This window comes from Pelodiscus sinensis, chromosome 23 (genome assembly GCF_052426305.1).
Source record: "Pelodiscus sinensis isolate ZL-2025 chromosome 23, ASM5242630v1, whole genome shotgun sequence".
NCBI classification, from domain to species: Eukaryota; Metazoa; Chordata; order Testudines; family Trionychidae; genus Pelodiscus; species Pelodiscus sinensis.
Genome location: NC_143074.1, coordinates 24,440,396 through 24,512,484, shown reverse-complemented (window position 1 = coordinate 24,512,484; position 72,089 = coordinate 24,440,396). Strand labels below are relative to the sequence as shown.

General features: G+C 42.8%; 1 protein-coding gene across 2 annotated transcripts; it reads right to left on the bottom strand.

Annotated features, from left to right (window-relative positions):
* Positions 1-28,417: 28,417 nt before the first annotated feature.
* Positions 28,418-55,246, bottom strand: LHX2 (LIM homeobox 2). 2 transcript variants are annotated; one of them, XM_075905657.2, is made up of 5 exons: positions 54,392-55,246; positions 51,343-51,548; positions 49,911-50,293; positions 40,473-40,678; positions 28,418-31,620 (listed from the first exon to the last, which is right to left on the bottom strand). In XM_075905657.2, the coding sequence occupies exons 1-5, from the start codon at positions 54,608-54,610 to the stop codon at positions 31,333-31,335; spliced, it is 1,302 nt and encodes a 433-aa protein (XP_075761772.1). In that variant the 5' UTR covers positions 54,611-55,246; the 3' UTR covers positions 28,418-31,332. The 2 variants fall into 2 exon arrangements, with proteins under 2 accessions (XP_075761772.1, XP_075761773.1); XM_075905658.2 differs by having other exon boundaries at positions 51,343-51,545; positions 54,392-55,245.
* Between the last annotated feature and the right edge of the window lie 16,843 nt (positions 55,247-72,089).

Genomic DNA, 72,089 nt, shown 5'->3' with positions numbered 1-72,089 from the left:
AACAACCCACCTACGTAAATGCAAGCTGTGCAGCACACCAGACCTGGGAAAACACAAGGTTAATTTTCCTTTCCAAGAAAATCCTGGATCACAATGAGTCAAAAAGACATGTTACGTTGGCAAAACGTAAGTCCGGAGCTCTCCCAAGCGTATTGCTAGTGAATCAACAGCTAAAGTATTCAGCCAGCTCAGTAGTGCGCTAGACATACGATATTTCATGATGTAGTCTTTGGTTAACAAAATTACAGAGGCATGTATGTGCACTGAAATCATTCGTTCCAAAAGGCATTCAACGCGTCAGTTTAGCACGGCAACACAGAACGTTTGCCCTGCCAACAGGCCTGCCTAGGAATTTTTAACTGATCTTGTAGGAAAGTCTCAGAGGGGTAGCTGTGTTAGACTGTAATTTTAAAAACAACAGTGAGTAGCCCTGTAGAACCTTAGGCTACATCTAATCTACACGATAACGGAGGTATGCAGGAAAAGCAATGCCACGTCCAAGCTGACGTGTTCTTTCACCAACCCTGTAAACCTCGTTTTATGAGGGAGAAGGGATGGCTTGAAAGAGAAGGTTTTTCCAAAATGTGGCACCATGTAGATGCGCCAAATTTCAGAAAAGCCTCTTTCGAAAGAAAAACGGAAAAAGATACACCAATTGCAGTTTGCGATTATGCGTATCTTTTTCTGATTTTTCTTTGTAGTGTAGACGTAGCCTTAGAGAGTAACAAAAATATATACGTAGTAGGTAGTATCATGAGCTTTTGTGGGCAACACCCACTTCCTCAGATCAGCAGAGTGGAGAAAAAGGGCAAAACCTCACAATATAGAACAGAAAAAGAAGCAGGGAGGGGGTCTTGATCTTGTGGGAGAAAACCCAAACCCGGGCAGGAGGGCGGTTTGTAATACCTGATGGATGTTCTCACAATTCCCCTGTTTGGGCTCAGATACTTTCCCAAGAGGAAGGGAACAGAGCACTGTTTAGGACCTTAATCCCCATGGCCTGTATGAGCTCGTACGGCTTGCAGGGTCAGGACCTAAGTTAGGGTATGTCTAAACTAGCCCCCTAGTTCGAGCTATCTGTTATCCTCCTGGAATGACGTTTAACAGGTAGTTCAATTTAGGGTTTTATTTCGAACTACTGGGTCCCTGCTGCATGTAGACGCGGGCAGTTAGTCCGGACTTGTAAATTTCAAAAAATGACGACCGGCCGGGAAGATGCAAATCAAGCGCAGGATATTTAAATCCCAGGCTTGATTTGCAACTTCGAATGCCTACATTAGCCTCTCTAGTTGGAACTAGGGGTATGTCTACACTACCACCCTAGTTCGAACTAGGGTGGTTAATGTAGGCAACCGGAGTTGCAAATGAAGCCCGGGATTTGAATTTCCCGGGCTTCATTTGCATATTGCTGGACGCCACCATTTTTAAATGTCCGCTAGTTCGGACTCCGTGCCCGCGGCTACACGCGGCACGAACTAGGTAGTTCGGATTAGGCTTCCACGAGGAGTAACGGTAGTTTGGAATAGGAAGCCTAATCCAAACTACCTAGTTCGTGCCGCGGGTAGCCGCGGGCACGGAGTCCGAACTAGCGGACATTTAAAAATGGCGGCGTCCGGCAATATGCAAATGAAGCCCGGGAAATTCAAATCCCGGGCTTCATTTGCAACTCCGGTTACCTACATTAACCACCCTAGTTCAAACTAGGGTGGTAGTGTAGACATACCCTAGAGGACTAGTGTAGACATACCCTTAGAGATGAATGAACCTTAAAACATGTATCTGGGCTGAATTTCTGTTGGGAGCCCTGCCCGGCAGTTCTCATCGAGGGAGGCCTACCAGAGGCAGTTGTCTGATGAGCAAAGATTTTCAAAGCCCATTTGAACCAGAACAGTTCTCCAGGTGGAGGCAAGTTAATGCTGCTAAGTGGCAGTTTTATTCCACCGCTAGAACTCAAGTTTGTTCCAACCCAGGAGACATAGAAGCTGTAAGTGAAACAGATTCGACAACTCCACTGTCTCACCAGGACAGAAGACAGGACTACGCAGTACTTTCAAGACTAACAAGATGGATTATTAGGTGATGAGCTTTCATGGGCCAGACCCACTTCCTCAGATCAAATTGTGGAAGAAAATTGGCATGACCATATATACCAAAGGGATACAATCAAAAAAATGTGAACACATATAAAATCGACAAATCAGATTTTAGAGCAGAGGGGCGGTGTGGGGGGGAGGAGGTTAGTGTCTATGAGATAATTATATTAGGAGTGATAATTGGGGAAGCTATCCTTGTAATGAGTAAGGTAGTTAGCATCTTTGTTAAGGCCCATTAGTAAAGTTTCAAATTTAAGCATGAATGCCAGGTCTGAGGTTTCCCTTTGTAGTCTGGTGTTAAAGTTTCTTTGTAGTAAGACAGATGTAGTGAGGTCGTTGAGACAATGCTCAGTCTGGTTGAAATGTCAAGAAACTGTTTTTTCTTTGTGAAACTGTCTCATGTCTGTTTTGTAGGCATTTATCCTTTGGCGAAGTGTCTGAGAAGTTTATCCAGTGTACATAGCAGACGGACACTGTTGGCACATGATGGCATAAATTATATTTGTGGATGAACAGGAGTATGTGTTCTTGATCTTGTAACTGACGTGGTTAGGTCCAACGATGGTGTCAGCAGAGTAAATATGTGGACAAAGCTGGCACCGGGGTTTGTTGCACGGGAAAGTTCCAGGGTTGATATTAGTGTGGTATGTCCTGTGGTTGTTGGTCATTTGACACTTTACAAACTATGGGAGGGCCTGACTAAGACTGCAGCATGGCAGCCCCAGACCACCACATGGCCAAGAAGGATCGAGCTGGGGGTGGGTGGGGCTTGGCACCAGGGATGGGCTGAAGGGGCGGGGCGGGAGCTTGCCTTCCCCAGATGGGCTTTCACCCGCCGCCCAGGCCTCAGTGCACCTCTCTTCCCCTCGGTGGCAGGGGGACAGGGAATTCCTTCCCTCGCCACAGCTGGCTTGGCCCTGCGACCCAAACCAGAGTGCCAGCAGCTGTCATGCCTCACCTGAGAGGGGAAAGAATATTAACGGCTCCCAGCCAGCTCCTGGACAGGCATTCTGTGGGGTCCGCCGGGAAACCGGCACTCAGAGCCTGGGGCGAGGCATCAGGCTGCGAGCGGAGGCCACACAGGAGGAGCAGTCTGTCTCCAGCCAGACACAGGCTTGGAGAGGTGAAGCTTGCAGTGAGACAGACACAAACACATCTCCCCCCCCCCCCCCGACAGCTGTGAGCACCTGCCCCGTCCCATCTGGGGGCGAGATTGGGTTTATTTTATGAAAGTCACACAGGGAGTGGAAATATAAAGGAAACCCAACGAATGGCGGGCAAAGGCCCTCCTCGGGGACACTCAGTCGTGGCCCCACCAGCCTGAGAGCAAGGGAGCAAACTTTGGGTGGAGGCCCACGCCACACTCAGAGCTGAGAGCCATCGTTAGAAAGGAGTTTCTCATCCCCCAGCGGCGGCTGGCCGGAGGAGGGGCTGCCTTGGGGTGGGGGCCTGGGGTGACTCCATGGGGAAGTAGCAGGATTAGTCATTGCACTGGAGAGCGCGAGTTTCATATTGACTTTCGAAAACGGCTTTTACCAGCAGAACTGGCTCTGCAGCCGGCTTGGAGACCTTCATTAATACTTCATTTTGGACCGTTTGGCTGCTGCTGACTGGAATTCCCTCGCATGGCTCACCCATGGAGGACGTTGTCACCTATGGAGAATTCCTCGTTCGGGGGGTCTATTTGCGAGGTGGCTGCGAGGCGTGTCACTGAGATGTGGCAAGGAGACTCGTTTAGCTGCGAGGGAGATGGTTGCCTCTGAACTGTGACTAAATCCCACTGCGCTACATAACCGAGCTTTGGCAATGGAGCGACTGAAGGACATTCAGAAACGCCAGCAATCTCAGAGAGCGCTGGGTCTGCACGGGACCCTGAGCCCAGGAGGACAGTGTTTCTGCACAGGGCACCACCCTCTTTGATTCATGTGATCCTGGCAGCTGTCGCACTCTCTGGGCATCATTGTTTGATTTATTTTTATTCCTCTAGATTCGTAATATGGAATTAATTTGCACAATAGCAGCAACCAGCCCTGCCGAAATCACCCTCCACTACATACACATGAGACATAGAATACTAAGGCTGGAAGAGACCTCAGGAGTCACCGAGTCCAGCCCCCTGCCCTAAGCAGGACCAGCCCTAACGCAATCATCCCAGCCAGGGCTGTGTCAAGCCAGGACTTAAAAACCTCTAGGGATGGAGACTCCGCCCCCTCCCTAGGGAACCCAGCCCAGTGCTTCCCCACCCGCCTAGGGAAACAGTTTTTCCTAATCTCCTAGGCCTCGCCCGCTGCAACATGAGCCCATCGCTCCTTGTTCTGCCACCTGTCACTGCTGAGAACAGCCTCTCTCCAGCCTCTTTGGAACCCCCCTGCACATAGTTAAAGGTTACTATGAGATCCCCCCTCACTCTTCTCTTCTACAGACAAAATAAGCCCACATCCCTCAGCCTCTCCTCGTAGGTCATGTGCTCCAGCCCCCCAATCACTTTTATTGCCCTCCGCTGGACCCTCTCCAATGCGTCCACATCCTTCCTGTAATGGGGGGGCGCAGAATTGGACGCAACACTCCAGATAAGGCCTCCCCAGTGCTGAATAACCATATAACCAAATGAGACAGACAGCGTGCTCACCCCTCAATCAACCCGCCCCCCAAAGAGCTAGGGAGTGAGTGGACCCTCCCAGCATGCCTGACTGGCTAGCAAATTTCACATACGGGGCAGAAACAAATTCCAAAGCTGCTTGGTTTGTTTGGGTTTTTTTCTAGTGACACCAGGAGTGTCTAGATCCAACACACTTTGTAGTTAATGGGATGGACCTTTTGATGTGTGTGGGCTCCGGATCAGGCCCTAGAAAAGCTCCCACGCCGATAATGGCTCGCCACTGAAATGTTAATTGTACTTTAACAAGATTCTAGCTAACTCCAAACAAAAGGCGAGCTCTTAGTTTGCCTTGAAATCAATCTGAGGCAGGCTCCCTTAATGTGGACACGCTACCTCGACTTAGAGCCCCAAGAAACACTGGGGAGTAATTAGTTTGAATTACTCTGCGGAGTCGTTATTTCAAAATAGCGACACTGGAGCGTCCAGATGACCACTATTTTGAAATCACTATTTCAGAAGTAGTGTCATTCCTCGAGGAAAGCAGGAGCACAGATTTCAAAATAAGCAGCCCATTATTTCGAAATAACGGGCTTGGTAGTGTGGATGCTCCACTTGCAAATTCGACCAAAAAGGGGTTATTTTAAAACCCTAGAGTGGAGCAGGGCTTAGAAAGCACTTTAATATGTTATGCTCATCAGACCTCTCTGTCTGTAAGTGTGTGTGTCATTATTTACATATATGCCTTTAAACCTGGATGTGTATAAAATCATACATGTCTGAATATTTGTCTTACACAACACTGGATAATTTCCGTACCAACATGCTGTGGCTAAGTTAAATAACATGTAATGATACAAATGTTGGTAGAGTGAAAGGCAAGATGGCAAGAACTAATTTTTTAAAAAATTGTATATTTAACTGCTCTACCGTTAGCACTTTAGTGAATGCTAAATTTAACTGTCACCCAGGCTGAAGTAATGGGCTTGTCAGATCTGCACATTTTCCTGCCTTGGACAGCAGTAATGTTTGGAAGAGACAATCATCGGTTCACGAGGATGGTCTTCCAGGTTTTTTATTCTCTATATTCTCAAGATTCTTCCCTGGCTGAGCGCCTGAGAGCTCAAACCGAGATTGTTCCCACACGTAAAGAGTTCGCTTTCCGCTGCCATTTTCTTTGACACGCCTGTGCACACATGTATGAACATGGCGATCTAGATGCTGAGGGCCTGGACTAGCCAATGCTAAGATCAATGGGCAAAATATTGAAAAGGGATCTTGAGTGTTGCTGCCCTCCATTGTGGGGTGCCGCACTTGAGACGTGATTTTCAGAGGGGCTGAGTATCTGCAGAAATCTGGGACTTCAGTGAGAGCAGCATCCCTGAAAGCAGAGCCAGCGTGTCTCAGATTGGGGGTCTCAGAACTCACTGAAGACGCAGAGTTACAGGCCTCTGCCCTTGGAAGTTGTTACCGTTCACTGCAACCCTGGTAAAGAAAACAGAATTCAGCTCTGCAGCCCCCGGCCAGATTGCGGTGGAAATCTCCGGCCAGCCAGCCACATGGCTGTTGTTTGTTTCACAGTTGCCTTTTGACAGGGACAGTGGGTACGCTGGGCAGGGGCAGGCTTTGCCTTCCCAAACCGCCAGCCTGGCCCTGCCCACACTCCGCCCCCAAACACCCGCTGTAGGCAAAATGGGGGTGGAGTGTTACTGCTCCCAAGCACCTGCCTTCCCCCATGTTCCAGGGCCGGGGAGGCTGGGGCTGCACAGCCCTACCTCCTCATGGTGCAGGAGGGGTGGGGAGACAGCTTGGCTCTCGTGGGAGTGGGGCCTCGGCACAAGGGGCAGGGCTGGGCATAGGACAGGAGTTGGGGGGCTTGCCTCCCCCAGCCTTACTTTCTCCCACCACCCATGCCTTTTGATATTTTCCTTCAGGGTTCTAATCCTTTCAAAGTGTCTTTACAGGCTTTGACCCAAGTCTAAGGAGTAGGAAAAAAAAGTTTCTTGCTCACCTGGAGTATGGAGGGGATCACTCATTACCTCTCCAGTAAGTGTCTCAGGATTATTCTGCCTTCCTCTACTCCATGCCTGTGTCTAGACTGGCCAGTTTCTCCGGAAAATCAGCTGCTTTTCCGGAAAAACTTGCCAGCTGTCTACACTGGCCGTTTGAATTTCCGCAAAAGCACTGACTTCCTACTGTAAGAAATCAGTGCTTTTTGCGGAAATACTATGCTGCTCCCATTCAGGCAAAAGTCCCTTTTGTGCAAAACTTTTGCGCAAAAGGGCCAGTGTAGACAGCTCAGATTTGTTTTGCGCAAAAAAGCCCCGATCACGAAAATGGCGATCGGGGCTTTTTTGCGCAAAAGCGCGTCTAGATTGGCCACGGACGCTTTTCCGCAAAAAGTGCTTTTGTGGAAAAGTGTCTGTGCCAATCTAGACGCTCTTTTCCGAAAATGCTTTTAACGGAAAACTTTTCCGTTAAAAGCATTTCCGGAAAATCATGCCAGTCTAGACGTAGCCCACCACTAGCCTCCTTGCTTACTCCAGGCTCTTTCAACCCTTTTTGATACTGCAAATGGTTTTGACAAAGCCAGGCCTGTCCCAGGGAACCGAGAAGATGACTCCTTTCTGGTAGCTGTGATAATTGTTAGTTGTGGGAATTTTATCAGGGCTAACGTGTGCAATTTCCCTCCAGATAAAGGCCTTATTCTGCCCATCTATGTGGTTAAATTATTGAGTCAAAACTCTATTTCAGAAGTTCTTATGATTAAATGCTTCTGCGTCCCCAAAAGCAATTTAACTTTTCATCTTTTATGGATGGACTTTTTTTTTTAACAAAAATCCTATTGGATGGTTTTTCTCCTCATCTCCTTCTGATCTCAGTGATACTACGTGATGTGGCTTTTGAAGAAGAAATGCTCCTGTGCCTAATGCAGCTGGAGGAAGGAACAAGCAACTTAGAATAAAAAATCCCCATGTTACTATTTCAATCACAAACGCCTAAAAAGAATTTCCCACGTTGACCGGGGACCAGTGTCAGAGGAGTAGTCTTGTTAGTCTGTTTCAGCAAGAACAATGAGGAGTCCTGTGGCACCTTAAAGGCCAACAAATGTATTTGGGCAGAAGCCGGGGGAATGTATGCACAGAGCGTCTCCACCATCACCATTTGGAACCACTGCTTAGCCTTCTTCCTGTATTACCTGGTCGTATGGCAGGAGGATAATGGCAGTCATGGAAGGCCTCACCTTTCCTCCTGATGCTTAATGCACCACGTCCCAAAAGAGGCCCAAGCCCTGGAAAAGGAGACAGAGTTGGCTAAACAACATAAACAAATTATCCCTCCAGACATAACAACATCTTTGGGTGGCCCCGGATTTAGCCAGCCGTTCAGAGAGGCACTTGGCGTCAGGCGGATTTGCACAGAGGTTGTTCTATTAAAATACACAGCGAGAAGTCCTGTGGCACCTTACAGACTAACAGATTTATTGAAGCATAGGCTCTCGTGGGCGAAGACACACTTTGTCAGATGCAAAACATTGCATCGACTAAAATGATGGTCAAGGAGAATTTTTCTAGACTAAACAGGCCAGACAATCTTTTTGTGTCTCTGAATCCCAGAGCACTTTTCAGCAGGCACAGTATGGAATTTTGAGCTGGGGACAAGTCCAGAATTTGGGTCTTTTTTTGCTATGGTCCCTGCGTCTCTCGTGCGACAGACGGCTGTCCTCCAACATGCGATTTAATGGACACAATGAAATGCGAGTCGTGGAAGAAATCTTTGCGGGGACTGCTCTCCTTGAATAAGAACAGCCGGCAGGTTGTTTTGCAAGCCTTGTACCATGGAGACACCGTCTCTCTTTGTGCTGTGATACAATGCCCAGTATTCGCCAGGCATCGCTTTAGTTTTGGAACTGTTGCTCAGGTACCGCTCCCAGAAGAGCATGCTTGTTGAGATCCGACCACGGTGAAACGAGGTCTCTGGAGTTAGGCGGGTGGTGGGCACCCAACTGAAAGGGGTCCCCATTGCGAGCCACCCTAGACAGATAACTATCTTTTAACTATTCGCTAAAATCTAAATCTACGAGCTTTAATTTATCTCTACATTAATAAAAACAATTAAAGCCATAAAGCCAGAGCATCCCCCAGCCAAAGAGGCATCATTAACATTCTCTGCACCTGAATAACAAGCAAGGCAAAACAACAAGGGGATTTAGAGTTCAACTTGCAAAAGATAACACCATGCATTAGAAGCGAATGAGCGTCCCATGGGGAGCAGCACTAGAGAAAGGAAGGAAAATAAAGTAGGGCAGTGTGCCAAATTCAGGAGGTTTAAAAAAATAACCAGTGTAGCCATCACAAAAGAATCCCCATTTCAGCCCAGCATGGGAGGAAGTATGAACTGAAACCCAACGAGGATTTCCATGTTACTGTCTTAATTTGTAACGGCTTTGAAAAATAACACAATGCTGAGCTGGTCTTTCTTTTGGGGGGGGAAGTGAAGGGTCAAAGGGAGCTGGATTGGTTATCAAATAATGACTGGAAAAGCTATTCTCTCTGGCTCTCCCAGACTCCCAAGTGACTAGAAGGGGCACAAAACACTTCCAAAGAAACCCACACACAGGAAAGCAAAGCAAAAGCAGCATTTTTCTCTGGCAAGCTGCTCTTGTGTACCTTTTCCTTGCCTCCTCGCTGTGTACTCACACAGAGCAGCCATCCCCCAGAGAATGGGAGCTGCACCTTGAAATGGAGACTGATGCTTTTTCTTGCACGGAGAGAAAAGCTTTGCAGACTACAAAGCAGAAGGTAACAATAGCAGGATTAGGCCTTGACCATTTGGCGAGGGTTCTGGGCACAGGGCAACACGCAGAGTCTCCGTCCTCTAATTACCTTCCAAAACCAAAGTGGGTTATTAACATAAACACAACAGGTGTGGATGCAGCCGAAGCACACGGAGCCCTTTTTGTCCTTCTGCGAGGGGCTGCTGCTTTATAGCCCTTTACATTCTCTTCCTTTGGGGTTTTCAAGCCTGATCAGTGTGTGTGTGTGGGGAGGAGGGGCTTGAGAATTTTAATTGCACGAAGTTAGCTTTTCACCTGGTGCTGCTACGAGGATCGAAAGGAAAGCCGAAGAAAGGGATGTTCCACACAAAAGCACCAGGCCGGTGAGCGCTGAAGAAACAGATCCAGGAAGGGAACAAAAAGGAACCCACAAATGGATGGCTGAGCTCAGTTGTACTCACAGCATGTAACAAGGCAGGGAACAGCTACTGCCCCTGAACTAGGTGGCCAGTAGGTAAATAAACTTTCCCCGAGATCAATAAGACTTTGACTAGCTTTGGAAAATGACACAAAGAACAGAAGTTGTTCTCCTTGGGCTGGGCAATTTCCCTGTGAAAGTTTTCACAAGAATGAGGCTGCATATAATGCATCTTGTTAACCCAAATTACATGCACTCGAATTCCCTCTCTTTCCCCAAAGAAATCAGAGGAGAAATCAGGCGTGAAATGGCAAGTGGGTGGGGCTGAGAGAAGCCGGCGCTGAACTTGTAATTAAATGAGGCTCCCTGAGCCCCCCTTCTCTGCGCCTCAGTGAGTTTCTGATAGGGGCAAAGTGCCACCAGAAAAATAAAAGGGAAGGGGGGGCACCATGTGTTTCAGGGTTGTCAGGGCTGTGAGGATGGCCAGCACTATGGCAGAGAAAGGTTAGTGCATAGGAATGAATGCCTGCTTGCAACTCCAGAGTGCCGGGAACCCTCCGGCCAACTCCAGAGAGATCCAAAGTGCTTTCTCTAGGTGCTGAGGGTGCTCAGGATTGGACCATGGTCACTGGAAGGGAAACGTTTAGATCCTCTGACCCAGAACCTGCCCCCGCGTCTGTCTCAGCCGTAAGGTGGGATTGTTCCTTACAAGGTATCTTATAGGGTTGCATCCCGTCTCCCTTTAAATGTCCTGACTCCAGGGGCTTCCTCCACTTCCCCTTGGGAGGAAATTCCACCAGCTGATGCAGCTCATTTTTGGGGTCACTTTCCCCTGATATTCAGCTCAGATTTTCTTCTTCATCATTTCACCTGCATCCTCTTAATTTTACACTCTGATGCCCCCCCTTTTGGCGCTGACACCTTTTCATTTCCACATTTTCCCTTGTAGCTGTTGTTTGAGAGACTCCAGCGCAGATTTGGTAGGTTGTCCTTTGGGAGGGAGGGTGGGGATGCAGGGCCCTGGCTCGCTGGAATATGGCAGTACAAGACACGTCAGGATCAGCCTTTCCCGTACAGCACTCAACACACGGGCGGAGAGGCCACAGGGAAGCATTTGGACATGGAACGCCGTGACCAGAGCACATCGGACGCATGCCCAAATATGTAGCACTGCATCTAAAATCCCTGTCCAGTCCCAGAATCTATCAAGCTAATCTTGCAACATTTGCTTCTACAGGAGAGAAATACGCGTTTGAATTCCCCCTCCATACGCACCGGACTCAGGCAGCCAAGGTCTGGATCTCAGCTGGGTGTGGTCCCCATAGGATGCTCCTCATGCACTCTGGGCACGGTGATGTCATGCACGAACTTTCCGACGGCCCCTTGTACTCAGACCCACACCTTCCACTGCAGGTTCTGGGGCCTGCACAGCACAATCTTGCACTGAACTCACAAAACTATTTATTCCCCAGGGGAGTGGGTAACAAATTATTGCTGCTCAGGATTTTAAATATTTATGGTGCATTTGCATTAATGGGGATTAATGAATTGTTGAATTATTTTCATTTATTTATTTAAAATTTATGGCACATTGATTGTGGGCCCCGGATTGGGCTGCTGAATAAATTATGGCATATTTGTATAACCTAGCGGAACTGGCCAGAGCCATTCCTAGAATCTTATTTATTGACTTCATGCATTCAGAACTTTCCTTTTTACTCCGCTCCCCGACTCCATCCAATGAGAATGCAAAACTACTGTAATTCAGAGAGAGGCAACTCTGAGCCAAGCTATTTATAGCGAAATAGAGGCATTTTGGACTCCGGGAGATTCCTTATGAAATACAGAGAGGAACACAGAGTGCTTTTATCCTGGATGAAAGAGTGAAGATCCTTCCATAAAGCTGCCCGCCTTTGAAACTTTTCTCCCTCTTCAAAGTGTCTCTCACACGTAGGCTATTCTGACCTTATCTCCAGTCCTTTGATTAACTTTCTACATTGCCAAAAACCCTAAACTGATCAGAAGTATTTACTGATTTTTTGGTTGGGAAGAGTCAATGGAAGGGCCCACAGCGCCACCCCCAGGAAATAAAATCCGAGGGAGCTGCAGGCTCAGGCCTGCCAGGGAGCCTGCTTTCCTGCCTCTGACACTGCTTACAGCCGAAATGGCTCTGAGACCATAATTAAGGGCAAGCAAGATCAACTCCGTGTAACTTGAACAGACTGCAAAGCAAAGTGGTCTGCTCTTTCACACGTTGAAAACTGGCCCCTGATTTAGTTGTCTCGAATAATAATTATTTTGGAACTCACATTGTTAAGACATTAAATGTTTCTGGCCTGTTGAAGTCCTGCACATGACTGTGCAACGCTAAAGAAACAAAGGGGCACTTAGTACCAGGGGGAAAAAATGACTGAATTCCTTATTCACCACCGCTTCCGGAATCTGGGGAAGGAATGGGGTACAAGAGGATAGGCTGTTGAGATTTTAGTACACACACGTTCTTCTGAGATTTGGTTAGTTCTGTGCTAAGGATAGGAAATGTATATTGTCTTGCTGTTTGGTGTTGTTTTATAAATATATTTTAGTAATGGAAAAGCTGCCATATTGGACCAAATCAATAACCCATCTTAATCACATGTACCTGATACTTCATCTAAATTGTACACAGCTCACAGAGGAAGAAAACAAATGCTTCCTCATTGGAACACGGGTGTTCAACTTACTTACCATAAGCATGAGAACTAATGACCTTTATCTTAGCTCACATAGTGGCCATTGTTGTTACTGGCCAGACAATTAACCACTCCTAATCAAAGCCAGATGTAGTATTTCCCCTAACGATCGGATGCAGCAGTGTGCTCCATAGGCCAAATTTACACCCCAGCAAAGTGGTATTTCCTGGTGGAATACAAAAGGAATTGCGGTACCCATATCCCTGGTATACAGCATGATTGGATGACTGGAGAATGTAATTCATAATCACCGGCCTAGTATCTCTGAGGATGCAACTCCCCCATTTCCTGGGTTGCCCACAGATTGGTGTGTTGGGTTATTTTAATAGTCATTTGTATTACAGAAGTCCATTTTCAGATTAGGGCCCCGCTGTGCTAGGTGCTGTACATTATTACATACCCACAATAAAAGACAGTCCCTGCCCTGAAAAGCTACAGTCTAAACAAAGGCGAGGAAAAAGGGAGCCATGTTACTCTTTTACCAATGAAGACAAAGCTGGCAATGTGATTTAAAAATACACTACATAGTTTGGGATGAAAAAAAAAAGTCTTGTGTCTCCTCTTTTGTAATTTCCTCTATGCACTGTTGCAATTCACTTTCCAGGACCGGAAATCTGCTACAGCCTCCTGCTCCACACCTTTCTGCTCTCTGGTACTTGTCCAGCCTTCCAGCCCACTTTCTCCTCCTTGCCATTCCGCCGTACAGTCTGCTGCTGTTGCAGTGCTGGAATTCTGCCTGCTGGGGCTCCGTGCTTTTCCAGCTTCCCCTTGGTTTCTGGCGGGTGTTTTTGTCAGGGAGGCAGATGGTGCCGTGCCAGTGGTCCTGGTGATGCAAGGAAAGGCTGCTATTGCCACAATAGACAGGCTGGGTAAACCCTGGTGGGAAGCAGCCTGTGACACTGGGCTTCTGGAGCCGTTCCTCTAGAGGGGAGGGAGAGAGACAGAGCGGAAACAAAGAAAACTAGTGGTAAGAGGAGAGTGGGTAGCACTAAAGTGAAGGGGTGAATGTGAAACAGCAAGGTATAGGAGAGAGGAATCGAGGTAAGGCATTAGTAAGGAGAATACGAAGTGAGGATCAGGGAGGATATTCCCAGATTCTCAGGTGGGGGAGAGGAGAACGGTATTTGTCTCTAAATGTTAGGCCTTTGCAGCAACAGTTGGGAACAGGTCCCATACGAAGAGAGATTAAAAAGACTTGGACTTTTCAGCTTAGAAAAGAGGAGACTAACGATGGATATGATCGAGGTTTATAAAATCACGACTGGTGTGGAAAAAGTGAATAAGGAAAAGTCATTTACTTATTCCCACAATATAAAAATGAGGGGTCACCAAATGAAACTAATAGGCAGCAGGTTTAAAACAAACAAGAGGAAGTTTTTCTTCACTCAGCACACAGTCAACCTGTGGAACTCCTTGCAAGAGGATGCAGCAAAGGCTAGAACTTTAACAGGGTTCAAAAAAGAGGTAGATATATTTGTGGAGGTTAGGTCCATCAATGGCTATTAACCAGGATGGGTAAGAATTGTGTCCCTACCTCTGCTTCTCTGGAAGTGGGAGACAGGAGAGGGATCATGTGAGGATTACCTGTTCTGTTCCCTCCCTCTGGGGCATCTGGCATTGGCCACTGTCGGCAGACAGGACACTGGGCTGGATGAACCTTGGGTCTGACCCAGTCTGGCCGCTCTTATGTTCTTATGTTTAGAATATGAAGTGAGGATCGGGGAGGATATTCCCAGATTCTCAGGTGGGGGAGAGGAGAAAGGTATTTGTCTCTACATTTTAGGCCTTTGCAGCAAGTTTGGTGGATGGGTCTCTGAGCCCTTCCTTAGAAAGCACTGGCCTGATCAGACACAGCTGGCAAGTGTTTCGTTTGCCGAAGGGTAGGAATTCTCACTTCTTCCTGCTCTGAGTTGCCTGTGCTGATCTTCTGTCCCAGGTCCAGAGTTATCTTTTCTTTACCCAATAACGGTGCAGGCCTGGCCAAAGAGTTTTCAGGGCCCAAGGCAGCCTAAGCCACGCTGACAGTGGCTGTGCCACAGACGGGTGGCTCCCAGCCAGGGCAGCAGGCGGCCAGGTGGGCACTGGGCATCGCAGGGCCCAAGGCAACTGCCTTGCAGGCCATGCCCTAAGGCTGGGCCTGTAACAGTGCCTTTACTTGTATGGAGATAATATTAATAGAATCACAGAACCATAGAGCTGGAGGAGACCTCAGGAGTCATCTAGTCCAGCCCTCTGCTCTAGGCAGGACCAATCCCAACTAAATCAACCAGGGCCCTGTCAAGCCGAGACTTACACACCTCTAGGGATGGAGACTCCACTACTTCCCTAGGGAACCCATTCCAGTGCTTCACCACCTGCCTAGTGAAATAGTTTTTCCTAATATCCAACCTGGACCTCTCCCACCACAACTTGAGACCATTGTTCCTTGTTCTGCCATCCATCACTACTGAGAACAGCCTTCTCCAGCCTCTTTGGAACCTCCCTTCAGGAAGTTGAAGGCTGCTATCAAATCCCCCCTCACTCTTCTCTTCTGCAGACTAAATAGACCCAACTCCCTCAGCCTCTCCTCATAAGTCATATGCTCCAGCCCCCTAATCATTTTGGTTGCCCTCCGCTGGACCCTCTCCAATGCGTCCACATCCTTCCTGTAATTGGGGGCCCAGAACTGGACACAATATTCCAGATGTGGCCTCACCAGAGCTGAATAAAGGGGAATAATCACATCTCTGGATCTACTGGCAATGCTCCTCTTAATGCACCCTAATACGCCATTAGCCTTCTTGGCTAGAAGGGCACACTGTTGACTCATATCCAGCTTCTCATCTGCTGTAATCCCCAGGTCCTTTTCTGCAGAACTGCTACTTAGCCAGTTGGTCCCCAGCCTGTAACAATGCTTGGGATTCTTCCGTCCCAAGTGCAGGACTCTACACTTGTCCTTGTTGAACCTCATCAGATTTCTTGTGGCCCAATCCTCCAATTTGTCTAAGTCACTCTGGACTCTATCCCTGCCCTCCAGCGTATCTACCTCTCCCCCTAGCTTAGTGTCATCTGCAAACTTGCTGAGGGTGCAATCCATCCCTCATCCAGCTCATTAATAAAGATGTTGAATAAAACCGGTCCCAGAACCGAACCTTGGGGCACTCCGCTAGAAACCAATTGCCATCCTGATATCGAGCTGTTGATCACTACCCGCTGGGCCTGACTTTCCAGCCAGCTTTCTATCCATCTTACCGTCCGTTTATCCAATCCACATTCCCTTAACTTGCTGGTAAGAATATTATGGGAGACTGTATCAAAAGCCTTGCTAAAGTCAAGGAATATCACATCCACTGACTTTCCCATATCCACAGACCCAGTTACCTCATCATAGAAGCTAATCAGATTGGTCAGGCACGACCTGCCCTTCATGAATCCATGCTGACTATTCCTGATCACCTTCCCCTCTTCTAAGTGCTTCAGAATGGATTCCTTGAGGATCCCCTCCATGATTTTTCCAGGGATTGAGGTAAGACTGACCAATCTATAGTTCCCTGGATAGTACTCCCTGGATATTACCACAGTACTGTCCTCTTTCAGGTTCTCTTCCATGATCGGCTGATACGCTAGGCAGGGGAAGGCTTTGCCTTCCCAAACCTCCAGCCTGCTCCCCGTGCTCTGCCCCAAGAATGCCTGCTGTACGCATTCTGGGGGCAAAGTGTTGCTGACCCCAACGCCCGCCCTCCCCGGTGCTCTGGGGTCATGTGCTGCCCTCCTTCCTCCCTGTGCTCCAGGGCTGGGGAGGCTGGGGCTGCGTGTGTGTCTGCCCTCCCGATGACGGGAGAGCGGGGGGGGGGGGATGTGGTGCACTACCCTGCTTCCCTGTGGGAGTGGGGAGGCAGCTTGGCTCCAATGGGGGCGGGGCCTTAGCAGGAGGGGCATGGTTGAGGTGGGGACTTGCCTCCCCCAACCCTACTGTCACCGACTGCCCATGGACTTTTCCATACCTCAGCCTTCTGCAAGAGATGAGGACAGTTGATTATTTTATTACATCAGCTTTTCAGTCTCGAGAGGATTCAAATTAGGCTTTTCCAGCTTGTTGGCTAGAACGAAGCAGGAACAACTTGCTTCTCCCCTCTTGCTCCCTGGCATCCGTGTACAGTGGTATTCATGCCATGCAGTGCTCCTGCCAGCCATTTTTCTTCTGAATAGGGCTCTGCAGGGACCCAAATGAGACTAAAAACTTGGTGGTTGTTTTGAACTTTTTATGGTTGGATTTTTTTTTTTTTTTTTTTGGCTCAGTGAGCCTTTTCTGGAGGAAGAATTAAGCAATTACAGCGTTCTCACACTCCAGACACTGCAGTTCCACAAGAACAGCTGATATCTCATTATTTCATTGCTGCGTGAAAGCAGACACGCCTACAAAAGACAAACACATCTGCTGGAAAGGAGCCACACATGCCCCTATTCCAGATCACACGACACGTCAGATCAATTCCATTGCTAATGAATTGTGGACGGGCCATTGCTGGGCCAGTGACAGCGATCAATTGTCAAAGCAGCAAGGGAGGTTACCAGTTACGAACACAGACACACGTGGCTTGTAAATCCCTGCATACCCATTCTGTGTGCACCAGTCCCAGCCCTAAATATCAAGGAAAGGGGCTAATAAAAAATAGCAGAGTTTTTCTGGCATCCCTTGGTGGCCCATCAGGGCATGACTCACCCAGCTGCCAGCCTCCATGGGTAGGTCGCTGTCTCTGCAACTCAAAAGCAGGTGTGTCCTGTGACTCCTCAGGGGGAGCCCCTCTTTCCCCTCAGGGAGTGTCAATATTTTGGGTGGTCTCCCAGGATCTGGTCATCCCTTCCACTAGGAGACTTGTCTGACCAACAAGCTACCTCAGTCTCAGGCTGCAACCTGGCTTCTCTCCCAGGAGCTCTGCTCTTCTTCCTGGTCAGCCTTATCTAGGCATGGTGTCCTGCTTTAACGCCCCTCTCCAGGCCTGACATCTGCTGTGGGTGCCCCCAGAGCCTCATTAACCCTCTCCTTGCCCGCACGGGGAAACATCGCCCCATCCTGAGCCATCGATACCACTAGTATTTGCTGCTCCGTGCTGAAGCAATAACGGCTCCCCGTTGTGCGGCTGCTTTCCAGGGTCACCGGGGCAAACGAATCGCTTTGGTTGGAATCGACGTGGTTTGGTTGGAATCGATGTGTCTTTTCTGTCCAGGGCGCGGGGATGAAGTCGCTCACCAGCCAGTGCACCGCCTCATGGCGAGGCAGGGCTTTTCCTCTCCGTATCCCCAGCAACCGGCCTGTTCAGGTCTGCTGGCGCCTCATGTGTTGTGACTCGGCTCTCAGGCCTGTTGTGGTTTTGACTCGCCCCTTGCGCAATCAGCCAGCGTCAATGGCAACAACAGTCCAGCCGCCTTGTGCCAGGCCCCCGGCCCACTGATCCTTATGCCCTCCCTGGGGCCTTGCCTTGGCCCGTAAGGGAGCCCAGCCACTGCCTCTCTCCTGGGTCCAGCCCAGGGCCCCTGCCTCTTCAGAGCGGGGCTTCTTCCCTGGGGATCTTTCTACGGCAACCGGCCTCTAGGCTTTCTTCGGGCCGCAGAGGAAAGGGGACAACGGCAAGGCACAAGCCAACATCGCCCAAATGCGCCCCTGGCCCTGTCGGGGGAGAGTCCTGACAAGCCAAAGCGGGGTCAGTGTCCTCTGGGCAGCGTTTGCAGGAGCCCTCAGGCTGCCTTGTCTTCCGCTCCTTTCTCAGAGCAAATGGGTCCGTCCCCCTCCCCGGGCTGGCCCCGTCTGAACTGGGCGTCTCCCTTTTAAGGCTCCTGAGGTGAGCTGAGAGGAAGAGACTGCGGTGGGGGAGGGGCGAATTGGCGCAAACAGCCAATCTGAACAGGGCAGAGAAGGCTCCTAGACTGTCCCGAGGTGCTGGCTTGGCCCGCGGCTTGGTCTCTGCCCCCCAGGGCACAGGAGGCGGGGGTAGAGGAGGAGAGGCAGGACTCAGGTCCAGGTGCCCTCAGAGTTGGGGCGGGGTCTCCCATGCAGAGTTAAGGGGCCACCAAAGAGCTACGTTCTTTTCTGATGTGCACAGGCGGCGTCTCACAGCGTTCGTTTTTGGCACTTGCCCCCATGAAATGAAATATTTAAGAAAACCAAAAACACCCCCAAGTTTAGATGTGGGAATGAGGAATGAAGAAAGGATAATGAGCTTCCCATTCATAGGCTTTTGTGGGGCCTCAAATTCCGACAGCTGCGTAAATGTGCAGCGCTGATGCCATAAGTCGGCATCCAGGACATGCTTTCACCAGAATTCCTCATAAATAACAACAGTCACCCCCACCTCTCGGTCTATCAGCCCTCCCAGAGAAAGTGCCCGTCACAACACTGCAGACCAGAACTCCAGAGCCATCCATCTGCCTCCCAGGTAGCGAGGAGTACAGGTACACCCCACCACACCTGACCTTACCGCTATGTATACCTGTATGTGTGTGGAGCCATCTTACAGTGGCAAAAAACATCTTTGGTTAGAAGGACAGCGCCTGTAATTTCCTGGGACCCCACCCTTCTTAAGCCCACCGAACTAGGAGTTGGGAAAAACCCAGGGGAAAAAAAAAAGAATCCACAAAGAACCCACTCCAAATTTTACTCTAAGTTCAGTGCATGCTGAGACAGGACTTTGGGGGATTAGTGAGCAGTCCACAGATAATCAGAGCTTCATAAAATTTAGGTGATCACTCATTTCTTATTCTACTGCAACATAGATACCGAAAGTCAGAAACTCCTGATAAAACCAAAAGCCTTACCAATAACCAGAACTGCAGTTGACTCTTGATTATACCTTCTTCTTAGCTTCCTAACATTCTGTCTGAGGTAGGCACACAGTGATTCATGGTCAGAACTGGAATTATCTACACTGTACGCTTATTTTGAAATAAGCTATCCTGGAAGAAATACTCCAAAATAGCTTATTTCAAAATAGCACATCTACACTACAGGAAAGCACAGAAGGAAAAGCAGGCTCTCCTAATGTGGATGTGCCACCTCGATTTAGAGCCCTAGGAAGCACTGGGGAATAATTAGTTTGAATAGCCCTGAGTGGGGAGCTTTTTCAAAATAGCAGCAGTGAAGCATCCACACTACAGCTTTTCCCAAATAGCTATTTTGGAAGAGGCGTGATTCCTCATGGAATGAGGTTTACAGAAGTCAGAATAAGCTGTCTGTTATTTCAAATTTATTCCAAAATAACGGAATCGCTGTGTAGATACTTGCATTGTTATTTTGGAATAACAACCGTTAGTCCGAAATAACCCTAAAAGTCCTATCTCCTAGCCTGATCTAACCACTAGGAAGAGAAACACACAGAAAGCTTTGAAGCCCTGCCAAAAATGCACCCTGGCTTCTAACCTCCTGACATCACCACACATCCCTCCTCCTAATTGAATTAATTAAAATTGTTCATGTTTTCATGAAATCCTTTGTTATATATTAATAAAAATGTGATTTAATTTTTGCATTCTCTTCTTATCCGGTTAATAATGACCTTATCTGAATGTGAATGGCAACAAACGTGCTGATCTTTGAACAAGGATCTTTGGAGTTGGAGCTGTTTTGTGGAGAGAATATAGTTTTACAAATAGCAGCAAATATCTTTTCAGCAACTTCTCCTTTGTGTTGAAATTGCCAGAGGGGACTGTAGAGAATCCTGTCAGTGCTAGTGGGTGTTGGTGTGTGCAAGCTCTAACCGCAGGACACAACCGAGAGAGAGAGAGAGGCGAAAGGAAAGAGCGAGCATGAAAAACATTACCAGGAACACAGGCTGCACTTGGGCAGCTGAATAGTCAAGCATCCTAGAAAAGAACCTCGTATGGCTTTTATATTAATCCAGAACGGACTCCTGAATTCAATAGACACAACAGGGTTCAGCGTGAAGACACAGTTAAATGAGGACCCCAAAGGGGGAGCTATGCTGAAAAGTAAATGCCATAAGGTTCATTGCTCTAACATCAATAATATTTGCAGCAATGTAATTTCTGCCATCCTTCAGCATGCTGGAATCTATACTGAGAGAGAGCTGTTGCCAGGTGTGTGTAGGATGGAGATAAATTTGGATCTGGATTAATTAGGGCTGGTTGAAAGAGATGATGGGAACACCCATAGCAGATTTCATTGCCTTGGAATGTCTTCTCCATAAGGAACTGAGCGGCTCTGCAGTTCCAGAGCCCTCCCTCAAAATCTCGCCTGGATAAAAGGGAGCGTTGCAGGTGGTCTGCGCGAGCTCTCTCTGAAGCGCAGTGCTGCCTCATGAGCATGAAATATGGCACCACTTAGCTGTCTCTTGAGCCCCTGGGTGACTTGCATGTATCTGCAGGCCAAGCCAAGAAAGCGGAAAGTAGACACTGAGGGAAGAAGAGATTAATCTAGAACAAGACGTACTGCAGTCTAACGAAGATGGCACAACCCAGCGTCTTTGCACCATCAAAGTGCTGTCGGAACAGCGACAAATGCTCAGGAAGTGGGTAGGCAGCTGTGCCCGCTCAGCTCTGCAGGTCATTGCATTGGGAACACGGAGTCACCATCTCCCTTCCCCTACCCACCAGCTTGTGGGTGGCAGTAGGGGCCTTGCAGAACCCGCTGTCCCCTTTTCATGGCCCCAGAAGAGGGGGTGAGCCTCGTGCCTGCTAGAGTCCCTGCTCAGTACACAGAATGAAGTTAGGGTGTAGCCCAGGGCTACTCCACACGTGGTCCATGGGCTGCATGTGGTCCGTGGCCTGTTTGTTTCCAGCCCATGGTGTGGTTTGGATTTACGCGGGGCTCAACATGTGGCCTGCGGGTGGGAGCCAAAACACAAAAGTAGTCAATAGAATGGTCTTCTGTTGATGTGTGTTTTAGTAGTTAAATTCCTGGACTGTCACTGCTCATTAAAAGTGCTGTCATATGGGTGGAAACCAGGTAACTGTTGCATTTTATTAATATCAGCAGAACTGATTTAAATGGGGCCTGTGTGTTGTGTACTCTTGCCTTAATCTTTGTATTCATGCCTGTCGGTGTGAAAGAAGCTATTTGCATAAATTTGCATATATGTATACACATATATGCAACCACACCTCAGTTGCGGCCCTCGGCATGTGCTGTGAGTATCCTTGTTTCCCCTGGGGCTTCCGAAGTTGAGTAGCCCTGCCATAATCCTCTGTTTGTTCCAATTCCCAGAATGGAGGCAGCAAAGAAACGTGACATCAAGACATCGATGGAAGGATCATAAAACAGTCACTGGCAAAAATTTTCTGGAGGATTGGCACTTGCAGTCATGAGCCCTGCTCACAGCCTTTCCCTGCTGGTGGCACACCAGCTCCTCTGTCAGACCAGGGTTAAATCAATAGAATATGTGGGAGGTAGGGGTATTAATGAGGTTGTGGTGCAGCCAGCTACTTTGCACAGCACTTTGAAGATGTGACATGCTGTCTAAGTGCTGAGTATTAATAACATGTGAGGGGCTTGCCAGCACTAGAGGCATACTGCCACTGGACGGGCCAGGTGCATTCAGCCAAGCAGGACAATCAACATCTGCCAAATACATCTGGCAGGTTTTTCAACAGCAAAGCTGTTGACGTAAATATATAAGTAAGATAAGTATGTCCCTTTGGTCCATCTCTCTACTCTGATGAGGGATGATGATTAAATTCACCAGAGATTACACATAAGTAACTGCGATGGAAATCTAATGGAAAAGTTAGTTCTCACATAGTGTTAGGTGAGGGTTTTGTGGATCTTGGCAAAATTGCTATGCAGCACAACAAATTTTTCTGAAAATATGTTAATAGAATCAAACTAAAAGGACCCCCCCCCCCCACACACACACACACTCATTTAAAGGGGATGGAAGAGAAAGAAGACATACTTGCAAGAACTCTGAAGCCAACTATGGACTTTGCAGGTACAGAACTGCTGGTAGCTGTGTGTTCTCCGGGCTTAATGACAGCACCCCTTCCTTAAACTGACCTCAGAATTTCCAGAGCCTAGAAATAAGACGCTCTATCCTCACCCTCTGGCATAAAGCGACATGCAATTGTTTTCCATTAGGAAAGCTTCTATTAACTCATATCACTTACTAGTTCATGACAGCAAACCAGCATGCGACACGCATTCCCTTTTCCATGAACTCTCTTCTGTTGTTTGTGTATTAAACATGAATGCAAACAGCAGGAGGCTTAAACATCTACGGTGCTGTCTTCTTATTGCATTGATTAATTTCATATGGCACTTGCAAAATTTGCAAACACAAAGTATGTGACTTCTATACTGTATCAGGCAACATACAATGGGATGGCAAAGTGGTCTTGAATTGTCTAATAGAGGTTTCAGCCTACACTAGTATTACTTGGATTGAAGCTTATTATCCATGTTCGTCACCATCAGGGACACACGCTCATGGAAATTCAAGCAGCTTTTCTTAGTGACACTTTAAATTACAGGGGCATAAATATCTTCTCGCCATTCTCTAATAGTAGCTGAGGAACATTGAATTACATGGTAATTACCATGCAGAGACTGGGTAACAGCATGGCTAGTTCTGTGTCATTATGGGAAAGGTACATGGTTATTTCTGTGTTCAAAGTGCTGATTAGTATGAGAATCTATTGTGACTTCACTAACTGTAATTACACAGTAATCAGTATGCGCCTGTAAACAGTCACTGCTGGTATTTATCAGTTAGAGTTACCATAGGATGGAACCACCTCGTCCTGCTATTTGTGTCTCTCTCCCTGTAGCTTTTACCATTTATTTTGTCCTCATAATTGTTGTAAATATTGAGCCAACTTCTGCAGTAAGTTACGCTGGACTTACACCAGTGTAACTGAGAGTTTCATTTGCACACACTCCCACTGGCTGTTGTAAGAACTTAAATTTTCTCTAAAGGTTGGCTTTAATGAACTGATAAACTAATACAAATAAACTCCAGAAAAAAAGCCTCTTACAATGAAGTCTTAAAAAAAAGAACAGCTTCTATCAAAGTGGAATCCTCTAGGATACAAATTACAATTTGCACACTGCAATGCATTGACATTCACTAAATAACATCTCTGTACCAGACTTTATTATAAGCCGGTCCCAATGCATTCGAATAGAATACTATGCTTCACTTAAAATGGATGAACCAAATCACAAGCTAGACTTACTGAGTCTGACATCTCTAAACTGGTGAAAAATCTAGGCTCTGGGCCCAGAAACAGCTGCAAACCTTAAATTAATCTGATCAGAACTTAATTAAAGGACCAATGTACCTTTTGGTGTTTTCACAGAATGCTAGAATTGACCACTTGATGAATGCCAGCTTACTGAAAAATAGTGCTTGACAGTAATTAGTATGACTGGGCAGTTACATGAGAATAAACATTTGTTTAATTAATACAAGTAATAAAGTTTAGAGAAAAAAGGGGAAATTTGTAATAAAGTTTGGAATAATACAAATTCCCTTTAGCTAGAACTATATGTACTTGTTGCTTTGGTGGATGTTTTCTTAAAATGTTGTGAGTTCTCTCTTCAGTCAACAAACTTAACTTGCTGCAATTGGGAATAATTCTTTTGGCCTGTCTACTCACTAAATTGACTACACTTCCCTCAAGGTATAGAGTGAAAACTCACTAAAGGGCAACTAAATGTAGCAGAAATACAGCCCAAAGCATTTGAAGTTTTAGGCTTTTCTATAATTGACATTTCTGACATTGATTTTCGGATAAAAATGGAGAATAATGTGTAATGAATAATGTACATGCAGCCTTAAGAGGACTCTGCTCAATTACATGCCCCAGTATTCTTTATGTTTGGTTGCCTCCATGGCATGAAGCCAAAGTCAGTTGCAATGGCAAAATCTGGAAATGATACTGAGACATCAGGAATATTAAAAGGCTAAATAGGGGACAAGCTAGCAAGATACAACATTGACACTGATTACAAATCTAAATGATTTGTTTAATCTAAATCTCCTTACTTAATATAACCTCCTTAGTGATTCAGACCATGCTCAAGTACCAGCGGGCAAGAAGATGACAACTTTGAATATACTTGGAGAGCAGGATTGTCTCACGGTTAAGAGGAATGCTTTACTGGCATCATTAAGCAGCCATGTTCGCTTGTAAAAAGTATATTCTCCTTGTGTTCTAGTAGGGCCATGTTTGCATACGAACACTGCAGACAGTCTGTTGATCATTCACGGATTGTTACAATAGTGACAAACTTGATTCTCTGCTTTTAAATCAGCCAAACCCCACAAAAACTAAATACCATCTCTCCATTTGTGGAGGTGAAAGCATGACTGCTCAAAGTCCATCTGCCTCATTATTTCTGTTCTTCACGGTAATCCCCCTAATTGCCTCTGTGTCAAACTCTCTCCTTTGTATCCCCTTTCTGAAGTAGACTAACTATCCCTGAGATACTTTCTTAAGCACTTATTCATGACATTTAGATGAAGAGTCTAATACTTAGTTCTTTTCTTCATATGGGAAAAAGAAAGCAGACCCCAGTTCTCAGAACTGCCATTAGCTATCCTGATACTGATGAACCCTAGTAAGTTTCTTAGATTTTTGACCCTGCTTAAATGTAGTGTATGAAACTGTTCTGTATATATGCTGTGTCTTGATGTAGTCATTCTGGGTGTGTCTAGACTACAGGGTTTTGTCGACAAAAGTGGACTTTTGTCAACAAAACTGTCCCTACATCTACAATACCGCTGAGTTCTCTCGACATAACGTCGACAGAACTCGGCAGTTTTGTCGACAGCGGTAAACCTCATTCTACGAGGAATAACACCTTTTGTCAACAGAGTTCTGTCGACAGAGGGCATTATTGCATCTACACTGTCCTTTGTGTCTACACTCTCATGTCGAAAAAGTGGCTTGCTTTGTCAACAGAACTGGATGTAGTCTAGACGTTCTTTGTCGACAGAGGCTTTGTTGACAGTATCTGTCGACAAAGCCTCTGTCGACAAAAGCCTGTAGTCTAGACGTACCCTCTGTTACACCAAGATACTAGAGACTAAGGCAAAATGACCTAAAATATGGGACAAGACAGGGTTCAATCAAGACAGAGTTCATTTACAAAAGAGGGGAAAGGTCTTGAAGGGTCAGAGAAGGAAGCTAACTTTGAAAACAAAAATATATATGCACTTTGGTGCTAGCGTAAGTTGCATACACAAAAATTAGATGTGAAACTAGAATCTGCACCCATGCAAACCTCACTTCTGACGTGCATTGGTTATTTTGTACGTACACTTCTACATGTAGCCATTTAAAAATCTGGGCTTAAATACTTTGAAAATACAGAGATCACATGGTTGCATTGTTGAAGGGGGAGGGGAGTTTCTTTGTCTACAAGTATATTTATTAACGAAGGATAAAAATAATCTCTGGCAGAAATAGTTTAGCTGTATCTAGAGAGGAATAAACTCCTCCAGAGATAGGGAATACTGCTCACCCATTTCTCTCTCTCTCTCTCTCACACCCACACATATCCCCATCAATGTCGCTTCTTCAGTTCAGACACTTGTAATAGAATCTGAATATACCTAAATTCTCCTAGACAAGTATATGCTAGAAGAAGAAAGGCTAATATCTGTGTGCACAGCAGAGAGTAGACTATGACCCAAAAGGGGATTTTGTTGCACATTAAGAGGAAATAATGTCTGATATTGATTATGCTTGTGTACAGGTAAAACCTCTTACATTCCCCAGTCAAGCTGCTCCTTAAACTGTTGAGCTGAACTATCTTGGAAGTGCAACACTGGTAAACCCAAATAATTGGCCTTTTTTTGCTCTATATCATTCATTCAATGTGTTGTCTGGATGAATGGTCAGGACCTTCCTTGTTCCATATACTGCTGCAATACACATCATTTCAACACAACCTCTATAGCAAACTTTTGACCAATTGATTTTTATTGCTGAAGACTCCATATAAGATGCTGGAACTAAATGGAAGCAGATCTCTTAGTTCTCTAATTTAAACCTATATAGATGCTTGAGCTTTGTATAGTTCCCAAGTCAACTTGAAACTTTCCAAAGCTAGTCAGTGGACTCAGGATCTTAGGGTATGTCTAGACTGCATACCTCTGTTGGCAGAGGGATGCAGATTAGGCAGGTCAATATTGCAAATGAGGCAGGGATTTAAATATCCTGCGCCTAATTTGCATTAAAATGGCAATCGCGTTTTGCTGACTCAGCACTTTGTCGGCAAAAAGCGGCAGTCTAGAGGGGGATCTATTGAGAAAGAAAGCCTTCTTCGACAGATCCCTTATGCCTCCTTCAAGGAGGTTTACAAGATCTGTCGAAAAAGGCTTTCTTTCTCGACAGATCCCCCCTCTAGACTGCCGCTTTTTGCCGACAAAGTGCTGAGTCGGCAAAACGCGGTTGCCATTTTTATGCAAATTAGGCAAGGGATATTTAAATCCCTGCCTCATTTGCAATGTCGACCTGTCTACTCTGCATCCCTCTGCAGACAGAGAGATGAAGTCTAGACATACCCATAGTGAATAACTCCAAGAGCTATGGATCCAGCCAGAATCATCAATGCAAAGAGAAAGTGTTTACAAGTCTGAATGTGCAGGATGCCCATGAGCAGGCGGTTAAGCAGAGAAATGGTGTATCTGTCAGTGATACCAACTCCAAGGTCTTCCTACCCTCAGGAAATGATAAACTAGGTTCCCTATTTGCAGTTCTCAATGGGGCTTACCGTAGGAGAGGGTACCCAGAACTGAGGTTAAAAAAAAGGTGGGAGGAAAGAACAGGAGAAAATATCCTTACTCCAAATGCCCATGCTAGTCTCTTCACAATGTACTAAACACTGACATTCTTGCCCCTTCCTTCTGTACATCCTGAATTTTCCATACAGAGTAATTTTAATCCAGCCGCATTTGGAAAACAGTAATGGAGTTAATGCTAATTTAATGCAGAATCAAAAGTAATGAATTAATTCAACTTATCGGCATTCATTAAAAATCTCCCTCTCTAACCGTTACTAAAGCCCCTGTCCCTTGTAGTGTCTTGACACGGGATGTTTTACTGAAGCATCTGTAGCTGGTACTGGTTCTCAGTTCTCTATCAGCATCTAAGTCTGGTATCAGCAATACTCCCTCTAAAAGTCACTCTTGTTTTGCTTTCTTATTTCTCTCCTTTTTGGTTTTTAAGGGAGGTGGCGGCTACACATGCCTAATTCTGTTTTCTAGTTACTTGTTTAAACATATGTCATATTTATCTTGGAAGGCGAAGCACCAAAAATACCATACCTATTTGCAGGAAAACACTGAAATATGCACTTTTCAAATACCTACAGGCTTGTCTTCCAAAACAATATGTTTTATTATGGAAGCATTAGTTGCACCCATAACATTTACGGTTGTGGTAACTTCTGCTCATAAAGCAGACATTCAGACTCTTTGTTATAGATGAAGATACAGTATATCCTCCCTAAACATGCAATACTTATTTTCTTTGAGAGGAGACTGAAATGTCTGAAATGAAAAAGTGAACTGTATCAGCAAGTTTTAAATTGTGATAATATTTCATAAGAACAATCGCTAAGGAATTTTACTTTAAATACAGAGAGATTTGGACATCATTCTTAAGATCTTAGGATTCTTTCTTTCTATTTGACTGAGGAAGCAATCAAGTGTTTCAATAAAATTACATGCTGGCTTGAAAAACCTCTCTGTTGTGTAATCCACTTTACTATTTTGTATTATGTAGGAATTAAAAGACAAAATACCTGCGTTATCTTAAATACTCTAGAGAAATGTATTTCAAAAAGTATCTTGACTCAAAATGTAGCAAATCAAATGTATGTATTTTCCATATTTGTATAGTTTTCATTATATTTTTGATCTAAGTTACTCTCAAGTCTCTTTCATATTTAAAAAATGAACTACACACCTATCATGCAAGATGTAAAGAAGTATGTTCAACTAGTTCAAATTAGATTTACAGTAAAAATACACTTCCAAAGAAATAGCATTTCCATTTTTGTTCATGTTTTTAACAGAATTTCAGACTAGTACATCAAATGTGGAACTGTACAAGTATGTGAAGAAACATTAGGATTGCAGTAGTAAAAAAAATGTACAGCATTTGAAACCAACAAGCTCTAAACAACTGAACAATACCACAGGATTGAAACAATCATGGGGACAACATAGGTCATTGGAGACAGTGAGTGAATCCCAATGTCCCTACATAAAGGCCCTATATAGAATATTGTATCTTACTTATATGCAAAATCCCTGATTTGATTAAACCAGACAATTGATTTAATTGTCTGGTTTAGGTTTTAGATAATAGAAACATGAGATTATTCCCCTCCATCAGTCTCAGCTATTGAAAAGGCAATATTGAGAGCTGATTTCAATTATGTGGATTCAGGTAGTTAAAACAAAAGATCAAAAAACCAAAATACCAGAAACAACCAGAAGCTCTCTCCAAATTGTTAACGGTTACATTTTGCTGCAGCACTACTGAATATAATAGTAAGATTTGAAAACCATTTTGTTTACACAGGAATACACAGGCTTTTATTTATGGCCTGTGTCCATTTCATACCCAACCAACATTGCCTTTTAAATCAAGAAAAAATCCAACTAAAGCATTTAAGAAAAATAAAATACTCGAGGTAATTGACAATGAACAAACCACATACAGCAGGATATCTGTGTCTGAATACCCTTTTGAAAAGGTAGAAGCATACCTTTTAATAATCCATTAACCAATATTATTTCCTTTTTAGACATTTTTGCTATGGGGTGTCTAGTAAAGTTTGCTAACTCAACCTGCAAGGGAGAGGGGAAGCTAAACATATATTTGTAACAGTGTACAAATTTAATGAACAAGGTTAAACTGTTTGTTTTTTAGGGATGAGAATACAACCCCCATCAAAAATCTTATCCAGTCATGATTTCCTATGGGGACTTTCTTGTTTTTCAGATTAGTCATCTTTATTTACCAGAACTGAAGAGCAAGAAAGGTTAATAAATATCTTAAATACATCAGGGTCCCAGTCTCACAGGCCTTGTGCACCCAGATCTCTCACTGGCCTCAGTAGGAATTTGGCATGCGCAAGGTCGGCAAGCTTTCAGCTGAGAAACCTTTATAAATATAGCACTTTAAAACCAAAACACTGTTTGCACGGAGCCTGGCCTAATGAATCATTTTCAGTACACTGAAAGGAGGAAAGAACACGAATTTTAGCATTTATCTTGCTGCTAATTTGGAATAATCTTTTGCCAATTTCAATCCTATGGGAACAACAAAGCAGTGTTTACTAAGTCAGCCACATACAACCTAACACATCTGACTGAAGAACCTTGCAACAAGATTGAAAAGAAACAACCTTATAGATGGCACAGACAGCTCATAGTCTGTATTAAATAAACCATTGGGCAAGTAGACTACAGCATTCAAACTCAAACGTAAACCTTGCTGAAGCATACTTATTTTTCTCCATAAAGAATGAAAGATTATCTTTCAAAAAAAAAAAAGGAGAAGGAGCTCACAGCACAAATGATATTCAGAAGAGCAAAGGTCTCATAACTGGAGAAGGAATTAAATTGAACAGGTCCATTATCGTTTAAGGAATAGCCATTTTTATTAGTATCCATAACAATATATTCTTACCTGCTTTTTTATACCTTCAAACCATTAAAAAGGCCATATATGTTTGTGAAATATATTTTTGTTTCAATGTTATCTGCCAGGGTTTTAAATTAATCTAACAAATATTTTTGTCTTTGTTTCTAGGGGACAACATTACCCAATGTGGTCTCAGAAATAGGTTGACTGTGCCTACACTGCTTTCAGATGTCTGGCTTGCCTGGCCACAATATAGGACAGACACCTTTGGTTGCATAAAAGCCATATTCGTTTCCTTTTCAATGTTAACTGAAGTGAAACTGAGTTTCACCAACAAAATTAAGCAGTTTGTGTAAATTATAACGTTCAGTAACAATTTTTAGCATCAACTAACATTTATTTATTTCTCTATAACGAAAATATCTAGACCCTGTTTTACAAACTGGATTTTTCACCCATATGTTTAGGAATTAGGAGGCAGATGTGTATCATATTTAGAGTTTACTCTAAGCAGATACTGTATTTGATGTGCCATTTTCTAATCAATTTAAATACAATCAGCCTACCTGCACTGTGAAATTAATGCTAAATGTAACTGCGGCTGTTACCAAGTAGTTTCCACAAGTGGTTTTATTACTGGTTAGATTTTACAAATTCTGATATTCAAACAGACTTTCACCTTAAAATTCTAAAACAACAAAGCAACCAATAAAGGGCATAGGACTATTCAAAGTAACAAACTCTTGCAACATTTTTGCCCTTTGTTATAAATATACAGAGAGAAAAAGAGAGAAATGGACATGTTCCAAAGTACGTAGATAAAACAGTATATAAGGCACATGGCAGTCTTTGAAAATTACAGAAGCTTTAGCCAACTTAAATTAATTGCTGTTTCCCTTACTCAGTCCACAAAACTGTACAGTTACACAAATGTTGTGTTGCAGATAGATCTTCCAAGTTATTCTTCAGTCCAAACTCTAATATCAGAACAATACATTTCCTTCTGTTTTCAGGAGAGATCCTAAGTGTGGTTAGTCACTTGCTCAAAGCCTCTATTAAAATACTCTTGGAATTCAACTAAGAATAATTTCTTTTTTAAAGAAATTATTGAGAAAGAGTCATCAGAAAAGATTTGTGAGAGTTGTCTGTGAAGGACTTCGAGATTCATGAACCTCAAGACTTCCGGGCACTGACGTCAAGACAGCTGTCACAGTAGGCATGGTAGGGTTAGTCAAGTCTGTTAAAGTAGTGGGAGTGCTAGATGGACTCATGGAGGCATTGGATATTTCTGAGGCGGGTCCTGATGGGGTTCCTGCTTGGAGTGTGGAATCTGAAGTCTTATCCACTCCTGTGTTTTCTTGACGTAAGAGGTTCCGTCTGAATTTGGCTCGGGCATTTTGAAACCAAACCTGAAATAATTTAATATAATAGAGTAGCATTTAAAAACCAGCTTTTTTTTTTTAAGCAAAAGACACAAATTCAGCACAGTCTCAGTTAGGTATATTTGGGTACTGAATGCATGTAGGTAGAACAGCTCGCTTTGCTACAGTAACTCCACAGGTTGTGCCCAGTTGTGTGACTTGTTCTCTGCTTAGCAAGTAAAGCATTTTTGTCTATCCTTCATCTGCCTAAGCAAACAGACTGTGCACTGGGATAGGAAGAGGAAATGGGATGAAAGAGAGGAAACTTGTTCTCCAGACAGTGGAGAAAACAGTCACAGGGTTTTAGTAGTCTACTGTGTTCATGCACCTCCTCACAGCTCCTGAAAAGTACATGTCAGGATAGGAACAGAACTGACAAGACAATGTGTATAATATCAGATTCACCAGCCCAGGCCATTTTTTGGTCCATCCCTCCTCCCACCATGCACCACAATGGATAAAGACTCTATGCATGACATCCTGCTCTTCTCGTCTTCCCACACAGCTCCTCTACTGCACCAGCAGGAGAGAACTTTACCCTCTCTCTGAAAGATTTGCCACTCTTTCTCCAGAAAATCTTCCTCACCCTAAAAGTGTTTTGACTCCACTTTCTGCCCCAGTCTCTCTGCAGAATGTTCCCTCACATTGTTATGAAGGTATAAAAACAAATTGTATTGTACTAAAACATAATTTTTAAAAGTAACAATATCAATGTGCAAAGAGTATATTTATCTGAATGTAGCTAGAACTATATTTATCTCCTGTATTGTCTAGCTATTATCTCTCTGCCTATGACTGAGACAAGAGCTGCAAAGTTCATCTACTGAGGCTAAATTGCCAAGGCTTCTCTCCAGGGGAAATGGTGCCTATCCCATGTATAGGACTTGTTTTAAAATAAAACACCCTGGTAGTTTATCTCAAACTAAATATCAGTACAAATATTTTAACCCCCAAGAATATTTCTATCAAATCCAGGTACTGAGTGATATCTCTATTACATTTCAAAATGGCATTAGAAGTCCTATGCTCATGCCGATGCAGACACACAGACATTACTGTGATAATATATCCCCTGGCTCTGATCTTACAAACGGAAGCCCCACTATTTAGGTATCAGAGAGTGTCTCATGTTATCACCTTTAACTGACTCAGCCCTGCTCTCCCTGAACTCACACTGACTGATTTCACTGTGAGCAGCATCAGCCCCGGTCTGTCTAGGTGCAGAGAGCCTTCTCATTCTTTCTCCAGGAAGTCCCACAGAAGGGGGCTAAGAGAGAGGAGATATTGGTGAAGATCTCCTCTCACAGTTTTCTGCCAGACAGTCTGTTGGGAAAGTGGGGGTGGGAACTATCCACAGAGAAGTCTTGTGAGTCCCAACTCCACCAGCTTCCTATCCAGCATGGTTTTGCTGCAGCTCGAATAGTCCCAGAAATCACCTTTGAGTGTGATCCTACCACGCAGAAGAGGGGTATGAAGTATAAAGATAACAACCCTGGGATGATGCCTGTCCCTCTGAATTCCCACTCCCGCCCCTGGCCTGTCTATTTCCCATTTATGGATCCCCAGAACCAAACACCCTTTGTGGAGGCCAGGGGAAAAGGAGATACTGTTGCAAACCCTCCGTTCTTCAGGGAAAGAAGAAGAGATCCATGTGAAGAAGAGTTTAGGTATGTTTGGGACAAGGGGTGGAGTTAAAGACAGATGGACAGCCTGAATGTGAAAAAATTCCCTTTATCCTCATGTGTAACTCTTACTAAAATCCTTTCGAATGGTACATATAGACCAAGGGTGGTACATGTCCATTTGTGTCCTTGCTTGTTCAGCTTAGTGTTTTTAATAGTTTATTTTGGCATTCCTCTTATTTAGAGGGACACTGTCAAGTAGGTTAGCTCCATGCATAGGTTTGATATATTATAATCAGGAAAAACTTTCCCTAAAATAAATATTAGTACTAACTTGTTAGGGTTCTTTACAGAAGTCAGAGAGGTATATTATTATTATTTTTCATGTCATTGAAAAGTGCCAGTGATGCGTTCAGTTCTGGGCAAAACAAAAGGGAAATGGATTTTGGCTTAAACCTTCACCTGCCATTCCCAGGCCCTGATTCTGCAATCAGATCCATGTAGGCAGAGCTGTAGGGCTCCACTAAGAGTGCAAGAATCTGTCCGCATGGTTCTAGCGGAAGGACCAGGAACCACGCCTGGTGCAAAGAACAAAGGGGAAACAGATTAGTCTATTTTGATTATTTACACTGAAAGTATGGAAAAGTATGGTAAAAGCAGCCATCAGAAATGACGCACATTGGGAATTTTTAAATCTGTACTTTTTTATTTTAAATAATATAAATGATTGAGTACAAGTATGGGAATTTTTATTTGTGGAGTTTATATTATATATAGATATGAGACAATGTCCCTTTAATAGCAGGGAAAAGGGTAATAACAGAATTAAAGAACTGCTCACTGTTGGTGAAAGCTGAATAACTCAATCCTTCTGTAATGAAAATAAAACAGCCAAAGTCACCATATCACTAGTTCCAGCCGTGTGCACATGTCATCCCCTGACTCTATCCTAATATGTGTACATAGGGAAGAGGGCCAAGCCCCACATGCTAGCAAAATTTCAGTTGCTAACCAGGAAGCAACATGCTACTTAAAACGAATTATACAATTTCCCAACAGTTAGAACTACTTTGCTCTCCCACCCTATTCCTAAAGTCCAATGGATCTTTAACTGCAGTGCTGCTAAAAAAAAACCCGCTATAGTGTCTCTGAATGTCTAATTTTGTATATAAGCTAGTGATCTGGAAAAGAGAGTGTGTAAAGCCTTTTTTCTTTCGTCTTCCAAAGTCATTAAACACTTGGAATCAAATCCTACCTTTAACTGCCCATGCAGCTGCCTGTGATCACTACCAATGGGAGCTGCACACACAGAAAGATTTTGACAGGGTGCATTTTCCCTTTAATATGACCCATTCCTTTTAGCATTATGGTATGAAATGCTGGACTATATTTTAGGTGCTGTCTAAAACCAGGGATAATTCCTAATTCCCTGTCTCTCCAGGGTGTTGCAGGATTATTAACTGGTTAGTATTTGTAATGTGCTTTAGAGATGCACAATGACGAGTATTAACACTGCTACTTAAAAAGCTTCTAGATATTGACTGTACTAAGATTCTAAAAATTATTTAGCCTTGTGTCAGAAAAGAATAGCCTAAAACAGCAATCATCAATACATTCTATATAGTTGTGTGTGTGTAGACTTAAGATGTGAAATATTTTCAGCCAATACTTTTACTCAAAGGAATTGACAGAAACAAAACAATTGTTTGCGTGAGTTATCAGTAGTGTGGGCCTGAGTCTCTCCCACCTTGAACTGTGTGTAATCATATATATCTCTGCGGAGAGGATGTAAAAGGCTACCAAATCAGAATTTTCCACTCATGCACAATGGTGGTAATGTTTTAAGCCCACTTTGCAAGTTCCCGCACTGAACCAGTAACAGTGCTATATTTACACCAGGAAACAATAACACAACTGTACACAATAGGCTCACAAGAATATAAAAACAGCCAGATTGGGCCAGACCAAAGGTCCATCTAGCCCAGTATCCTGTCCTCCGACAGTGGCCAGGTCCAGATGCTCCAGAGGAAGTAAACAGAACAGGGAATCATCACATGATCCCTCTCCTGACACCCTCTTTCAGCCTCTGACAAACAGAGGCTAAGGACACCATTCCTACTCATTCTGGCTAATAGCCATTGATGGACCTACCCATGAATTTGGCTAGTTCTTTGTTGAATCCTGTTAAAGTACTAGCTTCACAACATCTCACATCTGCTAGATAACCAGTAATCTGGTCTTCACTATTTAGGAATAAATAACATAAAAATTTAAAAAGTGTGGAAAATGCTTAAAGACTTTTTGTTCAAGGTCTGAACCATATGAACTAAAACTACCACTGAAAAACAGAACCAGCTATACACTCAACCACTACCCTATGTGTGAGCTAATGGTGTTGAATAGCAATGGATGGACAACAAGGTAGGATTGTTCAGTGGTTGGGTCAGTAGGCTAAGGCTAGGGAGACATACACTGAAGTCCCTGTTTTCCACAGACTTCCTTGGACAAGTCACTTAGCCTCTCTGCATACGCCTACGCTGCAGACATGAGCAAACCTCCCAGGCCAAGTACACAAATGTGTGGTATCAGCTATTGCCTTAGAAAGCTAAAAATAGCTATGTAGACGTTGCAGCTCTGTCAGAGGGTCAGACTAGCCATGTAAGCTCAAGCCCAATGGAGCAGCACTAGCTGGAGTTTACATGGCTAGCCCCAGCAATGTCCACAAGACTATTTTAGCATGCTCGTGTGAGCCTTAGTACCTCAAAGCTCCTTCCCTCCTGCACTGTAGACATGTGCCTCAGTTCCGCATCTGTATGATAGGTATAATAGCACTGTCCTATCTCACAGAGATGTTGTGATCATATATATACAAAAGAATGCAAGGTGATCAGATACTAAGGTGATGAGGGCAATTTAAATATCTTTGGTAGACCTTTCTGCCTATAACATCTCCATTTTTGTAATTACTGTATGTATGAATGGCTTGTTTTTAAACAAATTGTTTAGGACAATCTCATTACTTCACACTATTAACTGGGATCATTGTGCACTAAAGATTGCTGAATTTTTCTAATTACTGAGTAAGGGGTCAGACTCAATAAATCTCAAGAATGGTGAATCACAACATGAACCTTGTTCACTCCTTAAACAAATTCCATTTTGGTTAGTTATACTTTCTACAGTAGCAAATGGACCACAGTATATTTTGTAAACATAATAAAGTCTCAGTAACAGGAGACCTTATTACAGCACCCTGCAAGGAAATCTTTTCTGAGACGTAGGGTGAGACTATCCAGGTTTGTTTGTGAAAATTATCGTGTTTGCTAGATTACTGCAAAGGGAATTACAAAGTCCAACTATACAAACATTTCCATACCACTTTCTTTGTCATAGAATCTTGACAGTACATTGAAGAGATCCAAAATATTAAGGGCACAATCCTGTCTTACTTGGGGAACAGCACAGAACAGGTGAGCTGTTGCAACAAGTTGCTTGCTGCTCCTCTGAACAGCAAGCATTCTCACCTGTTGGGTAGGGAGGAGACAGCTGGACATAACCTCTACCAAGCAGACTACAGCTCCCCGAAGCTATAGATGGAATGGACCAGCTCATTTGACAGCCCCTCTCTAGCACTCTTTGGTCTCTAAGGGCATGTCTACACTAGGAAATTATTTTGAAATAACTACATTTGAAATAACTCCCTAGTGCACAACAGGGGTAAGATGCTACTATATTCTCCCATTTCCCGTATGCAGTATGCAACAAAGGCAGAACATAGGAATGTTCTAAAAAGGAACATTTTGTACCATTTATCAAAATTCCCTCTCAAGAGCCCCCTATCATCACACCACCTGCAAAAGGTGTTAAATGCAAAGAGCTGAGAGTCCTGCCCCCCCCCCCTTCCTCTTTGCTAGGGAGTGTACATAAAAGAAAGTTGTTTAATTCCAATCAACTCATTCACAACGAATTGGTCACTTTAATTTTCCACAGAAAATTAGCTTATTATGTTGTGCATGCTCTCATGGCATACTGACGTGCATCAGGTATGTGAATGGTAGATTGAAAGGTTAAAAAAATAAAAAACCATACAGAAATAACAGAAATGTATGGGGAAAAATTTAACATAATTCTGATGTAGATACTTCTGGGAAATCATCTGTGCATTACCAAACTGCATCAGGAACAATCATTTAGGGAGTAGTATGTATGTGTTCCCTTGCCCACTATTGCTAGCCATGGATGACTCACTACATATAGAGCCAAGCTCAAAGTCAGGTCTTCAAAGTGTGACATGATAGGCTCTGAAGAAACTGGCCAAGTACAGTATTCCACTAGTTGATTGGCATACCCACCTCTATATGTATTCATGAGGCTGATGTCCATACAGTAAAAGGACTATGGCCAACTCCTGGTACACTGGAGACTACATTGGGTACGCCTAGGAAGCTCACCCATTTCATTACAAATGCCACAAGGCTTAGAGACAACTACTTCTCTGTTCATCAACTACATGCAAGCTTATTTAAAATGTCTATTAAAAATATGTATAAAGAAAGAGACATTGACTGCAAGAACATTGTCCTAGGCCAAATCAGCATAGACCTAATTTTGCAGAAAAGAAGGTAAGTTTACAGACCTGTCTGGCAAGAATATCGGAAATGTTTGGAACATAATACTGTACTACTGGAACATGTCCATGTATGTCAGAGAGTCTATGTGTCTTCAGTATAGAAGATAGATTAAATCTAATGTTGCATGGCTTAGCTCAGTAGTATTAGTGAATGGCTTTCAATAAATCACATAGACTGGCCATCAAACTTTTCCGTTTAAAAGAATTAATGAGCAACACTGTGCCAAGAGCCAACGAGCATGAAGAGACTTCCCCAGCAAGGAGCCACCTTGCAATTATTGTAAGTGAACTTTCAAGTACAAAAATCATCTCCATGGCCACAGAAATCTAGTTTGCTTCCTCTCACTGGTCAAATTGTAAATTGGAAACAGAGGCTTTAAAATGGTGATCTGTACAAGCCAAAAAGAAAGTGTTTTCATGGCTCATGTTAATTTCCAACATATAGCTTGGTAGGATGAATTAGGGCAACTCCACCACAAAGAGACAAGATCGAAAGTATGGGTGTATGAGGCAAAGTGTCACTCTGAATCACTTTCTGGAAACACTACTCCATCACTTCCCATGGTCCTATGGGTCCAGTCCTCTCCTCTTTACTGTCTACTTCCCACAATGCTACAGGCAAAGCAAACCAGATATGCCATTGTGGGAACAAGATGGCTTGTTTCCCAATAATATTAGGTCATCAAGAAGCTGAGTGGAACTGCAAGGGGCTTGACAGGATGAAAGGGAGGGTAAGCATTCACCACCCAGAAATTTCAGTGATGAAAGTGTTTAAGATGGGAGTAGATGGAACAAAACAAGGGCAAAGAAAAAATTACAGAGGGATGGGAAAGTGGTGGAAATTACAGAGTACAGTTGGAGAGAGAGAAGTAGGGTGTACAAGAGAAGGAAGGAAGGAATGGGAAGAACAAAGAGGGGAAAAATGAAGGGCAGAGCATGAGCAGAGAAAAAATGAAGAGAGATGAATGCTAAGACTGATGCAGCAGAGATGACATGAGAGAACAAAGATTTCGTGGGCACAGCCCACGAAAGCTCATGATTCCATCTACATGTTTTGTTAGTCTTTAAGGTACTCCTAGTCTATTTGTTGCTAAGTTCTTCCTGTTATAGACTAACTCGGCTACACCTCTGAAGCTTTAGAACAAAGATGGTGAGAGAAAGAAACTCTAAAGACATATGTGACACACTCCTTGATGCACTATGGGAAGGCACTCAGATAGCTCTGCGATAAGTGAAATACAAGGGATAGAGCAGAGATGATTAAAGTGAATCAAAGTGCAGGGAAAAAGAAGAAAAAATAGGAAAAGAGAAGGCAGAGAAACTAGAAGAAAATAGAAGAGAGCAAATGGCAGAAGAAACATGCAGAAAATCCTTTCTTACACAAGCTTGTCAGCACATATGGGAGCAGCTGCTGCAAGAGGCACCGTTTCAGGCATTAATAAGAGCAAGGACTAGCAGGGTAGGTATCTGTCTCACTATAGATACAATGTCAAAAAGCAGGGAAGATGAGCAAGACTAAGAGTCACAATACTTTTGTCATTACCGTTTTTTCCAGAGGAAGCCCATGCAACCTCCACTCTTTTTCTCTCTATCCATCTATCACCACAAGATCTAGATTTATTCTAAAAAACTTGTCTTTTTGCTTGGCATTGCTTTCTCCACCCAGACCCCATTCCACTGTGAACTTGCCAAGATGCAAGTGTTTCCCCATAGTTCCCTACCAGGTCTTGTCACTGTACCCCATTTGGTCCCTAGAAAGTCTTTAACCCATTTCCCCACAAACTCCACTCAGGCTCTTGTTCACGGTATTTCAGTAGGAGGGGCTAGATAGAGCTCCAGCATTCCCAAATTTACTTCTGGCTCAAAAGACATTTTGGATAAGAGCCCACCAAATCCAACTTATTGTAGCACAGATTATAGATGTTGATGGAGCTGAAGGATCCAACATTCCCACCTTTAGCTTCCAATGAAAATTAAGAGGGAACAAGTGTCTCTGGGCCAAGAAAAATCCCATATGAAATGGAAAAAGTGCTTTTAAAATGCCTTCACCTCTTCCCAAACTATGAAAGAGAAATTAATGGGTTTTAATCTTTGAAAAAAATAAAACTTTTATTCACTTCAGCTACAAAGCCGAGATGTCTGGTCTGTCCTGACTGACAAAATAGGCCCATATTTCTGTTTAATATCTTATGCTATTATTCTTTCATAGTGATTTCTAAACTTCTATCCTGTTATTTACCTAGAAAAGGAATATGGCAACTAAAATCATTCACTTCTCCTTAAAAGAATACTGAAGGAAAATGCATGGCAGATGTAACTAACTGTTTGATAAAATAATCAAGACACCTAATTTACCCAACTATACTCTAAAAATTAGAACTCACGATATTTTACTCTGCTAGGCTGTAAAAAAATTCTCTCATACTCCCTGGGATTATTCATGCATCACAGAGCATACCAACAAGTAAGAAACATTTGGACATTCACAAGGTACAGAGGTATTATTCACAATGTTTCAACTGATCTTGGTCAAACCTGGGATTGATATTTTATTTACTACTAGAGACAGAAGTCTTTGCTTTTCGTACCTGAAGAACTCTTTTGGTCAGGCCAGTTTTCTGAGCTAGCTGTTTCAAGTCCTTGGCATCAGGATTGTGGTTAATAGCAAAATAAGACTTCATTGTCCGCAACTGGTGGTGTTTGAACGATGTCCTCATGCGCTTTGTTTTTTGATTACTGGGGTATTGCTGGTCTCTGTCCAGGTGGTCACCATCATTTTCATTGCAACTTAAAGCTAAAGACAAGAAGGAAATGGTTGTGTAAATCCATCACTCTGTGACGAACATTATTTGTGAATCATCTAAGTGCAGCAATTAAAAGAACATACGATGGCATGTATTGCAATGATAGAAACCCTACTTGCCTTCCCCTCCATTCCTTGATCTGTCTATTCTTCCCTTACAAAAACTAATCTGCAAGAATCCTCACCTGCATCTTTACTGCTTTTAAAATGTCAGGTCTTTTTCCTTTTTTTCTCTTCTCCATCTCCACACATCCATTCCATGACTTTCTGTCTGTAGGACAGTAGCTGTCCTCAACTCTGTAAAGTGTTTTACTGCACTTTGCATCACCATAAATTGCATTGTACTGCACACAGAAAGCTGCTAAATAGAGTCCACTTAAATCTTGATGGAATAGACTAGTTAAAATTATAATTATTTCCTCCATCAAACTAAACCCTGTAGAATACAAGAGAGACCATTAAATAAAACACTATTACAGGAGTAAAGTTTGTGTGTACCAGACAGAAAATTATGACTATAATTTGACTAGTTAAAGAAATATACCTCTAAAATATATCAGTAGCGTGCCAAATCGAAAATATACATTTACAAAACTATTCTCTGTATAGTTACATTTAATTAAAAACAAAATCTCTTTTAAAATAGTGCTTCAGAGATTCAATTTTCCATGTATCCATTTGAGATAATTTAACAAGGCTGCCTGATAGATCTGAAAAAAAATCAGTAACAAGTCTTGCAAAGAATGTTTAGGAGTGAAGGAACATTACAATAATTACCAAATAGTACTAAAAGTTGCACGCCAACCAAAATATTCTCATAAGCCAAAGGTATTATTTTGATTTTATATATGCATACAGTAAACCACAAAAAAATCCTCTTAAAATAACATTAAGGATCAAGACTAAACCCACAAGAAAACTCAGCGATATGTCTGGAAATCTATTCTGACATTTGGTCATTAATTCACCTCTCTGTGCTCAGGTATCTACAGCCTCTCTTTTCAATTTTTTAAAAAAGTTTTATGTTAAAAAAGGGAAAAATCCCTGTAATCTTCATTTTATACTCTCCCTTGATAATTATTCATCCACTCTACCAAAATGGCTCAAAAATGGATAAATATGTATCTTGGGAGCTATAAAATGTGAATTATTGATCCAGCTGTCTAAACATATAAACACAGGTTTTTAAAATTGTCCATCATTACTGATCCAACACAATGTAATGCAGCTGATAGGTATGGCCGTATTTCAGATATGGATTATTTATCCAATTGGAACTGTTTAAAAAACAGGTGTTGAAATGAATTTAACAAACTGTTCATAATATGCATGTGTGCCTTTTGTACTAATAACATAATAAATGTATACAAACATTACAGAAACCAATTAGTCAGCATGTGCAGTGATTGCTTTGCAAACTTCAGCATTTTTGAGACTTTTCAAAGGCCAGGAAGTTATGGAGTAAGGCCTGAAAAATTTGAATTTGAAAAACAAAGGCATGTTTGTCTCAGCGACATGTAAAAAGCATCTGAAACCTCAAAACTTCTATTTTTTAGACTCCTATAATTTGTTTAAACAGCCAAAATTACACCCACACCCACCCACCCACCCACTTTCAATGCTGACCGCATGCCAAGTTTCAGCAATGAGGGGTATTTTTTCTGCTGAGTTTTAAACTTGGTTTTCGCGGGGAAAAAAACTGGCAATGCCTGAATTTGAGGGGAAAAGGAGACACAAAAGAGGACAGTAGAAGCTGCATTTATTAAGCTGAATGGAACACATCAGAGTCTTCTTCTAGCTTGGGTACTGAAGACTGGTTGCCAAACATGGAATCACACTATGTACTTCAATCTCCCTCATAGCTACATTCTCCTCCTCAATGCTGGGAAGAAGATTAACTAAAACTATATTGCTCAGGGAAATTGGCGCGATGAAAAAGAGGTAGGATAATACACTATTTAGTATTGTTGTATAAAGAATTCCACTCATAGAATTACAGAAATTTCAGAAATTAGAGATGGAAAAGACCCATGAGCATCAGTCTAAATCTTTTTTAATCCTCCCAGAAGTGACAAGTCAGTGAGTGATTATGAAAATCATCAAATTATTTTCTGAAGAACCAAAGCCTGTTTTCCTTGTATTGCAATGATACAGGCACAGCGCTCTCCAACAGAACAAATCCCAGGATTGCAGAGAGTTTGAGGTTGAGGACCCTGGTTTTAACATTTTCTATAGAAAGTTGTGTATGTTTGTGGTCCAGTATAAATAATAGCAATTCTAAATCTTCTCAAAACAAAATCTTGGCTTGCCTTCAAGCCCCAGATAGACTTTAATCATTTGCTCTTTGAAAATATCCCATACATATTATATCCTGTTTGTTATCATTTACTTCCCTACCTCTTCTTCCACTCACTCAGTAAGTACCCAAATAAAATAAAAACAAAAATTTCTCATTTGGGGCCTGCAAAACTATTGTCTCCTTTTTTAAAAAAGGAAATGGCACAAAAGGATTGAAGAGGTACATGGGGTGGCTGCTGCTCACTCTTGTTATGCCAGCGGAATGGATTCCTTTATGATGCCTACCTTGATATAAACATTCCTGATTAGTGCCAACAGCCATTCATATTGGGGTGTGGTACTTAGGCTTCCGTCTTTAAATCAAATATATTAGACCAAAAATGGTACATAACTCTGCTAGAATCTAGATACCTACCAGGGTCTGGCTAAAAAGATATTCAGTAGGTAGAGGGGAATTTTTATGGAGATGGGGAGAGCAGGGACTCTCCTATAGATTACCTCATTGCAAAGAAATAACCCTGAATAAACTCCCTCGTTACCCTCTCTCCTTTTCAGGCACTTTTGCTCCTGTTCTTTGTGTGCCATCCCTGTGTAGCTCACAGAAGATGTGTTAGACAACCCAAATTCCAAGTCTCCTCTGAACTGCAAGCTGAGGGCTTCCCGCCATGAGACAAGTTCAGAAATGGAATTCAGTGAAATGTCAGTCAAATGGGAAAGTCTTAAATGAATGAGACTACTGCTTGGGGGGCCAAAGAAAACCAGCAAGCCCTCAAGATGGGCACTAAGTCCCTTTTTAGCCTTCAGAAGGCACACTTGAGCCCAAGCTAGCCACTGAGCCTTCCCACCCAGAGACTCCACCAACCACCAAATGATGCATGACAGCCATTATGTCCTTCTCCCTATGAATCTCTGTCTGGCCACTCTAAGTAATAACTAGTCCTATGATCTCTTCCCTGCCCCCCCCCCCCATTAAAAACACTGTAGAAAAAACAACTCAAGCAGCATTGCCAGCTATTTGAGCCTGATAATCTAGCCAAAAACATTGGAATTTGGTGCTAAGGAACAGAATGTACTCTACATACTCATACTAGCAAACTGCCTAGGAGAAGGATGACAGGGAACAAAGAAAGAAGATATTGTTATTATAAACTATACTGGTAAAAGAAAACACAGAAAGACCCTTTCTTTATGCACCCTGGTCCTTGGATCCTGCCAGCTTGGGGTTCAAAGCCAACCTTGCACTAATGTGCAATGTGCTACTCAGTGCAAGGGGCAAAAAAACCCTTCCTTTGGGGAAACTGCCTCTTTTACTTTAACAGCTGGTGTTTGACATGTTAAATCGCCAAACAGAGAAAGCAAAGCAGATCTTGGTGTTAAGGGAATGATGAGCTAAGAGACATATGGTGGAGACATCAGCTCTCCACTCTCAGTGGCTCGGTGACCAGCACCTTTTCCCACCTGGACGAACAGGAAGAGAGAGCAGCATTGTTTGTTGGCTGGGGAGGGGGAAGGTCTGTGGAAGGGTTTTGTATCCTTGGGGTGGGTTTAAAAAGAAGATGAGAATCCTCTACTGACTCATACCACCTGGGACATGGAGTGGGTTGGATCTCAGGGAGGGGGCCCTGCACAGGGGAGAGACTCTTGGGTCCTTACTAGCAACTGGAACAAAAAGGGGGATTTGGGATCCCACTTCTGTGCTCAGGAGGGGGACTCTGTGGCACAGGAAACAGGGAATGGGCACTGAGTGGGGGGGAGACCACCTCTGTGATGTTTCAGAGCAGGGGACCCAGAAGCTTCCTCCCCAGCCTTGTAATCTCCAGCAGAGCTTCTGTGACAGGGGACATCTCCGGAGGTCTTGGGCAGAAGAGATTACAGAGACTGGAGGGGAGGGAGAACTGTCTCGATGGGGGGGAAAGGGGAAACTATGACCCCTCCTTTTTATCCCTATTGCAGCCTTCCAGCTGGGAAGCAAAGGAAGGGCTCTGTCTGGGTCACATTCCTTCACTGTGCCACTCAAGGAAACAATCTTAGGGGCCTCCCTAGACCTCAGATGCGGGGCGAGACAGGGACCTTCTCTCTCCGAGCCAAAACCAAGGGGGGCCTCGTGCCGGCTCGGTGCGAGCCCCAGTGAATTGCAACCTGCGTGACTCCTCTAGGGGGAGAAAGAGTCTCAAGATCGGAGGAGCCGCCGGACTGGTTGTATGGGGGGAATAGAGAGGGAGGAGCAGAGGGGCAGGCCTAAAGTGGGGGGAGAGGAGAAAACAAAGGGGTCCCGAGGAGGGCCCAGAAGGGACAGGCCTGCAGGAGGGAAAGGAGGGAGGGTTTCTATGGGGATTGCAGGGGGGCCAGGCCTGCAAGAGGACGGGGTGAGGAGTGAGGGGCAGATCAGAACCCCGGTGTACTTGTGTGCGAGGGGAGCCCCAGCAGGGAGGAGGGGGGAATTTAAGCCCCCTATGGCGGCTGCAGCTGTGGGGTGCCCGGACCTGCCTCCTGGAGGGGCAGGCTCGGGAAGGGTTTTTCCTCTCAATTAAACCAATTGAATGAAGCTAAATTGCTGGTGCGAGCGCTCAGTAATTCCCTGCGCTGGTGATGAACCTGCCCCCAAGTCCAGCGCCCGGCTGGAGCTGCCAGGGCCAGGGTCACGAGTTGGGAATCAAGCGGGCCCTGCCCCCTCTGTCCCCGTCTAGCCCCTCAGACCTCCTCCCACCTGGCTCTGGCCCCAGGCCCAAACTGCCCCCGCCTCCGAGAGCCGCCCGGCAGAAACCCCGTTAGTAGGGGCTGGTCCGCTCTTCGCTGGGGCTACGTCTGGTTTGGTCCCGCTCCTGTCCCGAGAGGCCTCCCTGGAATCAGGCGCAATTCAACAGCAGCCGGGCGCGCAAGACGCTTCCTTGCGCTTCGGGGGGCGCGCAGCCGGTCCCCAGTACTGTAGGGCCCCCGTTCCTTTGAGGTCCCCGGAGAGAGTGCTTGTCCGTAGATGCAATTTTCTTTGGAGGGCCCGCTCCCGGGAGCGTGTCCCAGTCGCCAGCCCCAGCAAAGCGGGCTCCCCGAAGTTGTACTTGCGGTTAGCTGACAAACTTTCTTCTGCATAAACACACTAGACAAAATACTTGAAAACATCCCCAGACAAGCCTGAAATCAGGAAGCCCCGCGGCCGGGGAGGCGAGTGTGATTTTTCTCACTCACCTGCTGGAAAATATTCTCGCTTGAGAATCTCCAGTTTGCCTGGCTTTGTAATTCGTTGGCAAGGAGAAATCTCCCTTTAATTCGTCATTTGTGGTTTGATTTTTGTGCAGAGGTAAGAAAGGCCAGGGGAGAAATGAAAATAAAAGAGAGAAAACAAGTTCTCCAAAAACTTTACGTGCTTTTCACTGTATTTGTTGATTTGCAGTTCCAGAGGAACTTTTGGCTGATCCCGAAGAGAGCCAGTGCTAGAGACATTCCCAGCTCCCCCGAGCCTTGCTGGGGATTGAGGTTGGGTAGGGGGCAGGGAGGCTCTTTCGTTGCTCTCTGGATTCATCAAAACACATCGCGATCTCTAGATTTATTCTTTAAGCGCTGGTTCGATCGCGAAGGGAAATGAACGATCTCTAGCGCTGCGGAAGGCCAAGCAAAGCGAATCCAGGGGGTAAGAGTCACCGCTTTAACCTAGCTCAGAGACTTTCCGCTTTACAGTACCAACAAAACAAACAGAAAGAATTTAAAAAAACGTGCACAAGTGCACACCTTTCTCAGGAATAGCTGTCCTCTCCCATTGTTTCCCCAGCCCGAGATTTATGTCCGCACTATGTATTTAACCGCCTTCCTATTGACAGAGTTTATATCCTCCGGCTAGTAATGGAAGAAAATATTTCTTAATGTGAGTCTTTGCTCTTCGCGAAGATTATGTGCATTTTATCAGTTTGTGGGGTTCTTGGCATGCAAGGTACATCTATCATTTCTAGGGATATTTTCGTGTCTTCAGATTAAAGGGAGACTAGATATGAATGAGTAAAATATTCCAGGCTGTGGGAGGTTCGGGGTCCAATTCACAAAGGGAGTATTTTATTCAGAATTCTTTACAGGTGCTTCTGTGTTCAGCAAGCTTTCAGCCATTGATTTACTGACCTAAAAAAAACCCTCCCATCAAACTCTATTCCAACAAGTGAAAGAAAAAATTATGATCATAGGAGCAACTCTTACAAAAAAAAAAAGAAAAAAAAAGAAAAAAAGAAAGAAAGAAAGAAAAAGCTTTTTGAAGTTCCGGCTTCCTTCTAAGCTATTTTCCACTTGTCAGGCTCTATCCTCATCTAAAATCCGTCAACCATTCCACCCCACTGCAAACTGGGTCTGGTTTAAGAGGGAAAAAAGAGTCAATCCAATTTATGCTCGAGATGAAACAATTGAAGTTTACTAAATAATTTATTTCTAAACTGCGGTCAGATTTTACATGTCTCACCCCTCGCCTTCACAAATTAATGCGTGTGGTTTTATTTTTAAAAGAATATGGTATATTAGACACAAACCCCAACTGGCAAATACTGTTCATTCTTGGGCATCCCTTCAGAGTGGAGAACAGTTACACGCACACGCACAGGCACACACACACACACACTAAAACTGTTTTCTTTTAAAACTTAAAAAGTCGTGCACTTTGCAATCCGTTACTGTTTTGTTTTAAATCAAACGACAAAATGGGTCGATTTCCAGAATCTACTTCTTTTATACTCACTTCAGTTAAGAGATTTTGTTTTAATCTTTAAAAGGAATTGAAGCGAGGAAGGTTGTTTAACCTACAGTTTCACAATCAATGCCGAAATAAAAAATAAAATAAAAACGGGGGAGTAATTCTTTTGAAAAGGAATAAAAAATAATGGCAAATAAACGTGGTGAGTTTAAGAAGCCAGGGAGCTATAAAGCTTTCTCGGGCTGCGCACCTATCCAGGACAGATGCTGATGGTTCGGTTTATTGGTCCTGTGAACCTGAACATTTCCCCTGCATAGGGAGACAGGGAAGGGCAATTTAGGCTAATACCTCCTAAACGAGTACAATTGTAAACTTGAAACTCCTGTTTTCTATATATTTTAAAACTTGGAGCGAATCTAAGGAAAACGCCACAAACACCTTTCAAAGCAGAAAAGGAGTTTTTCCTCCTCAAACCTTTCCAGTGGCACTCCCATTGACTTGTGTACATTTTCCAAATTATATAGCAATCACTTAAACAAATTCCAGGTGGTAAATGGCTTCTGAAACCTGTTTTCCGGTTAAAGTTGCGCCTTTTCTCGTTATTTTTAGACCAAATGAGTAATGTTTGCGCATCCATCCCCATTGTTCCCATCCAAGTTGCGCGCAAAAGAGGCGCAGTCTTAGCCGCATCTCCCCCTCCCCCCGCACTGATTTGCAAAGAGCGCACAATCTACAGGGCTGGGAAATCATTAGCAGATGAGGAGATTTTCACAAAGACATACATTGCGCTGCAGTTTTCCTTAATGTAGTTTTCTCTTTTTTCTAATATTGAGTGGTAGAAAGTAAAGCGCTGTCCAGAGCAGCACATTTCAGAGATTTACGAGAGACAAAGAGTTTGCACCAAACAGCAGCAAATTGTAAGTTTGCCTGAGGCCCCCCCATCCTTCCAAAAAAGTTCAAGGCAAAACTGAATCTCCCTCCCCCCCCCCATGCATGAACGTCATAGTAGACAGAATTCCAGTCTGCCATGGTTGAAGGACTCGAAGAGCTGTGAAAAGGGGGCAGCATTGCTAAAAAAATCAGGCAAATGCTGATTTTTCTTTAAGTGTCTCCTTCTGTCACAAATGTTTGCCGGACACTTGGTCTCAGAGTTTCCAGAGATTTGTGTCAAGAGAAAACCTCGTTCCCAGCACATTTACTGTTACTTCTAATAGAACTGAGATCCAAATCTTTCCCTCTGCACATATCCTTTTCTATCTCACCCTGAGCCAGGAAACCAGTAAGATACAACCATTCACACATTTTGTTACATGCAGCTTACAAATCATACGTTATAGGAAGAGTAAAGGACAGAAAAAATGTTCTTTCATGGGATGAGCAGCCAATAGGAATTCCTGTGCCTGTAAAATCACAACGCTGAGAGGAAGGGAAACAAGCTGGGATATTAGCTATTGAAATGTAGGGAACTGGAGAGCCATAGGTTTCTGCAAAGGCACAAGCTTGTCCCGGAACCCAGCTCTGTCCCTGCAGACTCCTTTCTTTGCTGCTGCTCTGAAATTGGGAGGGGGGAGGGGTTGTCACTTGAGGCTAGTGCACAGAATAGCGGTTTTTTAGTTCTCTGAGCCTTCTATAATTCACAGTTGATGAACCAAACTCCAGGAAAACTGGCACCGGGCAAGCAGTCCAGGGCTTGCCTGCAGATGCCTGCTTTCTAAAGACAACTCCTCAGCTCACAAGACTGCACTGGGCAAATCCATAAGAACTCTGCACCCCCGCGCCAGGAGTTCCAGCACAACCCCATCCTTCTTCCAGCGGAGTTCCCACTGAAACCAGGGCGTTGCGTTGCGTTGCGTTTTTTACCTCCTCTATACCAAAGTCTTTGGTGCAAGAACTCAGGAGTGGCAAACCAATTCACCCAACAGCAGCCCTTAAGAACTAACTACTAAAGGAAATTCACAGCTCTCTGAAGTGCTAATTTACAATCTCTGGTTTCCAGATTTTATTTCAAACTACACTCGTTCCCCCTCTCTCCCCCCCACTCCTTAACCAGATGACCTTGCTTCAAAACGTTTTATTTCCAACTGAAGTGAAAAATGCGAACATATCAGCTTCTGTAATTGCAGCTTGACAGTACTTGATCTCAACAATTATGCTGCAGCTAAACTATTATTAACAGTTTAAGCTAAAATCAAGAGAAGCCTCCCTTGAAGGGGAACAGAAACAAACCAGCGGCGTTGCTCTGCGCGGGGAGGGGTCTCTTACCTGCATTGTAAGCTGCCAGATCTGCCCCAGGCCCTGGGCTCTTCCTTTTTCTGGGTCTCCCCTTCTGGACAGTCCCCACGCCGTTGTAATAAGGCAGTCCCAAAGTATTGGCAGAGCCCGCTGCCAGTGCTGGGCCCTTCCCAGCCGCTACATCCGAGTGATTGAAATGCACCTGGTACTCCCCCTGGATGAGAGTCTCGAAGTGGAGGCGGCAGTACACCAGATTGTCCTTCATGCCAAAGTGGTCGCCGGTGGTCAGCATCTTGCTGCAAGTGGTGCAAGTAAAGCAGTTCAAGTGATATACCAAATCCCTGGCCCTCATGACCATTTCGGAGGCGGAGATCCCCAGGTGACACCTCGCACATCTCTGCACCGAGAACCGCCTGCAAAACAGAACCGCGAGAGGACACACATGAGAGCCGCACTCGGTGCTGCTCCTCTGGCCAGAAGCCTTTCTGCAGGCCAGGCTGGGCGCCAGACCGCGGCCCGGGGGCGAGCCAGGGGCGGGAGACAAGGCAGTGAAGTTTGCAAAGTGGCCTTTGTCTTCCTGTGCCCTAAACTCCCAGCGCTCGGAGCCCTCGAGGGCCGGAGACCCAGCCCGAGGGGAGCCCCGTCTGCCAGGTCCCTGCCGCAGGACTCGCTCGCAGAGCAGCCGTTTGGGCTTCCCATCCGGCCTGCCCCTGCCCCGCCGCCTCACTTCTGCAAACAAACGTGCCAGGAGAGCGCCTCTCAGGGCCAGGGGACCCCGGGCGCTTTTCTGCCGCTCCGCTCGGCAGCCCCGGCAGGGAGCAGGCCTGACTTTCCGCCTGGGGGCCCGGGCGAAGTTCGGCATTGCCAGCGCCACTCGCCCGGCCTCCTCCTTTCAGCCCGGCGTGTTGGATGGAGACAAACACCCTCGCCCATAGCACGTCCCGCCCTCGCGTGAGAACGGGGCGAAGCGATCCCCGGAGCCTACCGCTCCATCCAGCCTGTCCTTGGACCCCTTCTCCAAGGCAGGCTCTCTGCGCCTTGGGCTCTGTCGTGCAGCTCGCCCAGGGCGGTGCCTGGGCGCATCTAGAGGGCCACTGGATGGGCGTTAATGAGTCGCCCTGATCACTGTTGTTCCAATACTAATTGCCCCGGCCAAGGGGAACGCCACGTTGTATCTGGCCCCTGGCTTCGCTTGCGGTGCAGGGAACCGAGGGAGGGGGCACGTGCTCCGAGCCAGCCTGGAGATCAGCTGGGCTGAGTGGGGTTCGTGCCCAGGTATTGGCCCATTCCCCCCAAAGACAGCAGCCTGTCTGTCCTGCCTACCTCATTATCCGCCCCCGCCCCGAGGGAGACGCCTAGGGAGCACAGACCCTGTTCCGCAGGGAGGGTCTGCTCAGTGCCCCCCTGATGCAGTTCGCGGGGGGGGGGGTACCACACTGCACTGGGGGAGGTCGGTCCTTACCTGTAGTAATCCTCCTTGCAGTAGATGCTGCCGTCCTTGCTGAAGCAGGTGAGCTCGGACTCCAGGTTGAGTTTACATTCACAGCACTTCAGGCAGCGCATGTGCCACTGCTTATCCACTGCCAGGAGGTAATAGCGGTCGGAGATCTTTCCCCCGCAGCCGGCGCACAGGGCAGCCCGGTCACTGCTGATGGAAGGCATGGTCTGCTGGGGGGAAACAATTGCAGACAGTTGGAGACAGAGGGAGAAACCCTCCTGCACCACAAACCACCCCTCCCCCTCCGCCCCCAAGCCCAGTTGCCATCGGGGCTGGGCTTCTCCTCTCCCACTCCTGGGGGCTCAGGAGAGAGACCAGAGAAAAGGGAACTCCGAGGAGTCCAGCCCCTGCCATCCTGACCTGCTCCTGCCCGGGGAAAAGTGGGGTTTCCTTTAGATTTCCAAGGCCTAAAATATCTGCCCCTGTCCCACGCGAAGGGCCGTGCTTGTTGGCAGAGGGGATAGGATGCCAGAAGGACATATTACAGGGTGAAGGGGAAGGCCATCCGGGTTAAATCCAAGAAATGGTATATGTGACCTGGATCGGCCAGTCCCAGAGCGAACAGAAAAGACGCTGCTGGGCAAACAAACAGTCCTCGGGCATATCGCAGACAGTTCATCTGAGATATCTGTATCTATATACCCGTACAGTGGAGCCACGAAGAGTGGCTGTATAGGAAAGGCTGTATATGCGCGCGCTTGTGTGTATGTGTATTAAAATCCGGGTGAATTACAGATCCTGGCCGTTACAGAGTCAGAGAAAGCTCTCTGCAAATTGATTCCAAAGAAAAGGTATCCCAGCCCAAAGAACTAAGCAGATGAGTCAATAATACTGAAGAGGATATGCACATTACTAAGTTCAACGTGCAGAATGTTTTAGCAAGAATACTACATAGTCTGACATGTGCAATCAAGAAAAGAGCAGAAAAACCCGCATCAGAACACTTTGGGTTATACCAGGATAAAGTTGAAAGCAATAAACTAAATGTAACCCCTATATAATTTAATAGTTTAGTGTCAGATCACAACTCAATCGAAACTTCCTTTTTAAAAAATCTACTCAACTTCCACTAACGAGAGAGAAAATAATGGTGGAAACCACTTAACCCAAAATGTAAACATCTGTATATCTTTTATCCTGGCTACTAAAATAATATTCAAGTGGAAAGATTCAAATGCGAAGCACTATTTATTGCAGACCTTGGAACTGGCTTTTTCTACATTTCCCCCTTCGTTTACTATTAACATGGCACCTAAACCCCTTATATATTTACTTATTGTGGAAAGAACAGATCTGACGGATACAACTTTTACCCTCTCCAGCACCTTAAACTGGTGCGCAATGCAAAAAGAAAGAAAACAGCTAAAAGGAACGCGAGAATATAGATATAGTGAAGGGAATGTCTCAAAATATACTAGAACTTAAGTACAAGTCATAGAAATCATTTGCGAATAGCCCAAATGCCTATATTTCAATGAATCCATTATTAAAGTGTATATTTAAATGAAAATATATCAATGTATTCGTACGCTGTCCTAACAGCTCCATTGATCGTTTGTCTTTAAAGAGTTAACTGAATCCTGATTAGTGATCGTTTTATAGGCAAAAGCAGCTTCCTGTAAAGCCCGTTTAAATAAAACACTATTTTTGTGCTTTATCCGTCCAGTGACATGAATATCTGGGGATCTAGTAATAGTGCTTAAGAAGTTCATAGTCTAAGCCACCGTTTATTTTATATACATATATATACACACACACGGTGGCTTACATACATAAATGTCATAACAATTATGCCAAGAGAGATCATTTGTCTAATTCAAACACTGTTTACCAGCGGGGAAAAAAGAAACCAAACTTCTCAAAAGAATACACAAATATTGGAGCATAAACCAGGTTAAAATCTTAAAGATACGAAGGCTTTCTTTATAACCGTTATTTCAACTTTAAACATACTGCTTGGTAGGTATTTTCTACACAATACTGACAAAAATAGTGTAATATGGAGAAACTAAAAAACGCATTTGGAAGGTTTTTTTTTTTTTTTTTTTTTTTTTTTTGGTGCACATGGCTATATCAGCTCTCCGGGAAAAGGAATATTTGACCTAAATGCGGATCTCTTTGCCTACCAAGAGTTATCATTCCCATTTAATAAAATGTGGGCTACATACAAATTATGAAGGAATAAATACACATGGAAAATCTCTTCGGCTTGATTTTAAATTAGTCTAAGTAATTTAGAAGGAATACATTATTTTATTCAGAAGTATCTATTTTATTGCATACATGTAAGAATATATATTAAAACTCGTCAGATACAAAATGAACCCTAGAAAAATATTTTAGAAAGGTAGATTTGTGTCTTCCTTTATAACCATCGAAATTCGACTTATATTTTTGTTGTAATGTAGCCAGGACAGATTATATTTGTTATTATTCGTTATTAGCAGTAGAAAATGGATTATAACTTCACAACTAGCTGTGTAGTGCCTTAGTGTATTCATCCCATCGGGGGGGAAAACAAAACAAAACCGAGAAAGAGAGAGATTCTTTGGTGGCTGTGCTTTTCATTTTGCAGACAGGATGCTTTCTCTTCTCCCTAAATCTGGCTACACCAAAATGTTAAGTACATAACAGAGCATGTCGCGTTCTTCCCAAAAACTTTAGAAGGCCAGACAAGCTGTGGGAAGGGAAGAAAGAGGAATTCGTGGGCTCTTCCAAAAGACTGCTGCTGCTTTTTTCCTGTCCTTGCAAGGGCAGTGCCTTTCAGGTCATCCGTCCGTTACAATTATTAATTATTAACATTATCAAATTCATGCAAAGCCCTTCGATTTTATTTCACTGCCTTGGGTGCACTTATACTTATTTTCGTGTCCTTATTACGTCTTCTGAGTTATTTATTATTTCGGCGTAGGGTCCCCCGTTTATTATTGTTAAGGGGAAGCGCCGCTACCGTTCTGGGGCGGGTATTTTTAGGGGAGTGAGGGGGTATCTCGCCCGCTCTCTCGCCTCCTACCGTTTCGGTCTCTCCCCTGTCTATAGCCGAGCTGATGGCTGGTGCTTCTCTCTTGGCTCTGCGGTCCATCTCATCGATGACCCCGTGCATCTCCGAGCCGGACAGGCTGTGGAAAAGCATCGCTGAGGAAGCGGAGGAGGCCCCGAGTTGCGGCTGACAGTTGTCGGGGTCCCTGCAGGAGCCCAGCACTTGCGTTAACCGGAGCCCTCCCCCATGCATCTAGTGCTGCCGACCCGTCTGGCGTCGAGCTCCGGACTTTCCGCCCGGCAGAAGCTCTCCGGAGCGCAGCGCAGGCTCCGATCCGAGGATTTCAGGGGGGCGAGGGAGCAGGGGCGGTGGGGGGGGGGGGAGGAGGCAGGGGGCTGTTGGCGTTGCCGGCTTCAGGGCTTGGCTCTAATCAGTTGCGTGGCTCCGCTCGGGCCCAGCTGGCAGAAGGCTGGGCAGGTTCAGTATCAAACCATCAAACCATCTTCGGCGCAGAATGAATGAGAGAGCCCGGACAGCCCCCTGCGCTGCCCCGCGCGCAGCCAGCCGGGGAGAGGGGCCAGGGCAGATGCCAACGCTGGGCGATCACAGCCCAGAGGGCGAGCAGCTCAGGGGCCAAGTCTGCTCCTTTCCCCGCTCCTCCCCCAGCTTCTGGGGTCCCATCGGGGAAGGGGGGGAGGAAGAGTTGCACGGGCCCGCTGCAGCCCCCTGCCCCCCAGACACCCCAGGAGCTGCGGGGGCGCCCTGCTGTTCCCAGGAATACAAGTTTGTAGCGGCGCCGCGTGAGTAACGGGGGGCGGAGGGGGGTAGCTGCTGCCGCTCGGCGCAATCTCTTAAAGTGCGAGAGAAGCTTCTGCAATCCCAGCCCGGCGCAAGCCTCCGCGCCTTTTCTACAGCCTCTCTGACATCATGTCCTGGCCAGCCCCCATTGGCTGCCGCAGCGCCCGGCCCTGGCGGCATGTGCTTGGGATGGAGGCCCTGAGTGGAGACGGGAGAGGCATGGCGGGGAGGGGCGGCTGGAGTTTTCATGCTCTTGAGGCTTGGATGCGATTTCCCACTTTTGCAACAAAAAAAAACAAACAAAAAAAGAAGAGAGACAAATAATAATGCTTCTTCCCCCCCTCGCCAGAGCCGTCAGTTTATGCACGGAACATCCGAGCAGGTGGGGGGCCCAGAAACCCGGCAGGGGTCCTGTTCTCTGCTGCAGACCTAGCCCGGGCCCCTTGGCCCCATGCACCCACAGAAGAGAGTGCGCGGAGCAAAGAATCTGCAGCAACTCACACTCAGGTCAGCATCGGTAAGAAGATTCGCACCAACCAACTGGTACCACCAAATGATGGATAGGTTACACTGCTCGCTGTAAGTGGGCTGTCAGAGTGAACTGAGCAGGGGACTCAGGAGGCCAAGGAATGGTTTACACTGGGAAATTATCTGATCTGAAACATTTAAAATTCATTGAATGCAATCAAAATCATTCACCCTGCTTCTGAAATATAGATATAGCTAGAACAGGGCTGGGTAAGATGTGCTCCAGGGGCTGGATCTGGCCTGTCTAATACTTTGATGGGCCCTCAGACTGTATCTGGCCACTCTCTATTTATACTTTGCTGCCCTTACCACCGAATTTACAAGTGATGGCTCAGGCAGCAGAATCCCATTTAAATGTCTGCGGACTCCCAGTTGCAGTGCTACCATGGCAGGAGCCAGAGCTATGAGCCTTTAAATAGCTGTAGCAACCTAAGGCAGCTGCGAGTCTACATGGTAGAGGCAGGGCCAGTAGCCCAGAACCCTTTGCTGTGTTTTTAATTCAAAGCCTGCAGTCCTAGACAACTCTGAGGGTAGGCTGCCCCATCCCTTCCATCCCAGGCCATGCCTCTTCTTGAGGAGGTGGAACTGGCCTGTGACCACCTTGCAAAATTCATTAAGTGGCCCCCCTGTGAAAATTACTGCCCACCCCTGAGCTAGAATATTGTCATTGGTGCCATTAGATTTCACTAAGACTCTCACAAACTGGTCCTTCTCACTTCTTTTATTTCTAAGTTTAAAGCCAGAGAAGCCTCTTCCTAATTTAAGGAAAAGACCTCAAGGAATCCCCCAGTGAAAAACAAAGGAAATGCAACAGGAAATCTTTCAAGGGTTCTAAATATTCTCCAGAAAGATAGAAGACAAGGGAGGTTTAAGTGTTCTGAGGTCAAATATCAGTATTTTAATTATGTTAGTAAAGGGATTAAGTTGGAAAATAAATTAATTTACTTATGAGCTATATATCCCATGTAAATTCTGGTGAGTAAAAATTATGTGTATTTATTATTAACAGTAGTGGTTGACATCTTACAGATGGAGTAAAACTATTAATATTTATTTCATTGTTATTGTTAGCAGTAGTAGTGGTCTGCCTCTTCCAGTTATAAAAAAGTGAACAAGGCTACATTTAGCTACCGATGGAATTATTCCTTTTATTTCTTTCTTGGTTTTATGTATTTCTTGACATCTTTATAATAAACTAGACTCACTGCTACCTTTCCCTTTGAATAGTTTCAACTGCTTAAATACATTTTCACCTCAGAGTGAGGAACAAGGTGTTGTCAGCATATTATGCCTCACAGAGATTTATATAAAAAAACCTCAAGAGCCCTTGAGGAGTTGTGCAGAATGCAGGCTAATCTGGCATCTGTGGGATATAGCCAGAGAATGTGCCAAAGTTCTCAATGCTTGAAAACAAAGGGAACTGGTATTTTAATTCTGATTAGAAAGTGCAACAGAATGATCAGATTTGTACAATATTTCTCTTGACAATCTGTAGTTTATTTTGTATTTTCATATTCCTGTTTCTTTCATATATATATGAATGTACATGGACAGATGTATCATCACACACGTTGATAACAGGCTATGTGGCTTTTGCTCTTTTCCACACTTTATTTACCACTTCTCAACTAATCAACATGCAAGACCTCCCTAATATTCTCTTTGACATGTGGTTCACCTCCATTTAATAGCGTACAGGTGGAAAATATGCAGGAAAAAAGTTACACATAGTATGGTTTGCATAACATTATGTCTTATCACAGAACACAATTCCATTTCTTTTACTTAGGTAGCTTGCTATATGTGTTCTGTATCTATACATCGTATTTTCCTTAGCTATCTAGATACACATTTAATCCTATGATACAGAACTTATTGCACATGTTCTAAATATATTTATAGTTGAAACAGGCTATAGACTCTTCTACTTAATGTCAGGCCTCAGACATTGCTAATTACTTTTAAAATATTAGATTATAATTTATATAATTATATTGAATTAGTGGGTGGAAACAATAACCCAAGTGATATGATTAAAAAGGTATGGCAATGACAACCAGTTCATAGGCTACTATATCTGATTATCTTAAGTGATATACAAACACAAGAAGGCATCTACCCTTGCTAATAGAATACAATGAGGAAAGTAAAAGATTGTAAACACAAAGCTGCTAGTGTACATACTGACACATGAATGACATTTACATTGTTCAGACTAAAAAGCAGGATATTCTCGAATAATAAACAGAGGAAAACCCACTGTAATACAAGTCATGTTTTAAATCAAATAGAGTCTCTTTTGAAATGGGAAATTATTCATTAAAAAAGTGAAGCTTATAATAAAGTCCCTTAACCTGTATTTTGTAGTAGGTGACAGGTGAACAAATCACAGGTCTTGAGTTTCTCTACCCTGCCTCTCTCTGGTAACGTCATCTCCAGTACCATCTGCTACCTACCAGCTAAACAGACCAACCACATAATGAGGTACCAGCTTCCACCCAGCTACCGTGACTAAATCAGAACAAAAGAATTCAACGCCTCCTTCAACAAAGGGACACAAGTCTAAGCTGTCTTTGCTAATTGCTGGGTTTCAGGTTGTGTGTTACAGATTTTAAGTGAGCTGCAAACTTGCATCCATACTTTATAGCTGTTGGATAAAGATATTACGAATAAAAGATAAATGGAAATGAAAGGTAAGAAAAAATAGAAGAAAGCTCAGAAAACAAGTAACTAGTTATGGCAAATTAAATACTGTGGAATAATATAAACATGAGGGAGAAGGGGGCAGAGTGATTGATATCTCATATGTTTTTGATGCCCCATACGGTTATTAGACTGCAATATACGGGACGTACAATAAACTATGAATTAAAATGTAATTGTAGCTTCAGGCATCTTCTTCATTGTCTGCTGTGGTGTTATGTCTTCATGCACCGTGATTGACAAGGTGTAATTAATCATCTTACTCAGTTGTAAATATGGGCACCCTTCACAGTAGGCATCAGGAAGTGTGTACCAGCAGAGGAAGCAATAGTTGACGCTGATATACCATTAAATCAAAATGAAAAGACTTATATGTTCAGAAATGTGTGTTTGGTGTGATGCTGTTATCGTTTATTTCTAAAATACTGTACCAACAGATTTACTTGATTTGCAAGTTAACTACAACATTAACTGGTTTTATTTATTTTGTCTCTTCTTCATTTTTATAGGCAATGATGTTGTTCTCCTAAAATGTGAGACAGTTTTCTTCTTGACAGCAAGTGGAGCCCAGCTCTGCATCTCCCTCTGTCACTGGAGAAAGACTAACATGCTTCAGATTCAGTTGCTTTCCAGACGGACTTGAAATGATTCAATGAAATGATTACTTCATTCATCTATCATGTTTTATACTTTTTGTGCAACAAAGTGAGACACTGTGGGGTCATTTTAAAGTAAAAGAGAATAGTGATATAATCCTACTAAGGACATCAGATTATTTAAAAATAAGACAGATACTAACATCATCCTAACTGTAAATGAATGTATTTGTAAAGGTAGTTGAACTTTCCAGAGTGAAGCACATTTTATGTAGCTGTTTCTTTTCTACACCATCACTGTCCTTATCCAGCTAGAGCAGCCTGATGCATGAGTCATAGAAAATTATATTTCTTGCTTATTAAAGTGGTTTGTTTTAGGAATATCTGGTAGTATATATTTTTTCACTTGCATAAAGATGTGGAGAGAATAACTGGCAACCTATTTAAATGTCCTTTCCTTAAGAGATGTCTATGACATTTGTTGGGGATTTTAAACATTTTTATTGCCTTTCTAAACTGTTAATTATGTATTAAAATGTATTGCTGTCACCAGTCCAACATGAACAAAGCAATACAGTGAGTTGCTTGAAATATTTCAGAATGGTATTAATTACAAGCATAGTAATAAATGAAAATTCTAAAAACCTCTCCAATTGCATTTTTTTGTAATCCCAATTGATTAATGTTTTATACTAGCACGTGGCAAAAAATACTATTTCAGGGACTCGGCAGCTAAATGATCTAAGCCCAGAATCTTTGGGGTAGGGTAGCATCTCTTGAATCTATAACCTCATCATTTGCTCAAATCTGAATGAGCTCCCTTACTGTGTCTCAGCAATACACCTAGTTTAAGACAATGCAAGCAGACCACTTTCCAGAAGATGTTCAGCAAAGAATGTGTTTTATTCTGATTTGAAAAACTGTCAGTCATTGATAAATAAGATCAGATATCATTACTCTATAATAATATCTAATTGTATTTGCCTGATTTGCAAGAAGAATAAACAATGTTTCTAAGGACAATACTGAGGATGATTTACCCGGATGTTGTATACAAATTGCTTTGTCACTGATATAGGCAATTGACTTCAGAAATAAATACAACCTTGTAAGTATGTGTGTGTATGCATGTGTGTGTAAATACACATCTCTCAAACCTAATATATACATAGTCTTAGATTTTTTAGTTTATGGGAGCATAGATATTTGAATAATTCTGAAAACGCCTTTATGGGTGTCAGAGAAGGAGGGGAATCTTCAACCACATGATCTTCTCTCCAGAGTCCTGTTAAGTGTACTGTACTTAAAACGGAAACAAGAAGTGTGAAATATAGGTTTGAACATGATATGTCAGAAATGTAAAGGTTGTAAGCCTTTTTAGTAACCGGTATTAATATTGTATTAAATGTGATGAAAAGGTAGATGTTGGGGAGAGGGGCTGGGCTCACATGCAGTTTTGTCAAGGTTTTTATCTGTGATTATGATTCCAGATGTATCTGTTCCCTGAGGAGAGGAATGAAGTGAAGTTGGCATGTGACAGGTGTTTTAAGGTGTTTGGCATAGTTTCCCAAAGTGATGACAAAATGTTCATTTTTATTACAGCGAATCAGTAAAGGAAATACAAATGCATAGGTCAGTGGTTATATATTTTAGTTAAATAATGGATTATTATGTTGGTGTCTTTAAATCTACTATCCTGAATCATCATGCATCTGTCATTAAATAATACCTCAAGTAGTATGATTTTAACAAAAAACAAAGCTTGTGATTATGCAAGTATGTAACAAAAATAAATATTGCAACAAAATGTCTCTGCTGCAACTGCTTCTTAATGCTAATCTATTTAAAATCTTATCCAGGATACTTCTGAGTTTCTTTAATTGCTAATCTGGTTACTATATAAGACTGTACACTTTAGGCTCAAATAACTGCAGTAAAATTCTTCATAGGAATACACTTCTTGCTTAGCATAAACAGATAGATTTTGTTTTAACAAAGTGGTGAAGGTATTTTGACTCACTGAAAACTATTATGTCTAAATGCACATAAAGAGTTTAGATGGGAACGTTCCTGCCCTCCCCCACTGCCCTTTTTCACTATGTAGTAGTATCAGTAATTCCACTCTGACAGCAGGGCACTAAGAGCTGCATTGCCAGGCAAACAGTCACTCATAAACATTTTACAAGTTCCATATCAACCAATCCTAGAGGTTTTTGGGGCCGCCCTGATTGGATATATTTGGATTTGGTAAACACTGCTACATAACAAAAATAGGGTTTGTAGTGAAAGACTTCACTAGTACTGCCTCTTCTGAATAATCAGAGACTAAGAATATGACTCAGTCCATATTTTACTTAGTTGCTAACTAAAACTTGTATCCAGCTACAAATATTTAGATCAATGTGCTGAGTATATTCCTTTCAGTTCTACAATCAATTTTAACCACATCAGAAAGCACTTCAGATTCCTAACACAATATTAGACTCATTTAATGTAAGGAAACCTCCTTCATTGGTTGTGATTGGGAACATTTTGTATTTTATAGGTGTATTTAAGAGGTTATCAATAGGGGAGAATTGTCTGTGGAAAATCTGTCTACAGTTGAAATTTTTAGATGCAGAAGCTGAAACGTCTAACAGTCACAACAGTATTCTCGTACCTGCCAGACACATATTAGAAACCAAATATATCTGTTTTTAAAAATCAAACATCATTTCTCTTTTTTTTCTGTCATTTGTCATCTCCAACGACATCACTTGTTTTTATTTTTCCCATGTGGAATATCTGTCCTTACAAACTTTTCATTTTCAAGGATTCTACCAGGTTTTTATCACTATATTAATTTAAAAAAACTCTAAATAGCCACAACTTTATTTTACTTTATTTTTCCATGTGTGAAAATCATTAGCAAGCCCCATGCCATTAAATTATAGATAATGGTGTGCAAGCTTTCACACTTTGATTTTCTGTAGGATAATTTTTCTCATACATAATTAACCTGACTAAATAAAAACAAAGCTTGAGATGCATTACAGTACAATTCAGAAGCTAATTATTAGAGTATGTGTTGATTCTATACTAGAGATTTGAGAACTTAATTTATCCTTTAAAATTAGAACTATGGTGCATGTCAAATATGAAATGTGTGGCCTTCATGCAAGCATAACACTTGATCACCAAATTTACTTTAAAGCAGTACATATAAATAGTCATAAATAGAAGTTTGCAATCAAATAGTGATTACTATTTCATATAATATTTGCAAGATATCTGGCCATTTAATATTTATTCTCAATTTCTCTGAATTGCTCTAATTGCAGCTCTCTATTTTGCATTTATTTCTCTTTGCAAACACTACATTATTCACCCTCTCTTGTGCTTATTAAACAGTGCCACCTGCACCAAATGAAACAAAGCTTCCCATCAATCTATCCCAGCTGAAGAACCCTGACTATATATTATCATTAATTGAGGATCAATTGTACTCTTGAGTGTGAACCAGATAGGGTAACTGGAAGAAAAATGTAAAAAAAATGTAGGATGTACTTTAAAGAAATCTTTTAAACGATATGTTCTTTAAAACAGAGAACCTAACCTTGTACCAAGCACTCTTCATCAGCTCTGCACTGTGACTCAAGTAGCAATTAGCAGGTCCTTTAATTAATTAACTATTCCCTGTACATGGCTGAGATGTCTGTGGAACTAACGTCATTCTTCATAAGTGAACACCAAATCCAGTCAATATTTTGTCACTAAAAACCTTTATCTGGACTAACCAAATGCCCACCATATGTTTTGGAAAAACAGTTTCAAAATAAGCAAGCAGGTAGGAAAACCAGATGCAAACTTTACAGAACTAATGCAGGGATTAGAGCAGACAAAAATACAAATGGAATGGTAGATACAAACATCATATGCTAGAAAATATTTGAAGTAGCTATACATTATAAGGAAGAACCAAGGCAAATATTGCAAAGGTGAGAACAGCTTAGAGACATATTTAAGTAAAAAGAAATTATTCATTCAAGTTCTGTCATTTAAAAAAATGAATATAGTGCACCCTTTAAAGTGTTATGTGTTTTGTTCAATATACTGCTTATCTTGAACATTGTCAGCTCTCAAACAAGAACAGATTAATTAAGTGGCAGTTCAGACACAATAAGGTGAAAGGCCATTTCCAACCAATCAGTGACATTTTGCCAAGTGTATGCTATCTGAAGTTTTCTTGTAAGTATAAGTGATGATGGTTATTTTTTGTGTCATTTGAATTTGGAAAAATTAAGATATGTTAGGAGATTCCAAATATGAAAATGACTGAATATATTCAAGGGATATATTCAAGGTATACACTGTTGATATTTCATTAAGCTGCAGTTTCTATATAGATAAATCTGTAACTATAGATCTGTGTGTTTATGTGTGCATATAGATACTATAGCTCTATGTTTACCTATGTGTATTAACAAATATACACACAAATACAGAGATTTATTCAAAGCTGAATATTTATGAGATTTATTAATTTTTTTAATATGTAAGTTTATCTTATGATATTTCTGTATGCAGGATAGGTATTATCAATTTACTTAATTTACAGCATAATAAAACTCAAAGTAGACCACTTATATGATTTTATAAGAATTACACATTGGGCTCTTTCCTTTACAATGTGAAATAATTTGGCTTGCAAAACAAACTTTTCAACTACAGTAAATTAAAAAGAACCACAAAATATACAACATTATACATTTTTAAGACGTTTTAGTTATCTGTTGGACATAATATAAATATTGAGAAACAAGAAAGGACAGCTTTAAATATTCAGTTTACGTGACAAATATACAGATCTATTCACAAAGAATATCTAATTAGAGCCACTCATAAAAAAAACCCTAAAGTTTTTGTTTATCAAAATGAATGAAAATAGCTGGATTTGTCTATGGTTTGATAAAGAACTTCCTGATAACATTTCTTCTATTCCGCAAATATTATTGCAGGTGCAGTTAAAGAAATATATTCTGGCATAATTCAAAGTGTAAGAAAAGCTGTGAGGACCAACAGATAAGCTACGACTGCATATCTGTTTTTCTAGTGTAAATCTGCTCTTATCAATTATTCAGTATTTTTGTTACACAAAACTGTGTCTTAAAATTTGAAATTGCTGTTCACAATTTAGCCATGATAGGGGAAAATATGAAATGGTAATCTTAATATTTGGAGCTCTAGTGTGATAATCGACAGCACACATTTTCCAATCGGTTTGGCAATTAATCCACTATTTTGTTACATCTGTGTCAAACAAAGGTAGAGTCTAATGCAATTTCTTACTGTTCATTTCCCTGACTCTTTTGGGATATAAAGAATCGTGCACAAATACTTAACAGTCTGATCAATAACCATTGACCGTTTTGAGGTTCTCGTACCCTAACAAGCACAGCTTGATCATGTATATTTGATCATTGGAAAAATTCAAAGCACCTTGGTACAGCAGAGCAAGCCCTTCTGTAGTATCTTTTTTGTTTCTTAAAGCATGCATGCACCAAAATGTAACTATATCTTTGATGGAAACTTTATTGCTCATGTATTTGATGATACACAAGGCAATTAATTACAAAGCTATATATGTATCTGTAACATTTCTTATCAATAGCAAACATAAAATACTGTTCTAACATTTTAGGAGAGGAAAAGTGTGGCTGTGTCTATGGATTCAGTGGACCCCAGAGTGTAAGTCTAAAAAGCCCTATCGTTATAAATCTTGCATTCCTGTTAAGTGTTGGCATGCATGTTACACAGAGGTGTGTTTATTTTAGTGGAAATATTGTCGTAAAATCCTTTCCCTTACTATCTTTTAAAAATATGTTCACATATATATAAAATCAATGAATATGCAAGCTCCAGACTGTGTTAATCTGGATCCTGCTTAATTGTTATGTGGAGATAAAATTCTATAGAAAAACATTTTATGTGAAAATTTATCATTTATGTTAAGTTCAAATATTCACTGTTCGTAATTCAACATCCAGTGATTTTCATGCCGAAATTTCAGATTATCATTAAAAAAATAACATTTGTGCTACATAGCTGCCTTTTTTACTTATAATCATAATATTTATTCCAACTTTCTGGGCTTATTATTTTAGACAGATATCAGTTTAATTAGCTTAAGCTGTCATACTCTAATAAATACAGATGGGTTGCCTAGTTCAATAGCATGAAGGTGGTTGCAGATTTCAGAAAGCGGAGATAATAAATGTTTTATACATGATCATGTAAACAGCAAAAGGACAAAAATAATTACCTGATAAACTTTCCATTTCTGAATTTCCCCTAAATGCTTTCTGACCGATTTTTCTAAAGAAATCCACACAAATTAAGTAAGTCCTCTAAATATCTGCAGCATCTGCTGGTTCAGACACCTTCCTTTATGCAGAGTACCATTTTCATATGATAATACATGTAATATGATATAGAATGACAGAATGCATGACAGTTGCCCATAATACATAGAAAGTCACTCAAAGGACAGAAGCGACATTTGGATAATTAGCATCCATTGGGCAGTCAATCATGCGAACAGAAAAAACTGAACAAAACCCACAATGGAGTTAGAAAACAAAAGGGACCCTAGCCAGTCTCAGGATTAACTGCTCTAAAGCGATCTAAATGCTTTTGTATCTAAAGAACTGAGGCTCCCAGGGTTGCCCTGTTCCCCTCTAGATACCCAGGGAACTAATTGTGGCGATCAAAGTTAAAGCGTTCTCTCTTCTTTATAGACTGCTAAACACACAGAAAAATTATTTCTCCATTCATGTTCATTAAACTATTTTAAAGTTAAAAATTGGTGCCATGTCCTTTTGCCAAGTGAAATGAGCTGGAGTATTGTGATTGTCCTGCTTTTATAGGAATACAACAGCCCACTTAATAAGCATGCTTTTGTTTGGTTAATATTATTTTGCTCTTGCCCAGTTTGGTACCTCTTTTTTCCTGGATAACGAATGCAATTGTCATTAAAAACACTCGTGTGAGAAAGAACCTTAAACCAGGTAGGAGTAGTAATAATAGTAATAATAATAATGCCGATTAACAAAAGTAAGCCGGAAAGATCTGTTAATTCATTAGCGGGTTATTGCCACTTCTCTGAAATAAATTTTCTCTCTCAACATTTGCAGCCCAAATAATTCATTTCCCCAGGATTAGCTGGAAGCTGAGGGCAGTCCCCTCCAAAACCCCATCTAACCAACAAACGAGAGAGAGAGAGAGAAAGAAATACAGAGAGCCTCAGGATGTGGAAAGTCATGAAAATACCTACCCCAGAGACTGTATTCCCATAGGATCCTCCTCATACAAATTCCAACTTGCCTAATGCCCTTAATGAATGAAATAAAGAGAGATTTCAGAAAGGCCCATGCTGGTGGCTCCTTCAGGAAAGTGTGTGGTTTGAGGCATAGCTGCAGCAGTTCTGGGAGGGAATCGGCTCCGGTCCCTATCAGCCAAGCAGACAGGAATCATTGGGGTGAAATCATCCCCTCTTACACGTTTGCAATTGACTTGAAATAACATCACGACACCTTTGGATAATTGACGCCTTCTTACCTTTCGTTGTCCTTTGCAATTAATATTTGTAGATCTAGAGGTTTCTCTCAGCCAGAGATAATGGGAAGGTGGAGGGGGGGTGGAGAGAATGTGTGTGTGTGAGAAACAGACAGAGAGGGATGATGCGTTTTTGTGCCTGTGGTTGGTGGAGGGGGTGTTTGTGTATCTCTCTCTGTGTGTGAGCGTTGTGGGGGGCTGTAAACCTTTAAGGTTCTGAAAGGTGAGTCTGAGAAAGCAAAAGATATGAAGAGCCAGGATCTCCCTCTTCTCGTTATAGGGCTTCAGCAGCAGTGACCTCCAACCCCTCAGTTCTGTGTCAGCCTCAACCAAAGCCCCCTTGCCCAGCCTGCAAGTGCCAGCGCCAAAGTGTGGAGAGAGAAAGAGGGACAGGGGAGATAGGGAGGCAGAGAGAGATTGAGATCAGAAGGGCTTTTCGCCCAGTGAAATGGGCCTCTGGTGACAGATCAATCACGGCCTGTTCAAACCTATGATGCTGCCAGTCTCCAGCTCCCAACCTCTCCACAATCTCCCCCAGCTCTCCCCAGCTTTCCTGCATGACACTCAGCTGATGACTGGGGCTCCAGTCAGAGCAAGGCTGCTTTTTACAGGTTGATTTGGTCATTAGCATCATCTTCTACTCTCTCTGTCTCTCCTTCTCTGTGACTAAATCTTTTGTCTGTTTTATTTACCAAAATACTGGAAGCTGATATCAAAAGAGTGGCTGTGACACAGACAGAAATAATTGTCTGTGAATCCATTTAAATGCTGCAGAATCAAAAGCATCCAAATTGATAGATTTTTATAGACTTTAGAAAACTCACTTTGTGAATAGATTATACTAGAGCAAGTCAGGAATAACTGAAGGCAAAGGACTTGTGTCACTGTAAACTGGTGTAAGCGGATGATGAACTTTTGAGGCCAGTGGCATTTGCTTCTGATTACATTACTCTGATTCATTAATTTATCCAAAAAGTGAGTTTTCAAAAGTCTATAAAAATCTATCAATATTGATGCTTTTGTAGGTATTTGCTAAGAGGACATTTTTAGCCTATTTCCACTAAAGGGGCAAATCCTCAGCTGGTGTAAACTGGCTTAGCTCTACTAAATTCCTATTTTTCTACATATTTTGATGAAAAAAGGAAGATGAAATCCATTCTCCAAGGAGTGTATAGTGTAAACAAAATAAACCACAAAGACTCCAAATGTCCTGAATGATCCGATGGTTAGTTTGCCAGACAAATTGTATCCCAATTTTTTATTATGATAAGTTTTCTTTACAAAGACAATTACATTAGTGTAAGATTAATAAATAATAATAATAATAATTTGCTCTTTGATTAATGGTTTCCATCCAAGAATCTCAAAATACTTTATAAAAGTTAAAATGATACTCACATAGAGAAAAATTAAGAAGAGTTGAGAACTCTCCTGTAGATCTTGTGGTCTTATGGGTTACTTTCTAATTCTGTTTCTTTCATCCTGATCTTTAAGTGCATATGGGGCACATAGAACTTGCATTCAGTTTTCCTCATCATACATAAGCGTAAATCTTCTGTTAGAATCTGAATTTTCCCCCTCGATCTCTGGCATGTTAAGAATAGGGGAAGTCCCTCCTCAACCCTTCTCTGATTTAGTGCCAAGACATTCTAATTAAGAGATTTCTCATATGTGTAGTCAAGGGAATGTACATTTTTTAAGTCAATTTACATGTTGGGTAACAGAGAGCTATTGACCAGTTTGAGAGTGCAAAAGGAAGGAAAGATGATGAAGATGAGCCCAGAGGAACTGAGCTCTCACAGGGCAAGACACAAAAGTATTTTTCAAAATGCAGTAACTATTAAATATAAAAAAAATCCCAACCCCCAATCCTTCTCTTCCTTTTAATACTGGCAAACTCTGTTAAACTGAACTGAAGTGCATTGCAGATAGCAGTGCAGGGTGTTGAACAGCCTGTAGCCGGAGAGTGCTTCTGTCTTATCTTCAAAGCTGTCCTGTCAAATACAGGTCTTTTTAACATCAGAGGCATAAAGTTTCTGATTCTGAAGCATTCGTTTTCCACTTGTTTTTTCTCTAGAAGAAACCAAAGTCCATGTGACCTCCACATTAAGCTGGCTCCAGGACTGCTGCCCTGATACCTACCCTATTATTTGAGGATGCTTGTGCATAGCAATCTTGTTTTACTCACTCTTTGTTGGGTTCAATTCCTCTTCTCTCTCTCTCCCTCTCCTCCCCCCCCCCCCCATTTTATATATCTTGAGGATTCTACTGCATGACAACAAATTGCACCTTGCAAAATTAAAGAAGAATTGTGGCTGGAGTTGTAGAATGTTCATCTGCAGAAAATGCTAAAGTTTGAACGGGTGAGAACTGAGTTAATGAGATTATTTTTTCTTTTTGATCTATCAGCCTGTTTATTTCAGCCATGTTTTAATTGCAGTGTTTCTTGACACAATAATCCTAACTCTTAAAGGTTATAATTTAAGACTCCACTTCACTGCCTCCACTTCTTCCCACCTCATACCACACAAGAAGTAATGCAGATCACTTTAAAAACACACACCACTTTTCTGTCCTCTTATTGTCACTGAACAGGTTATATCCCTAAATTTAGTTGATTTTTAATATGAAAATTCGCTGGGTTTTTTGGTACACTTGAAGCTAACAAATCCATGCATTTTAATTAGTCTGTCTCTTTTTTCATTTATTACTAATACAATCCTCTTAACTATGATTTATTTGTTAAACAAAGTGCCATAATCCGTCACTTATTCATCTTAATTTCAACAAAATTAAAGTAGTCGCTGTTATATTACACCTAATTGCACTTGCAATGAAAAGAACGGAGATGTTAATCAAAATAAATTGAAGATAAACAATAAAATCATTAAATCTTTGCTGCAGTAAGTGTAACTAATCAGTTTTGACTTGAAGCGACCGAACACAAATAATGAATCTGTCAGTGAAGATGTGCTCATTAAATACAGCCTCGTCCGCCAGGGTCCTGCAGGCAGCCTGTAACACACAGCCCCATGCGACCCGCCAGTGCCTTTCTGCTGTTAGGAGAGAGAGTGGGGAGACAGGAGGACAAGGAAATTACATACCATTTCCAGAAATAAAAGATAGATATATACTGCAAGTTGGCTTAGTGGAGATGTAAATAAAATAGATATAGAGGATGCTCTGTGTTTCCCTGCAACAGAAGAGGCAGTGAGAGCCATAGTGTTTTATTCAAGAACTGGCCAGATATAGATTAGAAAAAGAAAAGGAGACCAAGAAGAAGGGAGGACACAGACATGACTGACATTGCTTATTAATTCCCTGAATATGTTAAAAAAATAAACATTTCATTGCAGAGTGGGTTTTGTTTTTGTTTGTTAAATTGTATATGGATCTAGTGAAAGATATTACTTCGAGTCCTTTGCTTATCCCCAGAACAGGTACAGCACAGGCAATAATGTAAGCCTCCCACAAACTCACTGGCTCACTAACATGCATCAGCTCTGACCTGGAGGGACCACCAAGAGGGCTGAGATGGGAACTCTTTAAGTATTTCTGAGCACACCTGTGAGGGTGGATCCCGCTCCAACTCAGCAAGCTGCACCGAAGTATTTGTCTCTTTCCACTTCAGCTTCTAAAAAATTTCCTCTTTAACTTCCATCTTTTCTAACACAGAATATTTGACTGGTGAGCATGAGTAGAATATGAATTTGTGTGGGCTAGGAGTATTTTTTTCTATATAAGTATTAGAACGATCCCCTACCTGAGAAGAGACGAGAATTAGATGCGGCCCACTGCATCATTATTCTTTTAAAATAAATAGAATTGTCAATTCCTAAACTTCAGGTAGTCTGTTTTTATTCTTATGTAATCCCTTTTTCCTGCATGCCAATGATTTCACTTCCTCACAAATGTCATTATTTGCCTCTCATGATTTTCTGAGCTATATAATTCAATCTAAAGTTCTAATTAGCCCAGGGATGTCTGCCTTAGACCTGAAGTCATACAATAACCAGTCAATATTTTAAGATGCTAGTGCTTCCTACTAAATTTTAAAGAGCATTCGGTCCAAAGGACACCATGATAATTTAACAGCTGTGAAGCTGTGGCTTAGGTAAATCAAAGAATTAAGCATTGTTTCCAGGGCATTTTCTATTAACTAGGAGGTAGAAGAAGCTGACATAGTTACCTGTGGTCAAGTCGTTAACCTCAGTTCATCTTTCTCCTCTTCTTGTATAGGTGCTTTGGGGAAGGTGTGACAATTGGTTAGGAGACACAGGTGTAAGAATGGCCATGGAACAGCAGGTCTCCACATCCAGGGATCACAGGACTGGAAGCTAACCAGGAGTGTGGACAATATTTGTTATTTCCTTTTGCTTATATTCACTTGATCTGATTTCTGATTATAAACCTTCCTTGAGGAAAATCTCCTCCTAGTAGCACAAGTATTTCCTTTCTGTTGGGTTAGTATAGCAGCTTAAAGACTCTAACTAGGGGCTACTGGATTGCTCAAGGAGCTGTTATGGAGTTATTCACCCTAGGTTTGCTAGTTCAAATCCAAACCAGGTGAGTAATAATACTAACTAATAACACCTTGTTGTTCTATCATACTTTTCATCTGTAGAGCTCAACACATTTTACACAAAAAAGGAAATCAGTATTGTTATTTCCAGATCACAGATGGAGAAACGGAGACATAGCAAGGGGAAGCGACTTGCCCAAGGTCATACACCAAGACAATGTCAAAGGTGGAAACAGAATTTGGGTGATGATCAGAAGTTTTAATCATACGAGAGACCTGTTCCTACTGTCCTTGCTTAGCCAAAAACTCCTCTTGGTTTTAGCAGAACTCTAGCCTGAATAAGGACTGTAAATTGGGCCTTGTGGTTGTAAATTTACCTGTGTAAATTTAATTTGAGAATCTCATTTCAGTTATTCTGAATAAGTATCAAAGGCAAAAATCCACCAAACTAGTATCCCTTGCTGGGAGCCTTAGCAGAGAGGCTCAGGATTGAAGGGACTTAAAATGAACTCCTTTTCCTCTGTAAATACATTCCGTTCAGGTCAGGGCTGAAGCACGTTAGTTAGTGTAGAGGAAGGTTACATAGCTGTTACTTTTGCTTTAACTCTTCAGTAGATAGAAGACTTCAATAGTCAGGCTTGTCAATACAACAGTTTTTACCTTCTCTATGTTTTAACCACATTTTTTCCTGTTTATTGAAACAAAAATGCATTCTGAAAAAAATAAGTAAAGAGGCGTTCAAGAAAGTAAAATTATCTTACTGGAAGCCTAAAAACATTATTATTATCACCGTAGTGATTAGGAGCCCCAGTCATGTATCACATTGTTTTACATGCTGTATAAGCACAGAAGAAAACGAAAAAAATCCTAAAGAATTTATAATCTAAGACAGGATTCAACAGATGGATACAGACAGATAGACGGGGAAGGCCAAGCTTTGTGGATGTTTATGGAGAGCTCCTCCCAAGCATGAGAGACAGCATATGATAAA

Bases quoted from the DNA above. Each gene is read 5' to 3' on its own strand.
- LHX2 (XM_075905657.2), bottom strand. From the start codon at position 54,610: ATGCATGGGGGAGGGCTCCGGTTAACGCAAGTGCTGGGCTCCTGCAGG. The intron at 40,679-49,910 runs GTAAGAGACCCC...TCTTGTCTTTAG, and splicing joins TCTGGCAGCTTACAATGCAG to CTTTAAGTTGCAATGAAAAT. The intron at 31,621-40,472 runs GTACGAAAAGCA...AAATTATTTCAG, and splicing joins TGACCAAAAGAGTTCTTCAG to GTTTGGTTTCAAAATGCCCG.